General features: G+C 50.9%; 1 protein-coding gene across 3 annotated transcripts; it reads right to left on the bottom strand.

Annotated features, from left to right (window-relative positions):
• Window positions 1-32,603: 32,603 nt before the first annotated feature.
• On the bottom strand, window positions 32,604-62,928 carry VSTM2B (V-set and transmembrane domain containing 2B). 3 transcript variants are annotated; one of them, XM_047791535.1, is made up of 5 exons: window positions 62,688-62,928; window positions 60,863-61,047; window positions 59,875-59,904; window positions 58,041-58,515; window positions 32,604-33,304 (listed from the first exon to the last, which is right to left on the bottom strand). In XM_047791535.1, exons 2-5 carry the CDS (start codon window positions 60,989-60,991, stop codon window positions 33,216-33,218), a joined length of 723 nt encoding a protein of 240 aa, XP_047647491.1. In that variant the 5' UTR covers window positions 60,992-61,047; window positions 62,688-62,928; the 3' UTR covers window positions 32,604-33,215. The 3 variants fall into 3 exon arrangements, with proteins under 3 accessions (XP_047647491.1, XP_047647490.1, XP_047647492.1); XM_047791534.1 differs by lacking the exon at window positions 62,688-62,928 and adding an exon at window positions 61,641-62,329; XM_047791536.1 differs by lacking the exon at window positions 59,875-59,904.
• Window positions 62,929-66,170: the final 3,242 nt, after the last annotated feature.

The raw sequence follows: 66,170 nt of genomic DNA, 5'->3' as shown, positions 1-66,170 counted from the left end.
ATTCTTTTTGTTTTTTTAGGGACGCACCCGCAGCATATGGAGGTTCCCAGGCTAGGGGTCGAATCGGAGCTGTAGCCACTGGCCTACACCACAGCTATAGCAATGTCAGATCTGAGCCGCATCTGTGACCTACACCACAGCTCACGGCAACACCGTATCCTTAACCCACTGAGCGAGGACAGGGATTGAACCTGCATCTCATGGATGCTAGTCAGATTTGTTTCCGCTGAGCCACGAAGGGAACTCCTGAATGGGTATTTTAAAATAGCAGCACAAGGAGTTCCCGTTGTGGCGCAGTGGTTAACAAATCCAACTAGGAACCATGAGGTTGCGGGTTCGATCCCTGCCCTTGCTCAGCAGGTTAAGGATCCGGCATTGCCATGAGCTGTGGTGTAGGTCGCAGACGTGGCTCGGATCCCGCGTTGCTATGGCTCTGGCGTAGGCTGGCAGCTACAGCTCCAATTAGACCCCTAGGAACCTCCATGTGCCGCCGGAGTGGCCCTAGAAAAGGCAAAAAGACAAAAAAAAGAAAGAAAGAAAGAAAAAAAATATAGCAGCACAAGACAGCAAGAGCCAATTTCAGTGCTTTACTCGAGGGAACCCTTTTGAACAGGACCTTTGTGATTATGGAGGTAAGGGAGAAGCCAGACCTCTTTGTCATCAAGAGCTTTTCTAGAGTTGTTAGGACTCTTAACTCCCACTTGACCTCTTCTGGAGTAGCCAAGACAGCCCTGGATGACTGCCAGTCTTCCTTAGAATTCCATGGTTGTGGGGTGAGCACTCCCAGAGCTGTAGTCACTCCATAGTTCCCTGATGGCTAAATCTTTTTAAAACGCAAACTGCTTTATTGTCCTCAGGAAATAATTGTCCATGTTTGCAGAGAAATGCTTGTCTCTACAGGTATTGGTATTGTGATTATTGTTTAGCAGAAATTCGACAACTACTTGATGTTTGAAGATAGTGGATTAAACAAATGACATATGTGCTAATTAATTAGATAGTTAATTAAGTGCATTGTAATCACAGGGTAAGCTTCAAAAATTCATCTTCCATGCCATCCTTGGAAATTCTCATTTAGTAGGTGGGTCCCAAGAATGTGTATTTTTACAACATGTTACCAGGTGTTTTGGAGTAATTAAATTTGGGAACTGCAGTATGGTACCTTTATATAACTTATATAATGGAATACCATGCAGCCAGTGAGCAAACTACGTACATTTTTTAAAAGATTGCAAAATATTAATGTAGAAAACCAAATAGTATACACACAAAAAGGATTGGAAAGAATTATAATAATATACTGAAAGTTTTTGTAGCTGTGTAAGTACACTTATAAGAAGTTCTTTTTTTGGGGGGGTCTATTTTTTAAATAGTACTCTGAAGATAAGTCTTTCTTACTTTTTTTTCTTTTTCATAACTATCAATGGTAAACTTTCAAAAATGCATACACTCTAGTGACCTTCTGAAAGTTCCATGGGGAGTCAAGTTTTGGTAGCATCATTGCTGGTGGCTTCCCCTGCCTTTGAACAGCTTATTGTGAAAAACTTGAAGTACACAGAGAAATGGAAAGAATTCTATCGTGAACACCCATATGCTCTTCAATTATACAGTTAACATTTTGCGTTATTTGTGTGGGTTTCTTTTGACTGCTGCTTTAAGACATTCAGGATGCGAGGTTGAGTACTCCAGAAAATTTTCAGATGAAAAAGATTATGCCTCAACTAGTAAATAAGTACATATCTATGAAAGTTAGGACCTTCCTTATAAATAAAACACAACTAAATCCACAGAAATCATTTATCTCTGACAGTACAGTGGAAAAATATTTTTTCTGCACTCCCTTCCACTTTTGGTTTAAAGGAAGACATTATTCCTAATAATCCTGAAGAAATATCAGCACACCTGGCACTGGGACCTGGAAGTCTTTCTTTTTTTCTCTTTTTTTCTTTTTCTTTTGGCTGCACCTGGGGCATGCAGAAGTTCCTGCTGGAGCCACAGTAGTGAAAATGCTGGATCCTTAACCTGCTGAGCCACCAGGGAACTCTGGAAGGCTTTGTTTTCAGTGAAATTTGTATTCCTCCAAGTTAAAAAAAAAAAAAAAGCCAGCATGTTATTTTATATATTGTATATATCTATACATATATTCATGTATAGTGTGTATATGTACATTTTTCTTTCTTCTATGTTTCTTTAAAATGACTTAAAAGAATATTCACGAGGGATAAGGCCTTGTCTGTGCAGCTTTCCTGCAGCAGGAAGGCCTGGTTTCTATCTAGAGGTTGACAGCAGTACCTGCTTCCTAGGGTGCCTTTAGGCACCCAGTGAGATGACACCCATGTTCCAACAGGGCCTGGTATAGACAGCGTGGTTTGAGAGGTGATAGCCATCATTATCTTCATCTTTCAAAGCTGACCAGTCCCTCAGGCTCAGGGTTATGAACGCCCCTGGCCCTGCTTTGCCTTTGGTTTGTGCACTGGTCCAGCTGTGTTGGATTGACAAGGGGAGCTGAGAGTGGCGGGGATGGGGGAACTGGACATGGTTCCACCAACAATCACTCCTCAGGAATTAAGCCTGTGCCCCTGGAGACTGTCCACTTTTTTGGCCACACACACAGCATGTTGACATTCCTGGGCCAGGGATCGAACCCACGCCACAGCAGCGATCTGAGCCACTGCAGAGGCAATGCTGGATCCTTGACCTGCTGCGCCACAAGAGAACTCTGAGACTGTCCACTCTGACATAGTGAAGAGGCGAGGCTGTGAGGTGCTAGTGCTCACTTTGGACATTTCTGCCTGGCAGACTCTCTCCTGCTGGATAATTGGGTGCTCTGGCTACAGGAAGCAAAGGACTAATGCTTACAGGAGGATGCCACATTGGTGCCTTCTGGTCAAAGAGGCAGCACTGTGGTCTAAGTCAATTTAAGTCTGGCCATTTAGGATCCTGAAGAGCACAGACTGGCGTACTTGGCATGTGTGGCCAAACGGCAGTGTCTGAAAGCCAGGTGTCTCGGTCAACATCCAGAAGCCACTCTTCAAGGCCGCCTTGATCCCAAAGATCTAAGATACAACTATAATAGCTTCTTCCAGTTCCCCAAAACAGTTTCACTCTGAGCTGACCCCACTGAGGAAAGCTTTGTATTGGTTTTCATGATGGCGTATCTGAAATACACAGAAGGTGCCCAAGAGATTTCCTTCACTGGATTTCTGGGGTGATTCTTGAGGCACTTGAAAAGTTTACAGGGAAATCCCTGTAGGCTTCATGGGGTGTGTATGTGTACATGCAGCTTCCACTTCTCCTTGCCTGTTCTGCCCCGTGCTCAACCTACATGTTTGGCCAAAGACCTACATGGTTGCATGTGTTGAGTCCATTCTGGTCCAAAATGTGGGAAAGTGGGAGGAAGAAGGAGCTGATATAAAATCCCAAACTGGAACTGGCATGGGCTGGAAAGCAAAGAGACCTGGTTTTGTGGTGTTTGAGTCCTAAAGCCAGAGAGGACAGAGAGTCTTCTCCCATCTCCTTTGCTCTTTAATATCCATCCTACAGCTTAAGATGTAAAAACATAGTATACATGACTCACAAAGAAGCAGGACCTGTGACCATAGTCAAGAGAAAGGAACAGAACCTTAGATGAGCCAGATGTTTGAACTGAAAGGCAAGGCCTTTAAAACACTATTATAAATACATCAAATAACTTAGAGGCAAAGAGGGGCAAAAATGGGTGAAAACTGGGAGTTCCTGTTGTGGCTCAGAGGTAATGAACCCAACCAGAATCCATGAGGGTGTGGTTTGACCCCTGTTCTCACTTAGTGGGTTAAGGATCCGGGTTGCCATTAGCTGTGGTGTAGGTTGCAGACACAGCTCGGATCCTGCATTGCTGTGGCTGTGGTATAGGCCGGCAGCTGCAGCTCTGATTTGACCCCTAGCCTAGGAACTTCCATATGTCATGGGTGCGACCTTAAAAAGACAAAAAAGGGGGGTGGGGGTAAAAAATGAGGAATTTGATCAGAGACGTGGAAATTCTGAGCTGAAAAAGACTCACTATTCCCGGTGATGGCAGTTGTGGTTGCCTGCTTAACCTCGTCATAACTACTAAGAATATGCTCCCAGACCATACACCCCTTCTTTTTAAATCATCTAATAAATATTTCTCTCCCATGAGCCCTGAGGCCTCTCTGGACCCTGTGCTTGCTTGTTAAATGGATGGAGCCCTGGAGACTCTTACCAGCCTCCCTACAGCCCTTGTATGACCCGGTGTGAGAGGGGCCAGGTCCTGGGAAGGGTTCTCCGTGTGCTCTAGGTCATGGTACTGCTTTACTGGGCCAGGAACCTTCTGTGCGGCCTCAGACACCTGAAGAGCCAGCTGGGACATGGAACGTGCCAATGGGAGAGTGGCTCTGAGTTCAGGCCAGACTCTGAACTGTTTTCTGTCTTCTTAGAACCCACATTCATGGGGCTCCATCCCTGCCTATCAGTGCAGTAACAGGGCATCAGACCCCACTTTATCCATAGTGCTGGTCTTCAGGGCAATCAGGGCTTGAGGCAGGGATGCTGTGCTCCTCTTTGCGAGCTGGGGGCGGCTCCTCTGTCTCAGATCTTGGGCTCAACAGGATCCACAGGAGCTAAATATACCTGTAGCACCTGGAAGCCCATTGATCTTTGCTTTTGGAGCCCTGGTGGCCAAGAGGGAGGCTCCCACACTTTGACCATAGAGCCAAGAGGAGGGCCTCAGTCCCTCTGACACAGGGTTGGGTGATGGGAGAACCTGAGGGAGGGGAAGGCTGGAGGTGCCAATGACAGAGCATATGCCAGATTTTTGACAAAGGTTGAACCTGCTGTGACATCTATTTTTCTAGGTGATGTTTCTTGATGCCTGAGGGAGAATGGCATAAATATTAATTTGGCCATGTGGACTCTAAGATGTTATATTGGCATTTATGATTTATAGGTTTACCCCACCTTAGGATGTTGGAGGTAAAAGCCATGCACGGTCCACAGCAGATATCCTAATCTGTCACTAGATGGCAGTCTAACACAAGGATTGAATTGGTCCTTTGCCTTCCTCCCCCAGTCTTGGAGCAATTTGCCTCCAAGCCTATGGTGAAAATCCAGTTTACCAGGCACTTCAAAGAATCGTAACCCTTGGTAAAAGAAACCACCGACATCCAGGAGCTGGGATTACTTCTTACAGAATGATTTTGACGAACACCTTCCTTGCCAATTCTGACAGTTACAGAGTCAAGTGGTTTAAATAAGACAGAGGTTAAGAGGAGAGAGAAGTTATGAGACCCTGTGAAAGTGGCATGATTGTCAATGGCATTCGGAAATTGATGGCACCGTCAGTGAGGTAGGAGAGGAGGCGAGGAGCCGTTCCATGAACAGGATTTGCAGGTAAATCGTGGCCCTGTACAGACTGGGCTGCTGAGAGGAAGGTGAGGGATGATGAATTTCCACTCCTGTCCATTTGTTTTTGGAGGTGCCCTTTCTTTCTTTTACTATGAAATGATTTTCTGTCCAATGACCTCGTCATTGCCGTGGAAAGAGACCGTCATACCGCGAAGCAAATGATACGACATGGGGGAGTGATGTGTAGACTTGAGCGCATGCATTTCACGTGAAAAGTGTCTTTTTCTGTGTTTATAGAGGTAGAAACTGAGACAAAGGAAGATGAAGTTACTCAGCAAAATTGCTACCAATTAAGCTTTATTTATTTATTTTTACACTACAGACTGTCTGTTGACATTTATTTGTGACCTCTGGGTTAGGAACCACTAGAGGGCAGTTGTCTCTCCTCCTTATCGAGGGACAGCTAGTGCTTGTGGTCAGAGGCGGAGAGGCCAGTGGGACTGCGGGTCAGGATTTCATGCATCCACAGTGCTTGAATGCAGTGGAGGGCAGAGAGCATTTGTGAAAGGAAGCCCAACGGACTGAACAACAGACATCAACTGAAAGGCGCAGAGAAGGGCCATCTCAGGCTTGGGCAGAAGAGCTGGCTTCCTTCAGCAGTGTGATTCCAGGGGCACCAGAAAATGCCTGCAGCTCCACCCCCTCCACAGTCCGGTAACTGGCAAGCTCCTGCCCCTAGGCATCCAAGGTGCCCGAAATTTTGCCCCCAGGGTCCTTTTTCCAGTGGAGTGTGGCTTTCTCATGAGGTTTTTTTGTTTTGTTTTGTTTTGTTTGTCTTTTTGTCTTTTGTGCTTTTTCTAGGGCTGCTCCCGCAACATATGGAGGTTCCCAGGCTAGGGGTCCAATTGGAGCTGTAGCCGCCGGCCTACACCAGAGCCACAGCAACGCGGGATCCGAGCCACGTCTGCAGCCTACACCACAGCTCACGGCAACGCCAGATCCTTAACCCACTGAGCAAGGTCAGAGATCGAACCCGCAACCTCATGGTTCCTGGTTGGATTCCTTAACCACTGCGCCACGACGGGAACTCCAGGAGTTTTATTTTTGAAATGCAAATACCCCTATGGAGCTGACCCTGCCACGTGACAGGGCAAACATCTGGAGCTGAGTCTTAGCTATGGAGTGGGGTGCGGTGGGGTGGGGGCAGGGAGGGCAAGGAGGGGAGATCCAAAGGAGGGAGACTGGCCGCTCACTCGGCTGGTTTTCCCATTTGTCTTCACAGTGAAAACCTGGACCTAGACTGTCGTCTGATGTGGTTGAGTCCTGACAGCGTGACTTATCTCAATTGGATGTAACTGAGAAGTCAGTTGTTCAGTTGTTTTCCTTTTTCTTCTTCTTCTTTTATTTATTTATTTTTTTTTGCTTTTAGCTTTTTAGAGCCACAGGTGCAGCATATGGAAGTTCCCAGGCTATGGGAGATACAGCTTCCAGCCAATATCACAGCCACAGCAACGCAGGATCCAAGCCACGTCTGTGCCCTACACCACAGCTCACGGCAACACTGGATCTTTAACCCACTGAGCAAGGCCAGGGATCAAACCCACATCCTCATGGGTACTAGTCGGGTTCGTTACTGCTGAGCCATGAGGGTCTCCTTCAAGTGGTAGGCAAAGACTGCTCCGGGCCAGGTGTGGGGGGTGGCAGTGCCAGCCTGTCTGTCAAGTGGGCCACTCTCCTTTACCCAGCTGGGGGGTGCGAAGTTCTGTTTGCGGCGTGGCTGGTTGTTTCAGGAGGTGCTGGCTTCTTCTCTCTCCTGGAGACACACCTGCTCTCCCTGAAAGCACGGAGTACAAATTTCTCATTGGGCTGGAAAGGTCATCTGTTACTAAGGCAGAATCTGGAACAGAGAACCAGTCCTGAGGTATAGAAGTACTGCCTGGGAGGCACATAAATTCATTCTGATGCCAAGGAGGCCCTTCCTCTTCTCCCCTTTTTATTAGGTAATTGATCAGCAACATCGATCAGAAAAAAATTAGGCCTTGTTGGCCATATTCTTGGTTGAAGATCAATGATGTTAATTTTCAGGACATCAATATTCAAACCAGGCGCTAATTGGAAGGGATAAACCTGTTCAGTCTTGGCACTGGGTGGGACCCGGGACCACTGGGTCCTCAAAGGCCATCCAGGAGATTTGATTTATTATTTGATTCATCAGATAATAAAATGGTGGGTGGACAATGAAGACAGAGCTTGAAAAGCCCTTCTAATCCTTTAGTGCTTCAGGACCTTTGGCGGCAGGACTCACAGCCCCTCTGTTCCTTGTGAACCCCGGGAAAGACCTCCTCTTTCTTCCCCTCTGACACGCATTTGCTTTTCCAAGCCCATAGCTTGTCACCACTGGGAGAAAACTTTACTTTGAAAGATGACAACTGTGTCAAGGCTTCCAGGGTTTTGGAAGGTCGACTGAGGGTCGACGAGTTGCCTTTTTTTCCGTGTCTCTTTTGCTTTGTTTTGGTCTTGAAGGTGGATCTGAGTTATTTTCACCTTCGTGAGAGATGTTTGTTAGGTGTGCAGGAGGGTGTAGCTGGCCAGGAAGTGGATCTGGAGGCCTTGGCTCCCTAGGTCCTGGGAATCTCAAGTGTCAGAGCCCCTGCTGTGAAGGGACTCGCTGGCCTGTGACTGAGAGGCTCTGGGGTACAGGAGGTGCTCCCATAGATGCTGGGCCCAGTTGACTCCAAGACTCTGCTCCATCCTGTCCATTGCTCTGGTAACCTTTCTAGGCCCCAGTTTTTGCTGGAGTTTGGATTCCCAGACTGGATAGATTCCTTTCCTGCGACATCTCACCCCTTTACTGCCTTTGCCTGATGCTGAATTAATTTCTTTCTTTCTTTCTTTTTTTTTTTAGAGCCACACCCATTGTATATGGAAGTTCCATGGGGTCGAATCAGAGCTGCAGCTGCCAGCCTCCACTACAGCCACAGCAATGTAGGATCCAAGCTTCTGCTTTCAGCAACACCAGATCCTCAACCCGCTGAGCAGGGCCATGGATCAAACCTGTATCCTCATGGACACTAGTCAGTTTCTTAGCCTGCTGAGCCGCACTGGGAACCGTGATGGTGAATTAGGATGACAGACTGTCTAATGACTCTTGGGCTTGGGGCACCTTACCATTTCTTTCTCCTAATAGCCTGTTTGACTAAAACAATTCAGGGGTTCCTATTGTGGCTGAGCGGGTTGAGAACCCAACATGTCAGTGAGGATGAGATTTCAATCTTTGGCTTTGCTCAGTGGGTTAAGGGTCCATGGCAATGAGCTGTGGTGTATGTTGCGGGTGTGGCTTGGACCCCATGATGCTGAGGCTGTGGTGTAGGTAAGCAGCTGCAGCTCCGATTCGACCCCCAGCCTGGAAACTTCCATATGCTGCAGGTATGGCCATAAAAAGAATTTTTTTTTTTTTTAATTAAGGAGTTCTCATCGTGGCACAGCGGAAATGAATCTAAGAACCATGAGGTTTTGGGTTCGATCCCTGGCCTTGCTCAGTGGGTTAAGGATCCGGTGTTGCTGTGAGCTGTGGTGTAGGTTGCAGATGTGGCTCGGATCCCACGTTGCTGTGGCTGTGGCGTAGGTGGGCAGCAACAGCTCTGATTCAACCCCTAGCCTGGGAACCTCCATATGCCTCAGGTGCAGCCCTGGAAAGACAAAAAAAAAAAAAAAAAAAATCAATTCAGAAGGGCTTTTAGCAGAAATTATTGTTAGAATAACCAAGTTTTATTTATTTTTTTAATGAGGCCAAAAAGTCAAGAAATTGGCTGTAGAAGAACTCAAAAGGGACCGTCTTCAGCTGGTTTGACCAATCTGCCCCTCAGGGTACACTGAGAGGTTGCGAGAAGGGCTGAGAAGGGTTCCTGCCACCTTGAGATTTAAATATGGAATAACCAGTCACCTACCATAGATAATGTCGCTATTCCCCACCCACTGATGGTCGGTGTTCAGGGTTCCCTGAGCAGGAGGGGTCTGTGAGTGTTCTACAATAAATCAGTATTTGTGAGTGTCCTGGGAGCTCTGGGCAGTCAGGACCTCAGGCTGCCTGCTATGGACTGATTCCCCCCCCCCCCCCCATTCATATGTCAAAGTCCTAATCCCCAGTGTGATTGTATGTGGAGATGGGGGCTTTGGGAGGTAGTTAGATGTAGATGAGGCCACAAGGACAGGGCACTCGTGACGGGGGTGTGCCCTTATAAGCAGAGATGCCAGAGAGCGTGCCCCCTCTCTTGCTACCGTGTGAGGACTCAGTTCAAAGGCTGTTATCTTCAAGCCAGGAAGAAGGTCCTCGCCAGAACCCAACCATGCTGGTACCTGGATCATGGACTTCCAGCCTCCAGAACTATGAGGCGATTTCTGCTGTCTGAGCCACCCAGTCTATGGTATCTTGTATGGCAGCCCAAGCAGATGATGATGCTGTCCAAGGAGGTTCAGGCTGGAACTGAGCAGAATCCTGTGTCATCCCCCCCTCCAAGTACAAAACTGTCTATGTCCCCCGGGTCTTGTTTGTAGAAAAGCTGAAGTCTCCCAGGCCTCCCAGAGTCACAAAAGAGCAGACTTGAACAGTTAATGATTAGGACAATCATCACAGACTCAGTGTCTGATGAAAGACTGGGATTAACGCCGTTCCTCATAATAATCTATGTCTTTGTGGACATTAGACTAATTGTAGGGAGTTCCTGTCATTGTGCAGGGGTTAACGAATCTGACTAGGAGCAATGAGGTTATGGGTTTGATCCCTGGCCTTGTTCAATGGGTTAAGGATCCAGTGTTGCCATGAGCTGTGGTGTAGGTCACAGACATGGCTCGGCTCGGATCCCGCATTGCTGTGGCTGTGGGGTAGGCTGGCAGCTATAGCTCCAATTCAACCCCTAGCCTGGGAACCTCCATGTGCCAAGGGAGCAGCCCCAGAAAAGGCAAAAAGGCAAAAAGACAAAAAAAAAAAAAAAAAGAATGACTGTAGCTCACTCAGCCCATATATATAATCAGGCAGCTAAAATTGTCAACAAAGAACTTCTACAGGCCCTTATAAGAATATGGTCAGCATGAAGAAGTTATGGAAGACGGACCCCAATCTCATAGAACTTGAGGGATGTCTGAACAAGTGTGCATTCGCGAGCAGGACTTTTGCCCCTTTCCTGCTTGTCTGTTCTGTCTCCTTAAACCTTAATTGTGAAAATGAGATCACCAGGTAACATTTAATCTAACTCCTGACTTCTGTTCTACTGAATGTACACAGTGCCTTGCCTAACCTATTGATTCCTTTTCTGTTTTAGAAGGAGTAAGAATAAAGATTTAAATAGTTAAAGAATGACTGATTCTCTGTCCATAGCTTCCCCTTGGCAAGTTTGCAGGTGAATCATGCAGGCAAGACAGTGTCCAGAGGGAAGTTAGGAGCAGTAAATCTGCACACAGTAGAAAAAGAACGAAGAATCTGATCTCCAACCTTAATGCTTAACTGAGATTGTTTCCCCTTTTTTTCCCTTTAAAAACTGTCATGGATGAGCAGAATCTTCAGAGTTGGTCTTGGGACGTGAGTCCATCTTCTCCCTAGATTGTTGGCTTTTCTGAATTAAGCACTTTTCCTTTCTACTGACATATGCCCGTTGATTATTGGCTTTTGAGTGGCAAGCAACCCAACCTCAGTCTTGTAACAAGACTACCATGTTTGCAGGGGAATGAGGTGATCTGGGTCAATGGGGATCTTTGTTTTGGAGATTGGGTGAGACTGGTTAACCCCATAGGCAATTGTCCTGGCGACTTCAGTGGGCTCATCATCAAAGGCACTTTCCTCTAGTTCTGGCTGGGCACACCAGGTTTCCTACTCCCTCTGCCCTGTAGGTGCTTATGAAGAAAAAAAAATCTGAGGAATTTAACTTTTTTCTTAGGAAATTTCTGTATATTCTGGAAAAAAAAACCCGAAAACAACTAGATCAATGACCATTTATCAGGACACCTTCCTGTGGTCTCAGTGACAGTCTTCTGTGGCTGAAGACATATGTAATTTTCCTGCTCAAGAACCAGCAGGATGGGAGTTCCATCGTGGCTTAGTGGTAACAAACCCAAGACTATGAGCCATGAGGATGTGTGTTCAATCCCTGGCCTTGCTCAGTGGGTTAAGCGTCCGGAGTTGCCATGAGTTGCAGTGTAGGTTGCAGACTTGGCTTAGATCTTGCGTTGCTGTGGCTGTGGTGTAGGCTGGCAGCTGTAGCTCCAGTTCAACCCCTAGCCTGGGAACTTCTGTATGCCATAGGCGTGGCCCTAAAAACATAAAAGGACCAGTAGGATCAAACCTGGAATTCAAGGATCTCCTGTCAGGAACTGTAATGGGTCTGCAGTTGTACCTTACTGGTGAGTTAACTAGGTAGCCTGTCACAGCCTTATGGACACTGGCAGGAGACCCAGGAGTCCTGGGTCAGTGGAAGAACTTGGTTCTCAAAGCACGAACGTAGCCAGAGAGTGAGAATTTTCTTGAAGAGTTTCAATGTACAGGGCCAGGGGACACCTGCTCTTGGAGCCAGTTGTGTTACAGAAGAGGAGCCATCAGGGTGCCTGAATTGTTATAGTGCAGTCAGCGTGCCTGCTCTTCGCTCCAGAGGGGGAGCAAATCTTTCTCTGTCTTCCAAGACTGCTCACTCTATAAACATCCTTGAAAACATCGTCCAGAACAAGGGCCGAGAGTGCCTCTGCTCCCCAGAGTGCAGAAATGTGAGCAGCCCGAGAGGAACTGTCTCCCAACGTTTTCCCCAAGGGCTCCACATTGATGCCTCACAGAGTGGCAGGTGGTGGTGGGCACATGTTTAGTCCTTACTGATGAGCTGTGTTTTATTTGTTTGTTTTTTGGTTTTTAATGACTGCAACTGCAACATATGGAAGTTCCCTGGCTACGGGTTGAATGAGAGCCACATGTGTGACCTACGCCAAAGGTTGGGGCAACACTGGATTTTTAACCCACTGAGCGAGGCCAGGGATCAAACCCCCATCTTCACAGAGACAACATGGGTCCTTAACCCACTGGGCCACAGTAGGAACTCCAGGTGAGCTGTTTGAAGCCTGTGACTTGGCAGGAACCATTATGCAGATGGGGGCTGCCGATCTGTGCTGCAATGAGGTCCTTCTTGGGGTACGGAGGTTGCCTGCTGTACACAATTTCCTGAACTTGATGTCAGTGACTTGTGGATTTTTTTTTCCAAGTAGCTATTGTCTCTGCAACTGTCTCTGCAAGATGCAGCCCCTGAATTATACCAAATTTGTCAAGATCTGATTTGTTGGGTTCAGTTGTTTTCTGTTAATTAAAAAGCTGCATTTCTCATTTTGAGTTATGGAAGGAGGTTTCTGGGAGAACCATTCTGTGCTTGAAAGTTTTCTCTCCTACAGAAAGACAGAAATATAAGTTTGTCTAGTACATCTTTACTGAGCATTTATAGTGTGCAGGGGAATTGGGAACATAGAGAAGCAGAGGGCATCAGTGACACCCTGGTCCCTGCCTTCTGGAAGCTTCCATCCAGCAGAGAGGGACTGCAACACTGAGGGAGAGCAAGTCCTGCAAATATAGACAGCAAGGCGACAAGACTTGTGTGCCTTCAACCGGAAGTGGAGTTATATTACTTAATGCCCCATAACAAATTACTCCCAAACTGAGTGGCTTAAAAGAGCATTTATTACCTCAGTTTTTGTGGGTCAGGGATTGGGGAGTGGCTTCGCTGAGAACTTCTAGCTCGGGGTTCCTCATTCTGCAGCACAGGTGTCAGCCGGGGCTTCCATCATCGAAGGGCTGGAGCATCTGCTCCCCAGAGGGCTCCCAGGGGTGTGAGTTTCCTGGTTCCTTGCACGTGTGCCTTTCCACTCGCTCTTTGAGTCTCTCCAGAGTGAATGATCCAAGAGAAAGCTAGGCAGAGGCTGGAGCAACTTTTATAATCTACCCTCCAAAAACCTCATCATTTCTGCAATATTCTGATGGCCCAGGCCAGTCCTACTCCATGTGCGGGGAACCCTAATACCAGGAGACAGGGATCCCTGGGGACCAATTTTGGAGGCTGGACCCCAGGGCTGTCTCCTGCTAGCAGAGGGACTGGAGAACAGAGCCCTGCATTTCCCTGCCTATGTTTTTCCCTCTTATTTATTTATTTTTGTGGTAAAATATGCATAACATACAATTTACCATTTTAACCATTTTTAAACGCACGGTTCATCCATCCCTGTCTGTTCTTACTCTTGAACAAGCTAACAGTCTCTGCAGGGGCTACTTTTGGAACCTCTGCCTCCCACTAGCGGGGAGAGCTCCGAGTCTGCCCTGTAGATGGCGCTGGTGCCTTCCTGGGAACTGCTGCTGCTGCTTCAGAGGGCTCTCCTGGCAGAGTTGGACTGAGGGGAGGAAGCAGCAGGGGGCGCACCTCCTGCCCGCGGAGCTTGTTTATTCCCTCCATCTCGCATCCTGGATGTGGAAGCTTCCTGGGCCCTTCATCTAAGCTGAGGTTCACCTCTCTCAGAAAGAAGCTTTTGCATTGCTGACCTAAATTGGTCTCCGCAAAAGCAAGATGCATTTTCTCCTGGGGCCCATGGCAGTCAGCCCTCAAATGAAGTTTATTTAATAAAGAAATTAGTTCCAGTTGAATTCTCAAAATGGAATTATGAGTTCATCTGAAGCAAAATGAAAGGTCGAGGAGAAGCTAATGAACACTGTTTTCTAAGCGTACATGGTGCGCAATCTGAAAAATGCAGTGTTTCCAGAAGGACATTGTCATTTTCCAAGCTTGTGGCTCCCTCTCTCTCTTTCTCACAAATGTCCTAGGAGGATCAGATCCCATCACAGATGCACGTATTGGCTGTGGCTCCTTGTGTCTCTGTTTTCCATTCCTGGGGCAGTGCCCCCAGAGCTGATGCCTTGGAGTGGGCACCTTCAGATTTCTAGTCATAGGGGACACGAGCTACTTGTGCCTCCCAGCATGTGCTCCCTCCTAGGCATAACTTACCTGTCCTTTGCTCTTAACCCATGAGGATCCAGTGACAGTGAGTCCATTCTGAGCACATTTAGACACTCCAGCCCTAGCGATTGGTTCCAGGGAGCATAAGATCCAGGCCAGCCCAGTCCAAAGCAGGACTCAACTCTGGAACTTCCATTGAGCCAGTGGACCAGTTGCCATTGGAGCACCACTCTCTGTAGCCGCTTATGCATGAGGCAGACCTGAGAGAAAGAAGAGGCCAGGCCTTGAAGCTTCTGTGCTCTGGACCCCACTGCAGCCAAATCCAGCCTTAAATATTGTTTTGTCTTGACCCGGTTTGGATTGCCACATTCTATCAATATGATACACATACTTCTTAGAAAGCAGGTGGGTCCACCTCTCCTACATGGAATCTAACGCTTCAGGAACAGGTGCTGTGGAGAATGGATTTCTTTAGGGCCTTGTGTATGTCACACCATTTGAGTGACCTGAGGCAGTGCCAAACTGTGGTCTTGAGCACCATGCGCAAATGCCCACTGCCTCCGTGCTTCTATGGGACTTCCTGCCTGCAGCTGTGGGGGACCGGTCTCAGAATTACCAGATTGGGCTGGTAGAAGCAAATATGTGGTCAAAAGTGTGATCGGGCTGACGTAGTCTAGCATGTGATCTGTGTCTTGTCAACCTCTCTGGGTAAACAGGGAGAATGGTCCTTGGATTACAGGTTTGTTCTTTCTTTAAACTTGAACCTTCATTTCTTTGGTACCCATTTTTCCTTTATCCTTCCCATATTCTGGAATCTTGCTCCATCAATTATCCTTTCTTCCATCTCTCAGGATCTACCTGTTAATGTCTTTTCCTCCTATGCACAGATTGAAGACCTGGCTATTGAGCAGAAAGTGTCCTCCACTGGCCTTGGTCCTGCCTTCCTTAGCTACTAACCTCTTGCCTTTGTCAGTCAAACTGCTTGAAAGTAAGGTACTGTACCACTTCCTCTCATATCATTTACTCACCCCCTCCTCAGTCTTCTCTGGTGAATGGGACCAGTTTGCCATATGGACAAAAATCAGGGGAACCAGCACACAGAAAGCCGCAGCTCTGTATGCCTTCCTGTGTGTGTGTGCTTGTGTATTGGTCTCTAGGGCATTGGACACTTGGAGCTTTTCAGTTACTTAACACTCCAAGCCCTAAGTTCCATGACCTTGACACTCCCCATGCCCTAAGTTCCATGACCTTGACACTCTCCAAGCCCTAAGTTACATGACCCCAATCTCTGATGAGTTTCCATCTCCTTCCCTCTTTTTTAAATTTTTTATTTTATTTTCTCCTTCCCTCTTTCTTCCACTTCTCTACCTCATGGTTTTTTGTGAAAACCCCATCTCTGTGGGTTTTGTCTTTAAGATACTGTCCTTCCTCCAGCACAGATTTCTCCACAGTTGCACTCATGGTTTCGGTTACTAGCTCTGTGCACTTGCTCCCTAATATTTATCTCAGGTCCCAACCTCTCCCATTACTTACAGCTATTGGCCAGATATCTATAGTTGGATATTCTGCAGGAACCTTACTTTAAAACTGTCCAAAATGGACTTCTGCTTCTGGCCATGACAGGGCAAAAGGACTGGACTTAGCCTCCCATCACAAACAACCAAAAAAAAAAAAGTCAGACAAAATATATGTAATAACTTCTCTCAGACATCCAATGAAAGGCAGCAGAGGGCGTGATGACTGGCAGAAAGGAAACAATGAGATGAGGCTTGGATCACCTGAGCCTCCTGTCTGGAGGAAGTTTCCAGGGAGAGGGAGTCCACACAGAGCCCAGTGGCTTTCCTGAGGATTCAGGGAGGCAAAGTAGCTACAATTTATGGACAGGATATCAGAGAAGAGATGGAGAGCATGAGCGAGGGCTCTGGATAGCTGCAGATTCTACTCAAGTCTTGAGCTGAGTATCGATCACTGCATGCATGGGAGAAACGTACTTGAGGCACGAGTAGAACCACCAGGAAGAAGCAAGTGTGCACTCTCTGGAACTCATACAGATTTCAGTCATGTTCCCAGGGGCCAGAGAGGAAAAATACTCAGTATCCCATGATATAGATAAAATTTCTTGAAAGACACAAATTACCAAAGCTTGCTCAAGGAAAATAAAAAGGTAGATAACTCAAAGAGCCTTATAATGATTAAAGAAATTAAGTTTATACTTAAAAACCTCCCCACTTGGGAGTTCCTATTGTGGCTCAGTGGAAATGAACCCTAGTATCCACGAGGATGTGGGTTCAATCCCTGGCCTTGCTCAGTGGTTTAAGGATCCGGCATTGTCGTGAGCCATGGTGTAGATTCCAGATGCGGCTCGGATCTGGCCTTGCTGTGGCTGTGGTGTAGGCCAGCAGCTACAGCTCTGATTCAACCCCAGGCCTGGGAACTTCCATGTGCTGTAGGTGTGGCCCTAAAAAGCCAAAAATAAATTAAAATAAAGTAAAAATAAAAAAAATAAAAACTCCCCACAAAATGAACTTTAGGACCCAGTGGCTTTCGTAGAGAATTCTATCAATCACTTAAGGAAGAAATAATATAAATTCTATCCAAACTCTTCTAGAAAACTGAAGCTGAGGGACTACTTCCCAATTTATTCTAAGATAAGTACAGCATTACCTTTAATTTCAAAACTAGAAAAGGGCAATACAAGAAGACTGCAAATTAAGATTTCTCATGAACATAGATACAAAAATTCTTAACAAAATTTTAGCAAATTGGATCCAACAAAATATAAAGAATATGTCACAACCAAGTGGTGCTTATCTGAGAAATGCAAAGTAGTTTAACACTTGAAAATAAATCAATGTAACTGACCTTTAGCAAACTTAAAAAGGATCATCTCAATAGATACAGAAAATAATTTGACAAAATCCAACATCCAAATATGATTTAAAAAGTCCTTTGTAAACTGAATAGAAGACATTCTCTTAACCTGATAATGGGTTTCCATGAAGAGCCTTCTGCTAACGTCATACTGAATGGTGAAAGACAAAGAACTTTCCCCATAAGATCAGTGACAAGACAGGCATGTCCATTCTTATCATTTCTATCCACTTATATTCATTTCTATTTACTTATAAGTACATTGTTTTTCTATATACTAGTAATAATCATAAATTTAAATTTTAAATAATACATTTACATTAGCATTAAATATTTGACGTACCTAGAGATTAAATTTGGAAAAAAATGTGCAAATCCTGTAAACTGAAACCTGCAAAACACTGCTGAGAGAAATTAAGAGACTACATAAATGGAGAGAGATATACCATGTTCATGGATCAAAGACTCAGTATTGTTACGATATTGATTCTCTCCAAATTGACCCTATAGATTCAACATGATACAAAATTCAATAAAAATTCTAGAAGTTTTTTTTTTTAAAGAAACTGACACGCTCACTTTGAAATTTGTATGGAAATTGCAAAGGTCCTAGGATAACTAACAAAGTTTGAAAAGCACCAACAAATTTGGAGGACATGCACAAAGTGGAAAGAGAACAGATAAATGGCCAACTGTGCCTGGAGTTTTATGACCAGGCCAAATTTGGCAAATCTTCCATCTGCAGCTCATTGCCAGGGTGAAATCACTTCATGTTGCACTGGGTGTTGGCCCACCCTGATCCTCTTAGGTCACTTTCATCAACTCCATGTACTTATCCCCAAGCATCTGTCTGCTTTCTGTTTATGAATGCCACCTAAAACTTCTGTGGGCTGCTCTTGGGCACCAGAGTCTCCTCTCTTGTATATAGAGAATATTATGTGACATTACCAACTGCTATGGGAGAAGAAAAGCCCAGTATCTTTGCCTTAAGGTAGGTCAGACTCCAAGGTATAATTTATGCTCCAGATCTCCCTACAGGTCAGGCTGAGTCTGGGACATAACCTGCAATCACATTCTTGTTTGCCTTCTCTCCTTCCTGGCTTATTCAGTAGCACATTTTCAACACATCAACTGCAAAAACTGGTGAGTGCCTACTCAGTCTCACAGCTCTTTATTTATCTAACTTTTTCTCTTGGAGATTCAGGTCTAGGCTTCCCTTTGCAAAGAAACCTCAGTTTGTCTCCATAACTGAAGGGCCCAGTTAACATATCTGTTTTCCATCACTGGACTGGTTTGCCTACACATTCATCTGTACATCTCTGGTGCTCGCACAGCCTGGCCACAGGCATACAGTGGACACGCTGCTCCTGAACTTTGCATCCATTCATGAAGTTCTACTGCAAGGGTAGCATGAGCTATGATCCGAAGGATCTTCATTCTCTGCCACATCCCTGATGGGGAGAGAGCTGAGATGTCCAACGAGGTATCTAGCGAGGGATGCCAAACTTTTGCTGCTGTCCTTAGTCCAGTGTTCCCAACTCTGGGCTTTGCATGAACCTCTGGCCCCCTAGGCATTACAGCTCCAAAATTACACACTCTATTGCTCTGCAATTAAGCAATAATGCAATTAGAACTAATGCAGCAGAGATGATAATCTGTGGGGCTCATTCATAAAAATGCTTCATTTAAATATTGAGCTCAGTGCTGAGAAAGAATAAACAGACATATTTCTTTTTTTCCTCCTCCTCCTCCTCCTTCTTCTTCTTCTTCTTTTTTTTTTTTTTTTTTTCCTTAAAAAGGAACTTGTCTCAAAACACTTGCGGGTTTTATGAGTCATCGCTTCTGTTCAGTTGGCAGCTTTTTCCTGTGAGAGGCATCAGAGTCTCTCCCTTGTGGTATCCACTTTGCTCGTCTCCACCTTGCAGTGGGGGTGGTTCCACATGGAGAGTACGTCTCTTGCCACTTGTGCGGCCCCTCCAATGCCTTGTCATGCAGTGCCCGGGGACCTGGTGACAGTTACCTCGTACTTTATACCCTCTTCTCTCTCCTGGGGCCAGTGTCAGCAAGATAGAGGAGGGGCCATCAAAGCAGAGCTTCATCCTGGGAGCACAGGGTGTCCATGGCAGTGGGCCCAGGACGAACTTCCCTGGCATCTCTCTGTCCACATGGAGAAAGTAAGCTCTGGAGACTCCAGAGTGGTGTGGCTCCCTGGCCCCCAAAGCTGGTCCAATGAGAGCACAGGGCAGACAGCCCAGCAAGCGCTTTATAAAGCACCATGTCTGGCATAGTGAGACAGGATCTGTCCTACATTTTCAGTTAAAATGGTCTTTCCTATTTGAAAGGGAGTTTTTGCTCCCAATGTCCTTACTCTCTAACATCAGTTTCCCAAATGGTTTTGTACTGGGTTGAATCATGTGAAATTGCTAATATTTGACTGTCTTGACCTATAAAAATGGCAAATTTGCTGTCATTTCATCATTTGACCAATAAGAATGGCAATTTTGGATGATTCAATCTAATAATTTTACCAGTCCTTGGGACCCGAATATCTGGGACTCCATGGTGTAGTGGAAAGACTTTTTTTTTTTTGCCTTTTTTAGGGCCAGTGCAGCCTACACCACAGCCACAGCAATGTGGGATCCAAGCCACATGCGACCTACACCACAGCTGACAGCAACACCAGATCCCCAACCCACTGATCGAGGCCAGGATCGAACTTGCATCCCCATGGATACCAGTCAGGTTCGTCACCACTTAGCCATGACAGGACATCCTGGAAAGACCTTTATGTGAGGATTGGGTGGGCTTAGAGTCGACTTCGGTTTCTACCTCTTGCACCGACCCTGGTGACTCCCTTGCCTGGTAACTTTATGGAGTGGAATGCTCCCCATTTCACAGGTCAAGTGCTTTTTAATTGGTCAAGTGCCCTGTGCCAGTGGGTTAATGGCCTGCAGCTGGGAAGATTCTTATGGGTCAGGGTCAAACCCTCAGCTTGGACTTTCTGGGAGTAAAATGTTCCTTCTTTAAACTCTGGTTTTATCTCTGTGGGTTGAAGATACTTGGGGCCCGGCTCTGGGGACTGGCCAGAGTCATCTGCAAGAAGATAAATCTTATATCTGCTATGGTGGCATCTCATCAAAAGTCAGAACAATTGGGTTAAAAGTGCAAAAATGATTCTGTCAGTTAGGTTGTTTCCAGAAGGTTATGCAACCAGTTTGGATCTTTTTTAAAAAGGAAATTGACTTAAAAATAAAACCTTGAAATTCAGTTTTCCCTTCTCAGGGTGGCTTAGAGACCATGATATTTATAAAATGTTTTGAAATTCTTAGTGAGAATAATATCAAAGAGGAAAAAAAGTAACATTCTTCAAGAAGATATTTCTTTTAAACCTCATGCAGGGACTCTACTCAATGTTCTACCTATGAAAAATCTCTACTATGTTTTTTAAAAGGCCTGATACAGTGGAAAATGGTATTCCTCTTATAGGCCAGGAGGAATTGAAACATCCTCCAGTGACTTTAGGATTCCAAGACAGTATGGTTCAGTCTAGTTGGTCTTTGGCAATTGCAGAAATTATTGGTTCCCTGCCCATATCCTTCCACTTAAGTGCTGTGAGCTCTGCTTCCAATAGCCAGCACTCGCAGCTCGTTGCCTGAGGGCACCTTTGTCAGTGGGCACAGTGAGCCAGAGAGCCAGGGAATCGGCAGCTCCAGGAGCAGTTTCTCAACCACAGGGAGCTCTCTGGTGGTGCAGCGGGGTAAGGATCGGGCATGGCCACTGCAGTGGCTGCCTGGAAGCTTCACATGTCATGGATGTGGCCAGCACTGCCCCCCTCCCTGACCCCAAGCAAACAATAAAACCATGACAGATAGGAGTTAGTGTCTAAAAACCCCAGCTCTGGAGTTCCCCTCATGGCACACCAGAAACAAATATAATTAGTATCCATGAGGACGCAGGTTTGATCCCTGGCCTTGCTCTGTGGGTCTGAGATCCGGTGTTGCCACGAGCTGTGGTGTAGGTCACCGAGGCAGCTCGGATTCTGCCTTGCTGTGGCAGCCGTAGCTCGGATTCAACCCCTAGCCTGGGAACTTCCATGTACCATGGGTGTGGCCCTAAAAAGCAAAATATATATATATACATATGAATAAATAAAACCAGCTCCCTTTCCTTGGGTGGGATGACTCTCGGGTGTGGCTTGCTGTCTCCCAGGGATCTGGGGGGATTAGTTTCAATCTCCCATGATGGTGACTAGGCTGATAACATACCCTTAACTGGCTGCCTTCCTTCCCCACCTCCCTTTCCCTCTCCCCGACGGATATGTCATGGTCTCCCAGACAAACCACTTTTTCTCACATCTTCATCTCAGTAGCTGCATCTGGGGCAACTCAAACAAAGCCAGGCAGTAATCTGGGACTGGTGTGTGTGGTCCCATCATATGAACGGAAATATAGGGATTATCCAGGACACAGTATTCTTTGGACATGTTGGATAATGGCCTATGGAATATTATGTCTAATAACTACAGTTATAAGAATGTATGCCTTGTCCCCAGAGGTCTAGTTGCTGTAGCCAAATTGTCATGTGCTGGCCTTGTTCTATAGCCATCCATCAATTTCCCCTTTGGGAGCGCTCTTCTCCCATCCTCGGTCCTCAGCTCCAGTGAGAGGCTTAGGACACATGTCATCCAATGAGATTGTCATATCTTTTTGGCCCCTGTAGTTAGCTCAAGGCTTGCCACATACCCCAGGCTGGACTAATGAGAGGTGACCCCAGGACTTTTGCTGGAGTTTTAGGGAGAGATGGGGTCTTTCCACCAGTTGCTAAACTAATGGGATGTAGGCTGGGAGCTGTGGGAGTCACCAGGCTGAGAGGAGCCTGCCCAGGGCCCATGTCAGGCCCAAGGAAAAGAAAGCTGGGAGGTGGAGGGAGAGTCGGGCCTGGTGATGGTGTTTCACCCTAGGCCATGCCTGCATTCATCATCACATGAGTTGTTTTGCCGTTGAACCAGTCTTGACCAAGCTGCAGAACTGGGATGAGGGTTCTTCTGGAGGAGTACGAGGTTCCCTTCTCAGAAATTGCTTGCTTGCTTTCTTTCTTTCTTTCTTTCTTTCTTTCTTTCTTTCTTTCTTTCTTTCTTTCTTTCTTTCTTTTTTTTTTGTCTTTTTGTCTTTTCTAGAGCCACTCCCATGGCATATGGAGGTTCCCAGGCTAGGGGTTGAATCAGACCTGTAGCCACTGGCCTACACCAGAGCCACTGCAACTTGGGAGCCGAGCTGCGTCTGCAACCTACACCACAGCTCACGGCAACGCCAGATCCTTAACCCACTGAGCGAGGCCAGGGATCGAACCTCATAGTTCCTAGTTGGATTCATTAACCACTCCACCACAACGGGAACTCCCAGAAATTGCTTTCTTAATGGAGGTGTGGTTCCTGAGAACAAAATAGGCTCCGATGCCAGGCCTACAAAAGATTAAACTCTATGAGGACTACAGGCTCATGCTGGGTCCTAGTTCTGGATGGTTTGGATGTATTGGGAATCTTGCCTTTGATGGCCTTTTCTAGAAGAGAGGTAACAGAGTAGGGTGCCATGGCGATGTGAAATGCTGAGTGGTAGGTGTCAAGGCTGTGCTGCCTCTGCAGGCCTGGTCCTGGAGCACAGTGCCAGGCAGCCCTCCCGGGCCCCTAAGAGCCTCACAGAAATGTTCTACAGCACTTGGGTGGTAGAGTCTCCACCAAGACTGGGTTTCTACCCCAAATGGGAACACCCCATCTCCCATGGTGGTTTGGCCAGAGATCTTGGCCATCTCCCAGCTGGCTAGTAAGAAGGGCTGAGCTGTGCAGGGCACATGGCCGCAGCCATGAAGAGCAGTTGAAATAGGAGTGCCTGGTACTGGTTGTCACTGAGGCCACAGACAAGGCAGGATAGGACAGATGCAGATGGAGCAGGGGCTAGAGGGATCTCTGTGGGCCATAATCCACCACAGATGAGGGTAGGAGACCTCAGATGACAAGGGGGCTGCAGGGGGAGGAGATTGCAGGAGGCCGGGGCCCAGGGTGCACAGCTGGGGACACTAGAGGGGCTGGGTGAAGGGGAACAGATGAAGCAGACCACTTTGACTTGGCCAGGTTTTTGTGTTTGTTTGTTTTTGTCTTTTAGGGCTGCATCTGTGGCATATGGAGGTTCCCAGGCTAGGGGTTGAATCGGAGCTGCAGCTGCTGGCCTACACAGATCTGAGTCACGTCTGCGACCTACACCACAGCTCATGGCCACACGGGATCCTTAACCTACTGAGTGAGGCCAGGGATCAAACCCGTGTCCTCATGGATGCTAGTCGGGTTCGCTAACCACCGAGCCACGATGGGAACTCCCCAAATTGGCCAGTTTTATGTGACTGCGACAAAAACGCTGTGTTGAAATGTAAAAACTGCTGTTTTAACTTAATCAGAGATGCTCCCATCATGATCCCTGGCAGATAATGGAGTGAGGCTCAGAGTTGAGCTCTGATTTGATCTGATTTGATCATGAGTTGGCAAAACTAATTACTTGGCTGTACGTTTAATGGTTTGGTTTGTAGGCTGAGTTAAATGTCCTCGTATAAAAAAAACTCCATCGAAATGTCACTGACAACTCACTCCTTGTCATATCTCAAGCAGCAAGAAATCTTCCTTTCAGTCTTTGCAGTTTAGCCGAGGTTTCTCTTGTTGGGTGTGGGGAGGGTAGGTTCTTACATAATGAGACTGCAGAGGGATGAGTATGTCCTCCTTGGCTACTCGAAGTGTGGACAGTATATACACATCAGTACCACTTGAGGGCTTGTTAAGAATGCAGCTATCAAGCCTCACCCAAGCCTTCCTTTTAACAAGATTCTCCAGTGGCAGTGGCCCAGAGACGTCTTCCTGGATCCCAGTGGCACCCTGTTCCCTCACCAGCAGAATGGGGTAGGGCTGGCAGTCATATTGGCTACTATGACCACAGCTCCTTGTCACATTTGATTGGATTAAGACGGATCATGTGACCTAAGGTTGGCCAATCAGAGCCCTTTTCTGGGAATTTGGAATAAGACTTTTTCTTGGTGTGTGTGTGTGTGCGTGTGCGTGTGCGTGTGCGTGTGTGAGGGAGAGAGAGAGGGAGAGAAAGAGAGAGAGAGAGGGAGAGAGAGAGAGAGAGGGAGGGAGAGGAAGAGAGAGAGAAATCTACCTTCTTCTTGGGCAACAGGTATACTTGGGAGTGAGTCATCTTTCACCGGCTGCAGGGCCCTGAGCACAGAGAGCCAGCTGGTAGAGAGAGAAGACAAAAACAGGTGTGTGTGACAATGTATAGCTCGGCTGTGCCCTGAGGAGCAGGCAGAATGCCTTCCAGAATGATCTGCCTGCAGGCCGGGAGGCAGGGGCATTCACGCACAGGATCCTCCAGGCTACTGCCCACCCCCAGGGGCTTTCTCTGCGTCTGTTCTTGGCCAAACAGACTCTGCAGCTTAGAGGAAGCCCTTGGTGGAAGAGCAGAGAGTCCAGGCTTTCCCTTGAGGTGGAGCCTCGGTCAGTGTCTAGAAGCATCTACCACAGCTGCATGAAGTCAGGGAGGGCTGAGGGGACATCTTGCAAGACCCAGAAGGTGTCCACCAGAGTCAGGACACAAGACTGACAATCACGTCTCCGTCCCCTCCATGCCTAAGCATCCCAGATGTGTGAACATAGTAGCTGCTCCCAAACTGGAGGTCTGGAATGACCACTTCAAGGGGCATCTGACCTTACAGTGAAAATTCCCTTTTAATCTCTACCAATGGCATACATTGGGAGATCAAGAGTTTATTTATAATAACAAGCCAGGACAAAAATCTCTGAATTTTCTCCCTGGTTTCATGGACTTCTTTCTACAATTCCTATTTTGTAGAAAATGTGCACAGTGCCCTGCTGAACATCGTGCATCTCTTTAATAAATAAAAACCAATTGCTGAAATATTTCCTGCCTGATAGATCATTTTATTCGTCCCTATCTTGTAAAATTTAGGAGGGAAACAGCAAATTTCTCATTTATTTGACCAATTTTAGTTTTCTACACAGTCAACAAATGCATCCTTTGGACCTGGATCTGTCTATTCATTTGCAAAATCTCCATGCAGCTCATGTTTCTGTGGTCCCAGGGCGAGTCTCTGTGCACAGAAGGGCCAGCTCCGGCAAAGCTAGGAGCAGAGAGCTGACATTTCTTCAGTCTTATTTGACCAGAGTTTTCCTTGTTATTTTTGATTTGTAGTGTGCCTGGCTTCCCCCACATCTGTCTCCATCATGACAGGTGCCCTCTGATTCATGCGGTGCGGCACCCGTCTCTCCCAGGCACAGCCTGCTTGGAATGGCTCAGAACGGGCCCCACCCCCTGTGGCTGACTCACCCCTGCATATGTGCCTGTCACAGCCCCGTCCAGAGATCTATCCATGTTCACGAGTGGGCTCTGAGACTCCCACCTGACTGTCTTTTGCTCAGACACCCTCAGACTTGCTGATCCTTGTCTCCATATCTCAACACGTCTTGGAAAGAGATGTGATAAGGCCTCCACATGGGGTGACAGCCATTCGTGGAAAAGCACAGAGTTTAGCCCAAATGACAGCAGCTTCGATGGTAGGGGAAATCCAGAAATCCAGCTGTGTCTTGTCGGACAGGACCCTCCAAGTGTCAGGGAGGGGAAGGGAGGCCTCTTGAGTCCCAGCTCAATTCAATTCCATGAATGTTTGATGATGCCTTCCCCACACCTCCTTGCAATTAATTATTCCTCCCTCTGGGTCCCTTTCTACCCCATCTCTGAGCTTATCATGGTCCAGCTTAAATTCCAGATGTGTTAACTGCAGAGGTGTTACACCTTCTGCTGGACCAACAGCTCTCTCCTCTCCTATGTGGGTGGGACAGATTACAGAAGAATCATCAACTCGGGTTTGTTGAATGAGTACAAGTAGCTAATGTCCAGGCCCGGCAGACTTTGTGGAACCCCGGTCCCCAAGACACCCCATCTCCTTAGCCTCCCCTCCCTCCGAGTCCTGGTTGTCATCTCTCCCAAGCTTGGACCAAACAGAGCCATTTGGGGGGGTGGCAGGGGTGGTTGATCACCCACCGTAGGTGTGCCGCAGGCTCTCTGCCTAAGAGGTCTGCTCCACACTCAGCCACCAAGGAGCCAGGTCTGAGAAGCCGCCCATCCTGGAGAGCCGCTCCATAGGGCAAATATTATTCTGAAAATCACTGGGAAGTTACACGTTTATACATTGAATCTCTGTCTCTGTCTCTGTCTCTCTCTCTCTATGTGTGTGTGTGTTTGTTTGTGTGAAATTATCTTTTCTTTTCTTTGGCTGAACCTGGGTCATGTGGAAGTTCCCAGGCCAGGTATCAAATCCGTGTCACAGCAGCAACCCAAGCTGCTGCAGTGACAAGGCTGATCCTTAACCTGCTGCACCACAAAGAGAGCTCCAAAATGGTCTTGTCTTTACTGCGTTTATCTTATTACAGAAGTAATAAATGCTCATCACAGAAAAGCTGAACCTCTCAGTTAGGCATTAAAGTACACACAATCCCACCCAACTCGGAGACGTAAGCTTTTAACACCCTGATGTATATACTCTTCCAAACTTTGTGTATGTGCTTCACTTTCTCTGTGTAATAAAAGTGGCATTTGAGTCCTGGTTTCAACATGCTACAGGAGCTTGCTGCTTAAAGGGATTCTAAGGTGACTCTTTTGGGGATGGGAATAATTCCTCTGGGACTTATTTGTGCTGCCGGATTAGGCGACATCTGGAAGTCATAAACTATTTATGGTTGGGGGTGTGTATGTCTGACAACTTTTGAAAATTTCTATCGCTCTCTCTGCTTCCATATCCATCCATCCATCCACCCATCCATCCATCCATCCACCCACCCATCCATCCATCCACCCATCCATCCATCCATCCAATTTATCCACTGTCTATTAGCTTATCACATGGTTCCTAATCAAGTGTTGAGAGATTGACATTAAGAGACAGGCAGCGAGGCCAGGACGGGCTTGATGGAGTGCCCTCCTCGGGGAGCCCCACGCACTCAGTGCCACATATTTATGGCGTGCCCCAGGGACTGGATTACAAGGCAAAAGATTAACATCCCTGCTGCACAAATTAAAAATGTTCCATTATTTGCAGCATGGAGCGGACGAGCCAAAGATGAGCATCTTCTCTTTGAACAATTTAATTGAATGTCTCTCAGCCTGAACCCCTGGCTGTATTGATTTGAATTAATTATTCGTGCATTTGTAATCTCCTGGCTTCCCCAGCCCAGGAGTGCCCCACATCACAGGGCTGCATGGCCACCTCCTCCCCGGCCCGTCACCTTTAGTCTGGAAGCCTTGACAGTTCTAAGGACAATTAATCAGTCAAATGGAATCAGTTTTCACTGATAATGAGAGTCTTCTGTGTAAAAACTGACATTCCATTTTATAAGAATTAACATTCTGAAAAAGGACTCTGGTCTGCCTTCGTTAGAAGCACCGATCCATTAGAACCCAGTTTGGAGAAGCTGTGGGAGGTGATTTTCACCCTGAAAGCGCTTAGAGCTGGGTCAGTGGAGGAAGCTTGAATAACAACACGAAGCCTTTTGGTATTTAAGGAGCAGGGATGTGTTCAGCTGCAAACTGAATTAGTCAGTTATATAGATACAGTGTGTTGGTAAGATTATGTTGTAGGCACGTTGCAGACTCTCCGAAGCAAAATGGAAAATTTTATATACTGCAATTTACTTAAAAAAAAGAGGCACAGAAAAATTAGCATTTGCAAGGAAAAGAAAACTCAGGTTATCTGCAATCCAATTTAACTTCGTTGCTGTGTGCTTAAATCAAAAACTGGATATAGGTTATTCGAAAACATCAATTACCTGCTTCAGGAATGGGATTCTGGTGAACCCTGAACCTTCTCTTACTGCAGCCTCTTTGAGGAGCCTTCTGAAGGGTTGCCTTCCAGCCCTGCAAGGCCACAGATGCCAGAGGCTGCTGAGGGGAGGGGCGGGATGGAGAGAAGCAAAGGACCTCCTGGGAGCGCACAGATCATAGACTGTGAACCAGCATGAAGCAGGCTGGGTGGGGCCAGAGGGAGTGGTAGCATTTGGAGCGAAGTGGGAAGACTGTTCTTTCCTAGGGGACAGGCACCGCTTGGCACCCACCAAATGTCACCACATGGGAATGCGGACACCAGGTGGCCACGTAGTATGATTTTTTTTAAAGAGATGCCAGAAATTTGATTATTACATGAGAGTTCCTAATATTCTAAAGTAATAGCAAAAACCCTTGTGTTGAACCAGATGTGGCATGTGAAATGGGAGGGAGATCCGTTAGATGTGAACTTGTCCTGGGGGCTGTGGAAAGGGAAAGTTGTTATTTTGTGTTCATATAAATCCCCCATAGGTTGTTTTGGCTTTTTTTTTTTTTTATTCCATCTGCACAGAATTGATTAATCACTATCCTCCTTTATGATGGGCTCTCATCATTGATTCAGGTTGGGCATCGTTCATTCATTCATTAAAAAGAATGCAGTACAGAGTTGCTGTTGTGACTCGGGGTAATGAACCCGACAAGTATCCATGAGGACTCGGGTTCGATCCCTGGCCTTGCTCAGTGGGTTAAGGATCTGGTGTTGCCATGAGCTGTGGTGTAGATTGCAGACGTGCTTGGATCCTGCCTTGCTGTGGCTGGGATCTAGGCCAGCAGCTGCAGCCTGGAAACTTCCATATGCAGAGAACAAATCTGATTTTTGTTGGGTTTTGGCTAGTTGCTGGCAGATTAAATTTGGTGTGAAGCCATGTTTTCTGACTTGAAATGTATTTTTAGTGCTCCCTGGGTTTTTGTCATTTAAAAGGGGTCACTGCCAGTGTTGTTTCTAGACTTTACCTCATGTGGTGTCTGCAGCCACAAAATAGCATAGCACGGCTCCCTCCTAAAGGACATGGGTTTTCCACGCATTCTAGGGCCCCTGAACTCACTCCCGCTGTCACATCCTCCTCAGGAAGGAAAGTGTTTGGAGCAGCCGACCTCTAAGCAGACAGGTGCATGCGCACAGAGGGCAAATGCACTGAGCCTTGTGCTGCTCGTTATCCTGGAAAGAAGGGGTTGCACCATCTGAACCCTGGAAAAATGGATGCCTGAAGTTACCTGATGTGGGGATTGGCCTGTATGGGGAAGTGATGCAAAAATAAGCAAGCACGGTAGCCCTGCCTGGCTGTGTTAAGAGCGCCTTAGCCCCAAGCTCAGCTCACAAATGGTTCCGTTTGTTGTAGTCCAACCAAGGCCAGCACTGAATCAGTGTCAGAGCTGTAACTAAGATTGCGGGGTGGAGACAGAATCAGAACTCAGAGGAATTCCTGTTGTGGCTCAGTGGTAATGAACTAGCATGCAGGAGGATGTGGGTTCGATCCCTGGCCTTGCTCAGTGGGTTAAGCACCTGGCGTTGCCGAGAGCTGTGGTGTAGGTCGCAGAGGAGGCTCAGATCCTGAGTTGCTGTGGCTCTGGTGTAGGTCGGCAGCTGCAGCTCTGACTCGACGCCAGCCTGGGAACGTCTACCTGCCACAGGTTCGGCCCTTGAAAGCAAAAAAGAAAAGGAAAAAAGAATCCACACTCAGAATGTCACTGCCTCGGGTCACATCACCTCCTGTGGGACTCTGAGAATTCCTGTCCTTCCTCCAAGACGAGGCCCTGAAATGCCACTGCCTGGGGGCCCATGTGGTCAGCAACATGAGGTGCTGTCACCCTGGGGCAGCCCCTTACCACCCACACCTGTAGATGCAGGGGTTTGCTCCCAAACATGACTGGCTCCCCCTTACCTCCCCTGCTGTTCTCCTCCTCCACCCTCTCACTGGGGTGGAGTTTGCCCTGCCATCACCTCCCTCCTCTCCCCTCCTGCCTCTTCGCCCACTCTCATTTTGACGTTGGTTGCAATGCCGACCGCCCCTTGCACAGTCCCTGCAAGCAGAGCAGCTAGTCTCCAGGCTGAGGCTGGAGCTCCTGAATCACCCACAGTGTGCTCTTCTCAAATTGCAATAAATTGTCTTGTCCTTGGACCCCTATCTGCCCTGGGCCAGAACCAAAATCCAAAGAAAAAGATGGTTTGGCTGCTGAGTCCAATCCCACATTTTCCCCTTCTGGTGGGTGCTTGGCCCTCCTGGTTTTTATGCATCCCAGACAGCTCAGTGCAGGCTACCCACTTTTGGAGGGCTGCGTAAGGGACCCCAGAGAGCGTACGCCCAGATCGCCACCAAGCTGCTCTGTAGATCTGCAGGGGCACCCTTCACCACTCCCTCTGTTGAGTCCAGGGTACTGAACCAACACAGATGCTGGTCCATGGAGGTCCCAGGTTCAGAGGGATTTGCTTTTGCCTCCTATGGACCCTAAGTCCTCCTTAATCTGACGTCCATCTGTGTCTGGTGGTGGTGGCAGTGAAGCTCCCATTTTAGGGAACTTGCCTGATGTCATCCACACCTTCTTTCTCAGAAGCTGTTGATTCCAAGGAAGAGATCTCACAGCTTATTCCTCTGGGCGAGAGGTGCTGCCTCTCTGTGCTGAAAAAGGGGCAGCCCGTGGGAGCCATTCTCCAAAGCACACCTGCCTCCTCTTCCCCACACACATCACTCCAGGGGCGGTTGCTTCCAGGCAGGAACCTGGCTGATCGCACACAGGCAGAGGGATCTGGTTTTGGTGATGGGAAGTGGCTCCCCGGCTCCTGGTCCCTGGAGTGATCAGGCACAACAGCAGCCCATCACTGACACATTGTTTCCATTCAACCGGCTCTGGGAGAAGTGTCTTTTTCTTTTCAAGCCCAGAGAGCCCGCATTTAACGTGACAGCCAGCTGCAGTATCGAGTTACCTGTAAAAACAGATGATCCTTCTGGATAGGATCACTATCCATCAGACAAAATGATTAAATTTACAACTCGATTGGTGCCATTCAATAAAAGAAATGTGAAACAACTTAATGCAGCCACCAGAAACAGCTGGCCTAAGGACATCTTCTCACAGGTATCCCAGTATGTCAGCTCCACACTAGAGCTCTCTGAACAAGTAGGATTGTCCAAAGGCACTTTTATTTTCTCTTTCCTCTCAAATAAGTATGGCAGTACCTTGCCAAATCAGTAGGGGTGAGTGGATTCTGCTGCAATAACATGCAATTCCAAAGCTCCGTGGCTTGAACAGCAAAGGTTGATTCCCCTTTGTGCTGCATTTCCAGTACTGGCCAGCAGAGGAGGCTCTGCCTATCCTAGAAACTTGAGACTTAGGCTAGCAGAGTATTTGCCTTCTTGAAAGTTAACAGACTTGTGGTTGCCAAGGGGGCAGGGAGTGGGATGGACTGGGAGTCTGGGGTTAATAGATGCAAACTCTTGCCTTTGGAGTGGATAAGCAATGGGATCCTGCTGTGTAGCACAAGGAACTCTATCTAGTCACTTGTGATGGAACATGATGGAGGATCATGTGAGAAAAAGAATATACATACGTGTTTAAGACTGGGTCACTTTGCTATACAGTAGAAATTGATAGAACACTGTAAACCAACTATAATGGAAAAAATAAAGATTATTAAAAAAAGGAACTTGGCAAAAAATTGCCAGTTGCCCTACTTGGGAAAAAGAATGCCTAAGAGGGTCTCACACTAGCAATCCAATGTCTGGGACTGGAAGTCATGCATGGCCCTTCCGTTCGCAACTCATTGGCCAGAGTTGGTGACAGCCCCACCTGCTGCAGGATGCCGGGAAGCACAGTCTTAACCACGTGCCAGCCAGGGGAGAGATGGAAATGTTTGGTGAGCCAACATCATCAGTGACAAACACATTTGTTTAAAACCTGGCTAGATTTTAAATGAATCTGGCTATTTCATGCGATTCTGTTATGGCATGAAGAATAACAGCCTTCAGGGCTTGCCTGTTGCTTTAAGACCCGTGTAACCTACTCCAGACACACACACACACACACATCTCAGAGGCTCAAAGCAACATCCGTATGCACGCAGAATGGAGAATGCCCCACCCTCTCTCTAAAGTTTCTCCTCAAACTAGCAGTGAATCCAACAACAGGAAACACACCTGGACGCATCCTCTCCAAGCAGGCAAGTGCACTGCACAAGTATTTTAAAGCAAAAGGGGAAAGAAGTGTTCTTGATTTATATCAGCCCTCTTCCCAGCAACTCCCTTCTTCAGGACCCAGGCTGGGGGTGTCTTTCACTCCTGGCTCCATGAAGTCCCCTGTCCCTAGTGGAGGCTGGGCAAGTGCTCGGTCTACTCAGTGTGGCCTTGGCCAGGTGCCCTGGGCTGTCTTCCAGGCTGGGCTGCAGCCAGCTGGGGGTGCAGCTGGCATCAAAGACCACGAGGTCATGGCATTCAGCATTCAGGCTGCTCTGGGCACCAAGGCTTAACATTCATACATGTCTGTAGAAAGGTTATTTCAAAGTGGTTTTTTATTCAACTGTTATTCAGCAATATACAATACAGTTTATAAACAAGTGTCTGACCTTGTTTCCAATCTTTATTTAAAAATAAATATTATTGACAGTGAATTTTACTTATGATAAGATGTATCTTTTTTAATCAAAATGTCTCAAAAGAAATAATTTACTTTAATAAAAAAAGAAAAGCCCCCAAAGGAAAAAGTAAATTAAAAAATTTCCTAAACGCAATCATCTACTAAAAATATTTTGCTTTGTCAGAAAGGCTTTGACCCAACATTTTTACAGGGTATCCTAAAGATAACTGCTCAACAGTTCGTGCAAAATGAAGACCTGGAGAAAAAGTTTAGAAAAGAAAAATACATTAAAATAGAGAAATCATTGAGCCCATGCATACTGCATGGTCCAAACTCCATCTTATTTGGAAACTAGATGCATTATTTTAGGTGTTCTACATTTCTGTAACTTCCCCAAAAATATGATTTATTTTCCACGTGGACTTGGTCATGCTTCTCTGAGTCTGTCTGTGTCCGTCTGGCGACGCGGTCCTCAGCCAGGGGCTGGGCAGCCGTGTGGGGCGCTCAGGAGCACAGGACGGTGAGTCTGTCAGGGCCCCACCAGCAGGCGGAGGAACTTATGCAGAGCTAACAGGAGCAGGGACAGGAGCGGGTCTGTGGCGAAGTTAGGACCGGTGCCTGCAGGGGGATGAGAGGATGGGCGGAATTAATGTCTGAGTCATCAGAACCCAGCAGCCACCAAGCAGATCTGGGAGGATGAGTCTTCCGGAGGCCAGGCCTCTTGACTTCAGCGGGGGCTTGGCTGCTCTGTGGTTGCTTCCTATTTATGACTGTACGTTGTAGCAGCCCACAGTGGTCAGACACGGGTGCCCCTGCCTGAAGGGTGTGGGCTGGAGAGGAAATCCAAAGTCCAAGTCATTATTTTAGTTAAATAAAAAGATGATGTGCTCAGAGTTCCCTGGTGGCCCAGTGGCTTAAGGATCTGGTTTTGTCACTGCTGTGGCATGGGTTCCATCCCTGGCCAGGGAACTTCCACATACCACTGGCATAGCCAAAAAAAAAAAAAAAAAAAAGACTACACCCCCCAACACTATGCTGCAAAGTGCCCTTAGTGGTTTTTGTTTTTTGGGTTCTTTTTGCTGTTTTAGGGCTGCACCCATGGCATATGGAAGTTCTCAGGCTAGGGCTGAATCGGATCTGTAGCTGCTGGCCACAGCCACAGCCACAGCAACGTGGGATCTGAGCCGCGTCTGTGACCTACACCACAGCTCATGGCAACACTGGATCCCCAACCCACTGAGCGAGGCCAGGGATCGAACCTGCAACCTAATAGACACTAGTTGGATTCACTTCTACTGCACCACAATGGGAACTCCTGCCCTCAGTGTTTAAGGCCCAGCTTCCCCACGAGTGCACACGACGTCACCCTTCCATCTCTCGCCTGAGCTGCACAGTTCTGCATTCACGAACAGCTGACCTGAAACACCCTGATGGGTTAGGGCTAGGGCTAGGGCTAGGGTCTTCTTTCCACGAACTACCAGTCCAGCCTTTGGGGTCAAAGTAGGGTGCTCTGCAGTCACTGGCTGGTGAAGGTAAGTGGGCTAGGGAACCTCATACTATTCCGGTGGGAGGTCACTTCCAGCTGCTTCTTCAATGCGGCCACTAACCCGAGCCCCTGACTGCTACCAGGATGGGAATACTCATGCCTTCTTCCTCCTCAGCTGGGCTGCCTGCCTGGCTCCCCATCTGCCATCAGGTCTTCATCTGCTTGGAAGGCCTTCTGTGCGACTGGGCAAAAGCCCACCCACGAGGAGTTCCCGTTGTGGCGCAGTGGTTAACGAATCTGACTAGGAACCATGAGGTTGTGGGTTCGATCCCTGGCCTCGCTCAGTGGGTTAACGATCCGGCGTTGCCATGAGCTGGGGTGTAGGTTGCAGACACGGCTCAGATCCCGCGTGGCTGTGGCGTAGGCCGGTGGCTGCAGCTCCGATTCGACCCCTAGCCTGGGAACCTCCATATGCCACAGGAGCTGCCCTAGAAAAGTCGAAACAAACAAATAAATAAATAATAATAAGCCCACCCATGAGTCCCAGGCTTCTCACCTGGGGGTGGGATGCTCCCTCCAGGGTTACTGAGAGGAGCCAGTGTAGAAACACCATGCACACCCCAGGTGCCGCCCAAATCTCGAAGACATCACTATTAGCCTGCATAGAATTAAGCTGCATCCACAGAAGCAGCTTCCAGCCCCACCTTGCTCACTGGCACCATATGGAGGCCTCTCCTTTCTTCACGCCACCCCCCTCCCATCCCACCAGTGAGCCAGGCTGGAGCTCTACCTGGGAGGAGAGATGCAGCAGGCCCTTTCCCTAGCTAAGCAGATGATACAGAGGCTGTGGCCACCTCTAATTAGCTGCCTGCTGCCAGACTGGCCAGATTTGTGGCTTCCCTGGCAAGGCTGGGCCTGAACCCACGACTTCCTCCTCTTTTCAGGTATAAGCGCCATTCGTTTTTTTCTATCCAAGGTGCTTCCCTCAATCTTGAATCATTCTTGTTCTGGAAATAACTGTGGCCTGGACTCCAGTCTCCCTTCTGTACAAAGAGGAGGCTGGACAAACAATCCAGGACCATTCTGGCTTGAGATGCTAGCCATCCATCGGTGGGTTGGTTTGTTTGTTTTTGCTTTTTAGGGCTGCACCTCTGGCTTATGGAGGTTCCCAGGATAGGTGTCAAACGGGAGCTACAGCTACCCACCTGCATCACAGCCACAGCAACACGAGATCTGAGCAAGGGCAGGGATCAAACCCGAATCCTCATGGATGCTACTCGGATTCGTTTCCACTGCCCCACAACGGGAACTCCCATCTGTTCGTTTTTGGAAATGAGGGCTGTGTTTGAAGAGAAAGAGGGGCAGAGGCCATCTGCTGTGCATGTCTTTTTTTTTTTTTTTTTTTTTGTCTTTCTGCCTTTTCTAGGGCAGCTTCCCTCGGCATATGGAGGATCCCAGGCTCGGGGTCGAATCGGAGCTGTAGCCACCAGCCTACGCCAGAGCCACAGCAACGAGGAATCTGAGCCATGTCTGCAACCTACACCACAGCTCACGGCAATGCCAGATCCTTAACCCACTAAGCGAGGCCAGGGATCGAACCCACAATCTCATGGTTCCTAGTTGGATTCATTAACCACTGAGCCATGACAGGAACTCCTGTGCACATCTTATCCATGGTCAATCGCTTCTGAAAACGATTAGAAGCACAAGATCAGGACCACCCAAATGTGCTAAGCTTCCCCCTGGAGTATTAATTTTTCACACTGTTGTCACTCCTGGCCCTCCCTGCAGCTTGGCCCAAGTTGACATCCTGACTCTTGCCATCCATCATCAGGAAAGACTATGGCATGGTCACTTCAAAGACCTGGGTCTTCTTTTACTGCTTCTCAATGTCTCGTGTCTCTGGCTCGAGCTGCCTGGGTGGAATTCACTGAGGCCCAGATGCAGGGAAACAGGGAGGCGGCCAGCAGGGTGCTGCCTCCTGGGCATGCGGGCCTCAAGTGGCCAGGCCAAGTCTCCTGGTGAAGATCTTTCTGCTCCAGCAAAACCTGACACTCAGGCCCATACAGGCAAGACAGAAACTAGTGTGTGTGATGCGTTTAAAAAGTAGATCTAAAAAAAAAAAAAAAAAAAAGAGGGGTTCCCGTCGTGGTGCGGCAGAAACGAATCCAACTAGGAACCATGAGGTTGTGGGTTTGATCCCTGGCCTCGCTCAGTGGGTTAAGGATCTGGCGTTGCTGTGGCTGTGGTGTAGACCAGCAGCTGTAGTTCCGATTTGACCCCTAGCCTGGGAACCTCCGTATGCCACAGGTGGGGCCCTCAAAAGCAAAAAAATAAAATAAATAATAAATAAATAAATAAAAGTGGATCTACTTGTGCAACAGAACTCCAGCTCCTCAAGGCACTCAGGGGCAGGGGGTATGGCAACTGGGCAGTGAGCCAGGCAAGGTGGACACTGCAGAACCGTGGACACAGGAGATGCGACAAGAAATTTTAACATGCCTCCAAATAGTATTGACTTGTCTTTTCCACTATTAAAGTCTCCCCTCCTCACGTTTAAAAGTTTTTAGGAGTTCCCATCGTGGCTTAGCAATAACGAACCCAATTAGCATCCATGAGGACATGGGTTCCATCCCTGGCCTCGCTCAGTGGGTTAAGGATCTGGCATTGCTGTGAGCTGGGGTATATATCGCAGATGGCTTGGATCCTAAATTGCATGGCTGTGGTGTAGACCGTCAGCTGCAGCTCCAATGTGACCCCTAGCCTGGGAACTTCCCTATGCTGCGGGTGCGGCCCTAAAAAGACCAAAAGAAAAAAAAAATTCAGGCCTCTTTAATTTTGTTTTTTTTTAATTTTTGTCTTTTTGCCTTTTCTAGGGCAGCACCCTCGGCATATGGAGGTTCCCAGGCTAGGGGTTCAATCGGAGCCTTAGCCTCCAGCCTACACCAGAGCCACAGCAACTCGGGATCCGAGCTGAGTCTGCGACCTACACCACAGCTCACGGCAATGCCGGATCCTTAACCCACGGAGCAAGGCCAGGGATCGAACCCGCAACCTCATGGTTCCTAGTTGGATTCGTTAACCACTGAGCCACGACGGGAACTCCCCAAGGCCTCTTTAATTACGAGGCATGGAGAGGTCACTGATCCCGAGGAGGTGAGGCTGCTGTGATGACTATTTTCTCCTTTCCTAAGGGAGGACCAGGAGGAGCTCAAGAACCAGCAGATGTTTATTATTCCAGGGCAAGCTGGAGAATCCGGCTGCTGGAGAGGTGATGGCATAATGGTTGATTCACTCCTTTTTTTTTTTTTTTTTTGGCTTTTTAGGGCCACATCCATGGCCTATGGAGGTTCCCAGGCTACTAGGGGATGAATCGGACCTACAGCTGCCGGCCTGCACCACAGCCACAGCAATGTGGGATCCAAGTTGCGTCTGCAACCTACACCACAGCTCATGGCAATGCCAGATCCTTCACCCAGAGTCACTGATTGTATTGAACAAATATCCCCATTTGGTTAATCATTCGTAAAGAAACCAAAGCTGCCTGGGCTCAGCGAAAGTGTCTATTAACATTTATTGGTTGGATGGGGTGCAGGATAAGACCCTCACAGGAGCCATTGGAAAGGGGTTCCCAAAGACCACTGTGGGTGTGCCCAGCCCCACAGGGCACAGAAAAGGCGCCAGTCCCAGCGGATTCTGCCTGGGAAATCCTGCTTCTCTATTTACCCAGCAGTGGCAGAAGGCCAAGAGCCATGTCAGAAAATAACAGGGGTTCTCTGGGGCCATTCATGGGCTCATGATGAAAATGAAGGCAGCTTGGCTCAGGCCACCCCCTGGGACCCTTGCTCTTCCCACCCTGTCTGGAGGCCAAGCCTGTGAGTTTGGTTATAGGGAGGATACAGAGGTAATAAACTGGTCAGCCCTGCCCTGGCCTGCACTCCCACAGGCCCCAGAGTGGACTGCCCCCGCTCTGCAGGCCTCAGGAGCATGGGTGGGCTGCTCCCCAGCTGACCAGTGACAGCTACCGCCTCCCTCCACCTGCCGTGCCCATGCTTCCAGGAGCATGGATGGTGTCTTGGCCCCAAGGGTAACTTCCATCCCTGCAGCATCTGTCACACGGGCTGTGGACAGCAGGGAGCTGCAGCCCCTTCCCCTGGGGGTTGAGGGGCCCCAGACCCTCTCCATCCCCACTGCAGGCCCGCTCTTAGCCTGGGAGCCGACTTGGGTGAGGAGTTTGCCCCTCAGAGGTTAATAGTGCCCCTCAGAGGTTGGCGTGGCTCAGAGGCTGTTAGTTTTTGTTCTGTTTGCTTTGACGATAGCTTAAAAACAAAGAAATGTATTTCAGGTTAAAGAAGAGTAAGTAGGAGTTCCCGTCGTGGTGCAGTGGTTAACGAATCTGACTAGGAACCATGAGGTTGTGGGTTCGATCCCTGGCCTTGCTCAGTGGGTTAAGGATCCGGCGTTGCCGTGAGCTGTGGTGCAGGTTGCAGACACGGCTCAGATCCCACATTGCTGTGGCTGTGGTATAGGCCGGTGGCTACAGCTCCGATTGGACCCCTAGCCTGGGAACCTCCATATGCCACAGGTACGACCCTAGAAAAGGCAGAAAGACCAAAATAATAATAATAATAATAATAAAAAAAGAAGAGTAAGTAAAATTCAGATACATTTGAGGTCTGAGGTTCTACCCCCAAAATAGGTTACAAGCTGGTTCTGGCTCTGGTGACCTGTGCTAAGTTGGAGTTTTACTCAATACGCTGACACCATACTGCTTGGCCTTGCCCCCTCCAGCGCTGCACCAGAACATTCCCACAGTGAGGACAGGTAGCCAGAGAAGAACGAGTCCAGCCTCAGTGGACAGAGCCACTCCATTGATAAGCACAGATCTCCTAACCCAAGGACCATGACGAGGGTCTGAGAACAGGTCACTCGGCTGCGTTAAGCAGAGCAAGGCCACTTCCATGTATTCGGCCTTTTGGGTTGTCCTAACAGGTCTTCTGGGGGAGTTCTCATGGTGGCTCAGCAGAAACGAATCTGATTAGCATCCATGAGGGCCCAGGTTCGATCCCTATCCTGGCTCAGGGGGTTGGGGATCTGGCATGTGGTGTAGGCCGCAGAGGGGGCTTGGATCCTGAGTTGCTGTGGCTGTGTCTTATAGGCCGGCAGCTATAGCTCAGATTAGACCCCTAGCCTGGGAACCTTCATATGCCGTGGGTACGGCCCTAAAAAAGACAAAAGACAAAAAAAAAGAAAAGAAAAAGAAAAACCCAAAAAACAAAAAAACCAAAAGACCAAAAACCAGGTCTCTTAAATAAGGGCTTCTTGGCTAAAAAAGTTAGAAAACCCCTAGACACAGTTCTTTCATCACGGATGATCAGTTCTATTCCTTTTCCCTTTTGCTGCCATCTGAGAATGAGACAAGAGGGCCAGCCCCCAAGGGGCAACAGTCTGAGTCTGGCTGGCCTTTATGGGCTGGACGTGGACACCCACTTAGCTTGGAGACCGAGGCCCGTTTGCCTGGGGCAGCTGGGAACCGATCAGCTCTTACCCCTTGTTCTCATCACTGGCCCTGAGCCCCCAGCCCTGACCCAGCTCCATCCTGGACCCATTACCAGTGAGTGTGGTGATGGCCAAGCCCAGCCAAATAAGCCTTCCTCTTGGGGCCTCCTAGGGCCAGGGTACAGGGAGTCTGTCTGTGGTTTTGCAGGGCCTTGTGGAGCAAAGCAGGGAGGCCCTTAGGAGTCCTTTTGGCCTTGGTCAAGCACCATGCCTAGAAGCTTCAGGTCCTGCAGTTTGGTAGAGAAGCAGGCCCAGGGTTGCTGGGTCTTGGAACTTTCCACATCTGTAGGGGAGATGCAGGGGGTCCAAAGCCCAGGGCCAGCACCCAGGGCAGTGTCAAGATTGGAGGCTCTGGAGCTGGCCCCTCACTCTTCTTCACCGTGTCCCTACTTCTCTATCTTCTCCTTGCTGGTTGCAAAAACAACTCCCACGGAGCCCAGGGACAACGGAAAGGCACCAAGTCACCACTTGAGGACTCAGTCTGGACTGCAGAGGCGTCTGGCTTGGTGCGCGTGGAGTTCTAAAAATTGTAAATTATAATTCAACATGGAAAACGTGGGAGACTTTTACATAACAGCACAGATTCGTATGTCTACTAGAAAAGCCCACGGCCCAGCAACCTTGGGCCTGCCCTTCCACCAAACAACAGCACCGGCAGCTTCTAGGCAGAAATCTCCTTCTCACTGCTCCCTTCTGACCCCCTCCCCCCCCCCACCCCCGCCCCGTGCAGCCCTTTGCCCAGCCCGCCTCACTCAGCTCCATCGCCCACACTTGGCCCTGGGTGGCTGGCTGAGCCAGCTCTGGTGTGGGATCCAGGGGGGCCTTGCTCTCATCCTGCCTTCAGCACTGTGTGACGATGGGGTGAGCCCTCCTTGCCCTGACATTCCTGGCTTCCTGATGGCCACCTGTACCTGCCCTGCCCTGGCTCTCCGTCTCCTGGACACTATGCTGGCTGCGTCCAGCTGCCCAGCCACAGCAAAGCTGGAAGGTGCCACCTTGCAAGGAGGCTGCTGCTCCATTGTTGATGTTTTAATTAAAGCCTCTTCATGGGTGTTTATTCAAAGGGAGTCAGCAAGGAATAATCGAGCACTAATGGAAGTGGATAGAATTAATTTCTGTCATAAAATTAATGTGCGCTGGTAACTAGGGCAAAAACTAGGAGCAACCGATGCTGATGGGTTTCAAAGGAAACTCGAAGTGTGGGATGCAGAGGTGCAAGAGAATGTACAAGAGAGGGGTACCCTGGTCCTGTGTGGACCCTGCCCTGCTGGCCCGTCCTATCCTGGCCTCCGGCAGCTGGCTCCTGGGTTGCAGGACGAGCTGATCCTTTTGGTGGATGACAGCATGTCCATTGAGGGTGATGCCCACAGGACAGCCTTGGCGTCTGGGCAGTGGGAGGAGCCTGAGCAATCTGGGGGCAGCGACCCGTGTTGTTGCGCATTTTAACCAAGCCTCACCATGCCTCCTAAAGCACTTTCCTGCTTCCGTTGCCATCCGGTGCCCATCCGCCTCCCTCCGAGGCACCTTAGAGACCTCTCCCTAAGGCACACAACTTGGATGGGTCCCCTCTTCCCACAGGTGAAAGTCACTGTCTCAGCACCACATCGGGACTGCTCCATAATCCTCCCGGACAGCCTCACCCCCCACCGCTCCGCCGCCACCAGCCCTGCGCTCCAGTCCACAGTTCCCTGGCAGCTCACCCTGCAGACCCACTCCCTCCTCCTTTCCCTTTGTCTAGGTCTGAGCCCTACCTCATGAAGTGCTGCTTCCTCCAGGAAGCCCTCTCTGAGCAGCCAGGCCCAGGGGGCTTGGCATAAATGAATGCCTGCTGTTCATGTGGCCCTGCCCATGTCCCCTTCTCCTCCAGCCCCACAAATGGCTCCCTCACGACACGTCCTGCCTCTCTAGTTGGTGGAAGCCCAGGTGCCCAAAGGCTCCCTCTGCCCCTCCGTCCTCCTCTCCTCTGCCCCCAGCTAGCGGCCCCACCCACATCCAGGGATGGAGACCCGATGCTGGAGCTGAGGACCAGCAATGGGGAGGGGATGGAGAGTCACGTATGGCAAGGAGAGCCAAGTACAGGCAGGCTAATAAAAGCAAACCCAGGAGCTCTCGTCATGGTGCAGTGGTTGACGAATCTGACTAGGAACCATGGAGTTGCGGGTTCGATCCCTGGCCTTGCTCAGTGGGTTGGCGATCCGGCGTTGCCGTGAGCTGGGGTGTGGATCGCAGACACGGCTCGGATCTGGCGTTGCTGTGGCTCTGGCGCAGGCCACTGGCTACGGCTCCAATTGGACCCCTGGCCTGGGAACCTCCATATGCCATGAGAGCAGCCCAAGAAAATGGCAAAAAGACAAAAAAAAAAAAAAAAAAGCAAACCCAGCCAGCTCCCGCTGCGGTCAGGCTCTGCAGCAAGCCTGTTACGTGAATTCCCAGCCTCGGCACTGCAGGAGTTACTATTTTATCCCCATTTTACAGATGGGGAAACTGAGATTCAGAGAGATGAAGGGACTTGCCCGAGGCCTCGGTTTGCCAAAAAACATACAGAGTGCCCAGTTAAATTTAAATTTCAGGCACACAAGAGAGAATTTTAAGTTTATGTTAATCCCACATATTGCCTGGGACCAACTGACACTAAAATGCTATTGATTATTCATCTGAAATTCAAATTTAACCAAGTGTCCTATATTTTTATTTACGAAACCTGGCAGCCCTCCCAAGGCCACACTAAGATAAACGGCAGATCTGGGACACGAACCCAGATGAGGTGGCTTCTGTCTGTGAAGCTCCACATACGCCAGCTCAGGGCCGGAGAGCGGGAACTCTCCTTTTCCCAGTGCCTCAGCTTTACCCCAGCCCCAGGCTTCCAAGGAAGAGAGCCTGGGTGATGAGGTGGGTTTGGGTTTTTTGTTTGTTTGTTTGTTTGTTTTTGTATTTTAACATTTGTCTTTAAGTTTTTTTTTTGGGGGGGGGTGGGGATGCTCTTGCAGCATATGGAAGTTTCCAGGCTAGGGGTCAAATGAGAGCTGCAGCTGTTGGCCTACACCACAGTGACAGCAACGCAGGATCTGAGCCTACACCACAGCTCATGGCAACGTCGGATCCTCAACCCACTGAGCGAGGCCAGGGATCAAACCCACGCCCTCATGGATACTAGTGGGGTTTGTTACTGCTGAGCCACAATGGGAACTGCCAATATTTTAACATTTGTAATGGCTTTTTAATGTGGCTAACTTTGTTGGTAGCTCCTTTCTAGCTTCTTAATTTTCTTAAAATGAAATCTTGCCCCAAATGATCCTTTAATGTTGCCACTTAATGAAAACGGTTAACACGCCTTTCCTTATGGCCAGGTGGCTGGTCTCTTGCAGGGCCAGGAGCAGCCCTGTCCACAGCGAGTATCAGGATGCTTCCTAGGCAGGGATGGTGATGGGGGCTCCCTCAGTGCTGAGCCCAGTCCTCAGGGGAGCAGCCCCCACAGCCCATTCAGATTCTTTAAATTTTGAAGATGTGGGATGCTAATAAGCCTGTGGGTCTTGGTTCTTGGTGCCAAGAGAATTCTTTCCTTCAATCCCTCAGGTGCTCTGGGAGGTAGGAACCACTGTGCTCGTCCACAGGTAAAGCACAGAGAGGTTAACTGACTTGCCTATGGTTGCACAGCTGGTAGGCAGTACGAGGAGCTATCTCCAGTGACACCCAGGAACTTGCAAATCAAATCCAGACTCCTTTGCCTGGAGGAAGCTCTTCCTGAGCCTACCTTGCGGGAAAGTTCTGCCTTACCTACCTCCATACTGCCTCAGGTGCCCCAGGTTCCAGGCAGACTGGGCTGCCCTACTCCCGTTTCCTGCCCCCAGGCCTTGGCTCATGCTGGTAGACAGTCTTTCCTGTTCTCTCCTGCCCAGGGACACACACAGGGTGCCCTCCAGGACAGCTCTTAATCTGTCTGCTTCTCACCCCCAAACCCCCATGGCCCCAGCCTCACCCCTGTGCTGGCCCTTTAACTGCCCCCCCCCACGATGTCAGCAATTTGCTGTTCCTGATTGGCTTCTCCACATCCACTGACCCCAACTAGCCGGGCAACTGCCTAGCCAGAGGCCAGAGTGCCCTTTCCAAAGGCAAAGTACACGTGATACCCCCCAACCCCGAGAGGCTTCATCTAGACTGAAGACCTAATCCCTCACTGGGCCCCTCCTCACCCGCCCCCACCCTCACATCTCCCTTGCGGCTCCATCATCCATCCACATGGCTCATCTCATGGCCTCCCATTCACTAGCTGCCCCCTCACTCCCACAGGGCTCCCTCAGACACTGCATCTCCGTGGCCCCATCAGAGGCTCCCTTTGTCCCATGAGTCACATTTCTGTGGGGCTGTGTTTGGGCGGCCACGGCCGTTTACGTTTCCGCCACTGTCTTCTCTGCACCAAGCACCTCTCTACACCCAAACTCATCACCTAGCACCCTGCCCACACCCTGCATTGCGCTCAAAGCATTTGTCGAATGACTGCAGTCTTTCTTAGATGCCCCCAGCGGGTCTGAGCAAGCATGATGCATCAGGCACTGGCCAGAGGCTTTACGTTTGTCATCTCAAACACAAGCTGTATCTTCAAACACAAGCAGGGGCTGGAGGCCCATCACGGGCAGTGACCTGACCTTGTAATGGCCCAAGATCATGTGCACACATCTCCCTCTTTTTTTTTTGTCTTCTTTTGCCATTTCTAGGGCTGCTCCCACGGCATATGGAGGTTCCCAGGCTAGGGGTCTAATCAGAGCTGTAGCCACCGGCCCACGCCAGAGCCACAGCAACTCGGGATCTGAGCCGCATCTGCAACCTACACCCCAGCTCACGGCAATGCCAGATCCCCCAACCCACTGAGCAAGGCCAGGGATCGAACCCACAACCTCATGGTTCCTAGTCAGATTCGTTAACCACTGAGCCACGATGGGAACTCCTGCACACATCTCTTGGTCAAAATTTTCTCAGGGTAGTTTCACCATTTTACCTTCATTTTCCCTTTATTCCAATTTCTTCATTAAATAATTTTTGTTCCACTGTGATGCCACGTGCAGCTTTGTAAACCACTTCAGATTTTTCCCTTAGGAAAAAATAATATGCGTGTGTGTGCATGACATGCACACACACACATATAATGTGTATATTGCATACGATAAAAATATATTTGTATAACTTGTATATTTCGTATAATTTATATATTTATATATTTTTGTCTGTATATACGTATAGTATATATACACTTATATAGATATAGATACAAATATTTGGACTAAATCAGTTGTATTTAAATCTTTTAAAGCAGTAGAAATCCTTTTTCAAGCTGATGATGTTATTGCATTATTTAATATCAATAAGATTGCTTAATATGTAAAACCATTAGAGGCAGAACTGCTCTGATTGAAGCTGGAGATAGGGCTGGGGGCCCAGGGTTCCAAAGAACCAAGCTGGGGAACCATTCATTAGCTAGAGGCTCTTGAGGAGTCCTTTCTGGATCTAAAAGACATGGACTTACGGGTGTCGTATGCCCATTTTACAGATGAGGAAAAGGAGAACTGCCAGGACTTCAAATGAGTGGTCCCTGGCCCTCCTCAAGGCACTGAAGCTCCAGTTAAATCTCACTTGTTCCCTCCATCACCTTTGTGTCCCTTGAGGCCACCCAGATTCCCCAGGTCAGGACAACAGTGGGCACTCAATTAATGCCTGTTCAACGAAGGCCGCTCAGTATGTGGGTCCAGGCCTCAGGCTCCTTGTCCTGCTCAGGAGAGCTGGGTTTGGCCAAGAAAAAGCAGGAATGACAGACCAGAGGCCCAAGGCCAGGGGAGAAGGGCTGCAGGTCCCCGAGGCCAGGCAGCCAGGACACAGCGCCAATCCCTTCCTCTAGATTCCACCTCGCTGACACCCGGGTATTTCTTTCTGTTTCACACTGAGGATCTTTCCTCAGCAGCACAATTTAACCAAAAAGGTTAACACATTTTAATTGCCCAGGGATAGTGCTCTGAAAATTCTATAACATGTGCTCATTAAACAAAATTAGCACAGAGGAGCTGCCCAGGATATGTCACGCATTAAAATATGACTCTGTAGAATAGAATGCATTATGAATTATTGCCCTGTGTATTTTTTGTTACATGAGTCTTTAACATGAATATGGTTATTCATCTCTCCACCCAGAGATCTGATTTTTTAAACGCTTGAAAAAATGTATCTACATTAATTTTTACAGGGATGATAATCATGAAGCCTTGGCCAGGCTGCATCCACTAGAATGCCTGGTGTCCAGCAGATGGAAGGGTCCCCTGCTTCCACCCCTCCCCAGCGAGTGATGGAGGTATCACCTGAAGGATGAGGGGTTCAGGGAGCTGGGAGCTGGGGCTGTGACCACTTACTCTACCCACTTCTTCTGTGGCCCAGATATGGAGCACAGAAGCATGAGCCGGCATGAAATTCTGGAACTAGCCACTGTGCCATGCCACCACCTGGATCTTTCTCTCTGTGGCCTCTTTCCTGGAAGATGTGGATGGAGGGTGCAGAGTTCAGGTATGAGGGATGCCGACCCTGGACACGTGTGTAGCCCCAGCCCCTCTCCTCCTGGAAGGCCCATTTTGCATCTCACATGCACTCATCTTCCCATCTGTGTTTCATCCACATATCCACACATCCTTCTTTTGATCCCCTATTCATCCATCCTTCCACTCAATCACACCTTTCCTTTGACCATCCACTTGTTTTGCCACCCACCCATCCATTCACCCATCTGTCCACCCATCTGTCCTCCCACCCGTCCACCCACCCATCCATCCTCCCATCCACACACCCATCCACCCACCTACCCGTCCACCCACCCACCCATTCACCCACCCATTCATCCACCCATCCATCTGTCCACCTACCCACCCTCCCATTCATCCACCCACCTATCCATCCTCCCATCCATCCATCCATCCACCCATCCATCCAACCATCCATCCATCCATCCATCTATCCGTGACCCATCCATCCAAACTTTTAGTTCAATCCCCTTTATCTCTTGGCTGGATCACTGGCTCTAGAGTGGTCCCCCCACATCCACTCTGCTCCCACCTCTCCATTCTCCACAATAGCAGGCAGGGTGTCATTTCAAAAAGCACCCTGCCCTGCCAGCCACTTGCTCCCCATCCATGCCCTTAGGACAAAGGCAAAGCTCCTACCTCATGGTGTTTGAACCCTGAAGTCCTTTTGACTTAATTAACCCCTTTGCAACTTCCTGCTTTCTCTGCTGCAGCCATACTAACACTTTGTCAGGCCTTTGTATTCCCCTGCTCCCTCTTGCACAGGATCTTTGCACATGCTGTCCCCTCTTCCTGGAAGGCCTTTCTCTCTCTCTTTATCACGCCAATTCTTAATCATCTCCCAGACTCCAGCTTGAATGCCATCTCCTCCAGGACCCTTCTCTGACTGGGTCAGGTTCCCCCATTCTTAGTTCCCACAGCCCATGGGCCCCTCCTTTAGAATGCCAGCAATGGCTGCAAATTTCTTTTTGCCATGTGACTATTTGGTCAATGTCTGTCCCTTCCTCTTCAGGCTCTCAGGACCTTGTAGGTCTTATTCGCATTGTATCCTCAGTGCTCAGCCCAGTTCCTGCATATGAAGAGGCTCAATGGGCATTTTCTGGATGAATGAGGAAATGATTGATGGAACGAACTAGTGCCAGGCCCAATGCCCATGAATGTGGGGTGCTGGGGATAGACGGTGAGAAAGAATTGGGCCTGCCTTCCCACAGCATAAGTCTGGATGGGGTGCCCCTTCGGGGACTGACTCCAGTGCCAGAGGAATGGAAAATGCCTGGGCGCTTCAGTGCTCAGGATGGAGGCGACCCTTAGGCTGCAAGGTCAGGGAAACCTACCCCCTCTGTGAAGTGACCCCTACCACCAGCCCACCCTGGCTCCACCTCTTCTGAGCCCCTCTTGTGTCTCAGCTGAAACCCAAGGGCAGGGGCTGGGTCCACTTGATGCTCTGGGCAGCCCCCTGACCCTTGCTCTGATGCTCTGGGCAGTTCCCTGACCCTTGCCCCGGCCAGACCAGACAGTTAGCCCAGGCCCCCACCCTGGCTCAGAATGAGCCCTGACACCATGTGAGCTCCCTCTCCTCCAGGGTTTATTAGAAATCCTTGCTATGGGCTAAGCAGCATTTGTGTGAGAGTCCATTATAATAAGAGTCACTGTGGAGTTCCCACTTCGATGCAGCAGAAATGAATCTGATTAGGAACCATGAGGTTGCGGGTTCGATCCCTGGCCTCGCTCAGTGGGTTAAGGATCTGGCTTTGCCATAAGCTGTGGTGTAGGTCGCAGGCACGACTCGGATCTGGTATTGCTGTGGCTGTGGCGTAGGTCGTCAGCAACAGCTCCGATTGGACTCCTAGCCTGGGAATCTCCATATGCCATGGATGTGGCCCTAAACAGACAAAAAGACAAAAAGACAAAAAAAAAAAAAGAGTCACTGTAGGGGGACTGACATTGCAGCTGGGCTTTCCTGGCTTAAAGAAAACTGAGACTTCCCGAGGAGAGCGGATGGGGAGGATGGGAGGATGAAGAGCGGGCTGCATGCAGGGGCCAGGGGGCAGCAGAGGGAAGGGCTCTCTCCTTTGGCAACATCCGTCTTTTATTTATTTTTTTATTATTATTATTATTTTTTGTCTTTTTGCCATTTCTTGGGCCACTCCCGCGGTATATGGAGGTTCCCAGGCTAGGGGTCGAATCGGAGCTGTAGCTGCCAGCCTATGCCAGAGCCACAGCAACGCGGGATCCGAGCCACGTCTGCAACCTACACCACAGATCACGGCAACGCCGGATCGTTAACCCACTGAGCAAGGGCAGGGACCGAACCTGCAATCTCATGGTTCCTAGTCGGATTCGTTAACCATTGTGCCTCGACGGGAACTCCAACATCTGTCTTTTAAAGGTGGGAGGACCTTCTCAGCGAGCCTGCAGTGGCCTCTTCGTGCTGGATGGGGGCGGGAGGGAGGCTCATGTGGGACCTGGAGGGTCCTGGCCCTCTGGCCCTGCATGCAGCCGCTCTTTATCCTCCCTCTGCCCGCTGGTCCCTGGGTGCCAAGCAGCACCTTTATTGGCAGTCATCAGGCTAAGAGAGCCACAGTGACAACAGCTGGGCAGGTGTGAATACGAAAGGCAAGATGCTGGAGCCCATGGAAGACAGTGCAGGCCCGATCCTGTAACAGTGGCCTGGCCCCATCCCCTGCCATGCCAACCCAGCTTCCCACACACGTGGCTCCATCCTTTCCAATCCAGGCCACCCTGGAGGCTCTTTGGCTGCTTGACTGTCACTAGGGGGCCTTGGTCCTTCTGCTCCCTTGTGCTGTGCTGCACACACGAGCCTCTCCTCAGAATGTGACTTCCTTGTCAGCCCACCTCCTCCCCTGACAGCGGCCTCCCTGCGGAGGGCAGCCTATACAACAGCGAAGCAAGACCAGGCACTACCCGGGTGCAGAGCCGGGCCCACGTGTGCAGGTGCAGGTGCACAGCCGCGGTGGTGCGAGGTGCGGTGGGAACCGCAGTGAACCTTGCTCACCCAGGAGCTCCTGATGCATGGACCACAGCTGCGACCAGACAAGGAGAAGGACATGGCACCACCCCCATGTCCTATCCTCCCCCCTCCACATGGCACCAAGAGAGAAAGGATAAAAATAGCACCTCCCCGAGCCATTTGCAATCTGAGGGCGCTTGCTGCTCTACATCGCCATCCGCTCCTTCCCTCACCTTTAGCCCCATTGGGCTCACAGCCTGAGGGAGACAAGTCTCAGAGCAAAGTCTTAGACAGCAGCACCCCGTCCAGCCCCCAGACCTCAGGAAATGACCCTGGGCAGTCAGTGCCATTCCCACTAATGGGGCTTTTTTTTTTTTTTTTTTGGTCTTTTTGCCTTTTCTAGGGCTGCACCTACGGCACATGGAGGTTCCCAGGCTAGGGGTCTCATTGGCGCTGCAGCCACGGGCCTACATACCCTGCAGCCACAGCAACGCCAGATCTGAGCCGCATCTGCAACCCACACCACAGCTCACAGCAACGCCAGATCCTTAACCCACTGAGCGAGGCCAGGGATGGAACCCCCAGCCTCATGGTTCCTAGTCAGATTTGTTAACCACTGCACCACGACGGGAACTCCAAGTGGTGCCATCTTTTAGCTGCCGGGCCTTGTGTGAAACTCTACTCTTTCTGTGGATTTTCTCCTCCGATCCCATCCCTCACTCTCTGGCCCGGGCACTGGTGCATCCAGATGATAAGAGTCGTGGGAACCTGCACGAGGTGGTAGCAGGAAGCAACCGGTCAGGATTCGAATGGGAGAGGAACATGAGAAGCAGAGTACTTAGGAAGGGTGAGAAAATGCAGCCCAGACGCCGACTGCTGGGTGGTGGGCGCTCCATCAGGCCCAGCAATGGGGAGATTTGCTGGCATTCAAACGCTGGCTTGCCTACTAGCTGGTGAGAGCTGAATGATAAGAAACATCTGAAATGTCAGGAGGGAGAATAAAATGGTTGGAAAAGGGACGAGTAAAACATCCTCCCGAACTGGGATCAGCCCTTTCTCGAGTTTGTTTTGTCTCCTCCACCAGCTCCTTTAAGAGAGGACTGGTCTTGCCTCGGCCCTGACTGACCACAGCAAGACTGCCTATGGCCTTGACCCTTCACGGGTGCTGGGCGTTCAGCTGGGTGCACTCAGGACAGCTGGCCTTTACGGATATGAGTGGTCTGTCCCCCTTCCAGCAGGGTGGTCACTTCTGAGCTGGATGGAGCAGAGCCCATGGGTGTGAGTGAGCAGGTGAATGGTGGCCCTCCCAAAAAAACCCACTCTCCTTGAACCATAAAAACAGTAGCCAGTCCAAAGTAGCTTTGATATTTCAGCCTGGAGAGCAGTAATCATGGAGCGGAACAACCAATACTTTCCAGAAATAGCCTCACCCAGGACTGCTGACGCAGGGACAAGGCTTCACAGCCTTCCCTTGGCAGCGCTGTCTCATGGAGGGTGTGGTGGGATAGGGGGCCCGAGCATGGTACAGGCCTCAGGCCCTTGCCGCTTGCTCTGCAGGCCCCCTCCATGCTCTCTGCTCAATGGTAGCTAAAGGCAGCTGAACCCCAATGCACAGGAGGCCAAATGGGGTAATGCATCTTGTATTTATAGCACACCTGCCCTGAGAACACCAAAGCCACCGACCAGCAGACTGTTTTTGCCAGAAGAACCAAGCCAGAGAAGAAGGTTTGTCACCCTTCTTAGGGAAAAGGTAGGGCTCAGCAGCTGAGGGTCTGGGTCTGTTTGCCTGTCATCTTAAACTTTCTTGCAGCCCTTACGTAAGACAAAGTGAAGCTTCTCAACGGCTTTGGATGTGAGTTTCCAAGAGATGCATGCTAACAGTCAGCAAAGCATGGGGGAGTAGGAAGGATGATACTTTCTCCCCCCTGTGCTGCAAAGGTATCTTAAAGCCAAGCCAGCATCTCCCGTACAGCTTAAGGGGTTTAGCCCACAGTCGAGCCCTTGTCTCTGTCCACATGGGGCAGAAGTAATCAATATCGTATTACAAAAGCACTTGACCTCATTTATTCCCATGGATGCTTGGGGAATCCTTAATATGCAGAGCTTGAAAAATGTGCGCCTGGCGTATTTAATGAGACGCTCCTTGGTGGGTTCAGCTGCTGGTGACATTTAGAAAGCCTGGCTCTCTGCTCCTCCCGTGGGGCTGCCACCCCAGCTGGGAAAGGGTCTGGGCTCCAGGGAGGGGCCTGTTTGAGGACGTGGGGCAGGCGGCGTCACAGGGAACTGCAGAAAGGAAGGACACCAGTGAGGGGCACGCGTGGCATACACCAGGTGCTCTGTGGAAGGCGCGGGTAATTCTTTCTCATTATCACAATCCCTAATGCAGCTGTTTCATCCTTCATTTGGGGTCTCCCTGATGCTGAGAGAAAGGGTGCGTGGTGAGCCAACTCACTGCTTGGTGGTGGACAGAGGCCCTTCTGTTTGGTGGGACTTTCTCAATCCATGGGGCACAGGGGTGGGCAGGAAAGGCGAGGCCTCCAGAAACTTCCCCGGGACTCACCTAAGCAGGAGGACAAAGCCCCAGGTGCCTCATTCAAGCCTAAAGCCCCACACTGCCTACAGGAGACCTCCTCTGCCTCGGTGGGGTTGGGGGCTTTCCCCCTTGGGACTCCCGCTGACACCGACCTTTGCGCTGCAGCCCCCCGGGTGCACTTGATGGCCCGAACCACGTCTGTGGTGCCATCACTGGTTGCTGCTCATGGCTACCATGCGACTGGCTGATGAGGATGCGGATGCCATGCAGTCGATAATCACACACATCTGCCACCGATGCGGGTGTCTGCTGCCAGCTGTGAGGCTCAGCCTTGTCCTTTATGAAACCCTTTGATCTTTCTCTTTCACGATGCGCAGAGAGCCTCACCCTCCCGTCTCTGGTCTGGGACATCTCTGACTAGATGTACTTCCTCTTTAATTATGATCCTCGTGTCACACCAGCAATTGAGGAAAGAGGGCGTTGTTTGTTTAAGGGGAGGGCTTTCGGGCCCCTGCGGGTCTAGGGAGAGGAAAGACCAGGTGACTGCCGCCTGGCTCTGCCAGCCTGGTTGGAGACTCTGCCCACTGCATGGAGATTCTCCCTGGGCTCACGGGCACCATTTCCACCTGATTTGTCATCCCCCAGGGGCATGGGTGGAAAGTGAGTGCCTTCACCTTGTCCATAGCCCCCTTTGGTCATGGTTTATGGTTGCCATGGCAACACCCAAGGATGCTCCCCTTGATGGCTCCCAGTAATAACAGTTTCTCTAAAGCCGTCACACCTATGGCCTTGGCTGTCTTTCTCTCATTATTAATTGAAATATTGAGAGCCAGTTTTCTGTGCGGGCACCAGGCAGCAGTTTGCCACGACCAGCCGGCTCTCCATAGGGGCCAGGGCAGCTTTTCTTGGAGCCAGAGCCCCGAGGCTAATTAGAGGTTCACATGCCACAGATCTGATCCCCAGGTCTCTACAGAGGGGAACCTCTTGCCAACATACAAGCCATTCAGTTGCAAACTGTATTCTATTGAGGCCACACTTGTCTTCACCATGGCACCTTTCCAGTTAGAAGGGTTGGTCTGGAAGACACTTCGTTTTGTTTTTTCTCTTTCTTGCTTGCTCTCTCTCTCTTTTTTTTTTTTTTCTGGAAATGGCAAACAGCAACAAAGTGTTCATGAAAACTAGGTCAGTGTTCAGATTAATTAGGAGCCAGATTTATGAACATGGCTAAGAAAAAGCCTGGTCTCCTGTGCAGTTTTGCTGGGCTAATCTAGCCTGTGTTATTTTTAAGCACAAATATCAAAATGTCTCTTGACAAATGAGACGTGAAATGAATGAGTTTTTGCACATCAACTTTTCAGTGCAAATATGTATTTGGCTACGTTGGGCACACACAGGGCACAGGAAGGCCTTTCTGGCTGGGCTCTGTAGGAGTTAAAGGATGAAGTTTTGAGTAAGTCCCCTCACTCCTTTCCTGGCATTACCAAAACAGCTCACTGAAAACACAGAGCGGTGTTTGTCGGGGACTTCTGATTTCTCCCAGGAGCAATCACTTGATGGGTGGCTGTCTGAGGAGGTGAGCTGGGACCATCTCTGAGGCTGCTGATCCAAAACAGCCAGTGCTAAGCCGCTGGGGCCTTAGAGGGCCTCTTCCATCAGAAGCTCAGCTCTGGGTTTGTCCTGCAGTTGGAGCGGGGTAGAATTCATCTCCCTCCCTTGAGAGCTGGGTTATTCCCTTTATCCCCCCAGATCCACCCTCCCCCGCTCTCCACTCTGCTCTGAGTCCCTGGAGGCTGGCTGGTGTAGGCTGCATCACCCAGGCACCCAGCTCCATCAGCTCCCAGGAGGGTTTGGCCCATGGGAGGCCCTGGCGAGGGCTAGAGGGCAGGAGGAGATCAAAGCCCTTGCTGGGCCACTATGGGTCCAGTGTGCTCCTTTCCCAAGGCCTCAGCTCTTTGCAGTGAGACCTCTGCCCAGCTAGCCTCTCTCCAGGTTCAAGTTCGGGTTCTGCTAATTGTTCCCTCCCTTGCTTCTTCAGGCCAAAGGTGCTAATGGCTCCCACTAGCCCTGGGGGCTGGTTCTCATCATTGGCTGCCCTATCTGTTGCACACTTTAAAAAATACTCTCATCGGAGTTCCCATCGTGGTGCAGCGGAAACAAATCCAACTAAGAACCATGAGGTTGTGGGTTCGATCCCTGACCTTGCTCAGTGGGTTAAGGATCCTGCGTTGCCGTGAGCTGCGGTGGAGTTCGCAGACTGGCTCGGATCTGCTGTTTCTGTGGCTGTGGTGTAGGCCAGCAGCTACAGCTCTGATTAGACCCCTAGCCTGGGAACCTCCATGTGCCGTGAGGGCGGCCCTAAAAAGACAAAAAAAAAAAAAAATCTCATCGCCTCTCTTCCATGACCCTGTTTGAATGTGCCATCTGCTTCCCCAGCACCCTCACTGCTACACTCTGCAAACATCCATGCCTGGTAACCTAGTGGCAACAGTCCTTCCTCATCCCCTTCTCTCTAAGCTGCAGAGATCTGTGGGGCAGGGGTGGGTGTGGGGTTGGGCAAGCCTGAGGTTATCATCTGGCGCTCCTTCTCTGACTTGTGCTGCTAGTAGCTCTGAGTGACAGCTGGCCTGCTGCAGTCCAGTGAGGCTCCGCAGGACCAAGCCCTGCTCAATGACACAACCCTACAGAACGGTTCCTAATGTCTATGACTCAACACTCAGTCTGCAGTCTTCATTCAACCAACAGCTCATAGCCTCAGTGGGGTGGCCTTGGTGGGGGGGGGGGGGGAGGGGGGGAGATTGGCCACTTAATTAAGATGGCATAAGAGTTCCCATTGTGGCTCAGCAGGAATGAACCGACTAGTATCCATGAGGATGCAGGTTCGATCCCTGGCCTTGCTTAGTGGGTTAAGGATCCGACGTTGCCGTGAGCTGGGGTGTAGGTCGCAGACACGGCTTGGATCCCGCATGGCTGTGGCTATAGTGTAGGCCGGCAGCTGTAGCTCCGATTAGACCCCTAGCTTGGAAACTTCTATATGACGCAGGTTTGGCCCTAAAAAGCAAAAAGCAGACATGGATCTCTCCTTGGGATCAAGCCACTCGGGTATGTTTGTGGGTCCTCTAACCCACTTCTCCGTGCCCAGGGTAGGACACAGAGGGGCCCATAGCACAGTGATTCTCCCAAGAGCTTCACCCAGAGAGTGGAGGACCCAGGCCTTCTGAGACGACCTCCCAGCTGAAGGCCCACCTTCCTGGCTCTCCAAACAGGAGGTGGAGAGAAATTCAGGGCTCCTTCTGAGATGTATCTGAATGGTTCAGGAGCTAGCAAGGGTTTTGGGGTGAGAGACCTTAGGGGCCACCATACCCCATCTTAGTTGCACTGCCCTGTCAGCTGGTTGTATTTTCTGGAGGGAAATGAACACTATTTCCCACTGCAAGGAGGGCAGAGGAATCCCCCGCCTGGGCTGCTACCCTGCCTATTATGTGGGCATTAATAGGCTGCCCTGTAGTTGGCAGGTGCCCAAGGCCCCACCTGCTGGGAGGCCCTGGCACTGTGCCAACAGAACTGAGCTGACCTGAGGCCCTCCAGATCTTCTAGAAAGAAGAGCACTGTCCATGCTACCTTCCATGGAGCCTCCTTGTGGTCAAACCAAGAGATTGGCCATCTGACCTACCATGCCAGGCATAGTCAGGTCAGCCTCAGTCAGGCTCTGGCCAGGGGGAGAGGGAGAAGCAAGCAGGAGAGAGCACGTGACCTTGGCTTCGTTACCATTTTTGTGAGCACTATCAAGTTCATTCTCAAAGCTCTCTTTTCACATAGTGCTCCCTGACCAAAGACTTCATTTTTTTATTACTTTATTTTATTTTTTTGGTCTTTTTGTGTTTTCTTGAGCCGCTCCCACTGCATATGGGGGTTCCCAGGCTAGGGGTCCAATTGCAGCTGTAGCCGCCGGCCTACACCACAGCCACAGCAACACGGGATCGGAGCCACGTCTGCGACCCACACCACAGCTCACGGCAACGCCAGATCCTTAACCCACGGAGCAAGGCCAGGGATCAAACCCGCAACCTCAAGGTTCCTAGTCGGAGTCGTTAACCACTGCGCCACGACGGGAACTCCTGACCAAAGACTTTAAATGGTCGCCTTTGCTCCATCTGTCATTCCAGGCCCTCCACGGTTTGGCCTCCAACCCCTGGTCACTCAGCTTCATCTCTCTCATCCCCCATCCTCTTCTGCCAGAGCAGAAGAGGATCCTCAACCCACTGAGCAAGGGCAGGGACCGAACCCGCAACCTCATGGTTCCTAGTTGGATTCATTAACCACTGCGCCATGATGGGAACTCCCAGCAATTTCCATCCTAAGTTCTCACTGAGGTCAGGGATTACTGAAATAGTTCTGAAAAAATACGTCCAGTGATGTCAAATTTTCCACTTCTAGACCTAGCCTTTAAAAACTCCCCTCGCCATTCTCCATATCAGCGTTTCTCTATTAAGCCCTACCAAAATGATCTGACTATTTTCTCAATCGTCCAAGCCCCATTCTAAATGCATCAGAAAGGAGTCAATTCATCACATGTCACATGTGCCTCAGAGCCATAGCGCTTGGTTCACTCGGGGAACAGGGTTGAGAAGGGCTGCTTTCATTCTCTCTTCTCTTGTCTATGGGTCTATGTTGATGCCTAGAGTGACCTTAGAAGGCACTTATTGAAGATGGTAGAGTTTCTGTCATCCTGAGTCCCTGAATGACTGCACGGAACGGAGCCCCCCCCGCCCCCACCCCCCCCCCCCGTGCATGATATAAAATCAGAAACAATACTTTGCATTGTGTTAATACGCCTCTGGCATTTAGGAGTTTTTCACAGCAAGTGGTATTATCTTTAACATGGGGAAAGTTCCAAATCAGATGGGAGGTTTGGGGCGGGGCCCTCCACAGGGTCTCAGCGGACTGACCTTCCCCCACAGCCTGGGGGATCCTAAGAGGAATGAGGACTCCAGATCCAGCCAGGGGCCTGAGCCACATGGAGAAGCTCCCGCAGGGAGTACAACTGCGTAAGAAACAATTGAACTGATGTGGAAGACAAACTGGCAGGGTCTCAACTGTTTGAAGGCTTTAGAATCAGCCAGGGAGGGAGGCTAGGATGCCTGTCTCCTTGGATTCAGCAGCAGAGTCCTGCATCCTTAGCATGCTCTGATGCTGATGGCAGGTGGTCTGTGCTCTGAGAACCATGAGAGTAGGGCATGACAGTGTGCTCCACGCTGCCCCCATGCCCCCAAGGTTTATATATGATGGTCCCAGGGCCCAGGCTCCAGGTGCTGCAAGGCCCATAGGGATGCTCTCTATGCATCAAATAAGACGTGCCTCAAATCAGATACAGAGAATGAGCACTGGAGCTGAGCTCACCTCCGAGGCCTATCTTTGAGTGGCTGTTGGGGATGAAGGATAGTTTGGAAGGAGGGACACCTTGGGCAGTGGGCCCTTCCACCCTCCATAAACGGCCGCCATTGCTAAGCAGCCCCTCCTGCTCCAGAGTTGCCCGCCCTGCCCTGCAGTCCATCCATTGTCCTGATCTTCTGTTCTCTGGCCCCCTTCTGCCTTCTCCTCCTCCCCCACCCCCAGCCCTCTCAGCTCCCTAGGAAAGCAGGCCGGAACCTTTGGGTGCCCTCCTCACCACCGCAGGGCTCCATCCTCACCCCCTTTCCTCTCCACGAGGATCCAGAGGAGACTGGAGTGGTGATTTACAGCAGAACCTGTGCCTGGTACCTGCACGGACATAGCCAAGGAGAGCAGACACTGCACAGCCAGGCCCACCCCTGCAGGCTTGGACAGAGACTCGCTGTTTGGTTCAGTCAAGCAGCATCCAGACATCGAGGCGTGAGTTATAACCACCTCTTCTCATACTAGACTCCTGCCCACTCTTTAGGGCTTAAGGGCTCCAGGAGAAAAGCAGGCCCCCCAGGGTTGAAGTGCAGCCCCCAGGGTTCAATTCTCCAAACTTAAAGGATGGGTCCCCTCACTCCAGCCCTGTCAACTGCAAGTCGCTGGCTAGGCAGCCCCCAGTCATAAATACAAGTCGTGAATGCTTCAAGCCACCAACAATAAAGACAGGAGAACAGCAGGGAGGGAGCAGAAGTGAGGCTGCGGAAAACACGCCCTGGGCGCACCCCGATTAACTACCACCAACTCTGCATCCGCAAACAACCCGAGTGCGGCCGCCCCTCTGGCCAGAGCCACCCCCACGCGAGCCACCCCCTTACCTGAGCCGTGCCTCTGGCGCAGAAGGACCGCCTCGCGGGGTGGCGGCGACGCTGAAGAAGCAGCAGCAGCGGCCGCGACAGTGGTGGTGGCTGCGTGGGCCGCGGAGGCGGCGGCGGCGGCCTCGGGGATTCCGGACCGCGGGGCCGCGGGAGGGCTCCCTGGAGGTGGGCTTTTGTCGCCGCGGTCGGGCTCGGAGGTGGCTCGGCCCGAGGCGCCGACGTTGGTGGCGCTGGCGGCGCTGGCGGGGCCGTGGCGACGTGGGCCGCTGCTCTGGATGTGGGACACGGCCTCCGCGGCCTGCATGTTGGGCGGCGCGAAGCGCGAGAGCACGCGCAGCAGCGCTTGGGCCTTGTGTTCCTGCGTGTCGTCGTCGCTGTAGTCCGACACGCGGCACTCGTACACGCCCTCGTCCTGCCGCCGAACGGCCGACAGTCGCAGCCGGTGCGAGATGTCATTGCCCTGGACGCGCACGGTCTGCAAGAGAGAAGGCGCTGGGGTCAGAGACCGAGATGGGCAGGCCCGCCACCGGCGCTCCCGGACAGCGAGGTGCAGCCTCGCTCAGCCCGGCGCCCAGCCCAGCCACCCCCCGCCCCAAGGCCACAGCACCCCAACACTTTTCAGACCCAGCTTTGCCCAGCATCAGGATTCAGTTTTCCTTACTGCCCTGTCTCCGCAGTGGCATGGGGCTCCCAACTCTGGGTGGACCCTGAGAGGGCCCTGTCCATTGCATCCTGTCTCCAGCTCCCCTGCACCTTAACTAACTGCCCCAGGTTGCACCCCGTGCTCTCATAAACCCACCTTCCAGTCTTCCATTGCTTTCCCCTCTGAGCCACAGAACCCACCCCTCCTTCTGGAGAAACCTCAGGCTCCGCCTCTAAACGCTAACCATCCATGTTTTCCCCCAGGAACCGGCTCCATCTGGCACATCCGCTCTGAGGCTTGGCCTTCAGGCCGGGCCTCCACGTCTTCTCGCCCTATTATGTCCCCTTATTCTAGAATGCGGAGGGCTGGGGAGCGTCCAAAGGAAAGACGCCCTGCCCTCCCAGGGCACATATATACCTGTTCCCAGCTCTAGCCCTTCGCAGCTAACCCTCCGCCCGCCCAAGGAGGCAGGCCACGCAGGGGGCTGCTGCCCGACCCCCTGGGTCCCTGCCACTTAGGACCCTGCTTCTCCCCCCCCGCAGCCTGAAGCTCCGGACAAAGCCCACCTCCTTGCCGCCTGGTGGAGATGATGGGGAGCAACCGTTCTGCGGTCCTCCCCAAACTCCCAGGGAACCCTCATCTCTGAACTGAGCATAAAAGGAGGTCCTGATCGGTTCTGGTTATTTCATGCTCCAGCTCGGAAAGCTTGGGTGCATCTCCTCCTTAACCCTGGCCAGACTGCCGCCGCCCCCACCCCCACCCCCCAACTCCCAGACAGCTCACAAAACCTAGCACCGCGACCTGCAACCCAGGCCGAGGAGAAGGCTGCGGCAGAATGCGCCGCCTGGGCGTGGGGGTGTGTGCGGGGCGGGGGTGGAAACCCGATCCTGAGCATCCGTCGCGGCTAAGGCAACGAGCCTGAACGCGCCGTACGGACGATGGAGAGTTTTACAGGTGAGCGTACAGCGGAGGAAAGAGATTCAGGCCTAGGACCCTTGATTTACACAAAAGAGAACCTGATCCGCTATCGGCGACAGATGGCGCCCCGACACGCCAAGCAGCCCACAATGCCAGGCTGCGAGCTGGGCCCTAAACCGCACGGCCGCTGAGCCTTTCTAAAAGGGAGGAAGCTGCGGGGCGCAAAGCGGCCAGAAGGGGTCTCCCGCGGCCCGCGCTGGGCTCCACACTTACGCTGATTTTAGTTGCATCCTTATTTGTTACCTAAAATGCAAAGAGGGAGAGAGAGACATTAGGCTGTCGGCCTTCAGGCTCAGGGAACTCAGATGCGCCTCCCGCAAGAAGACCCTCCGCAGGCGGGCTGAGTCTCGAAACCGCTCCTGATGTGGCCATGGCTGAGGGCAAGAAGGACATCGGGATTTTCAGGAGTTTTACACAGAAGGAAGCAGGGCTTGGAGCTAGCATGGCGACCGGCCAAGGAGGGGCTACCCTAGCACACCTGCCAGCTAAAGAGGGGAGGCTGGATTGCCACTGGGGTGGGAAGAAAGGCCCATTTCCCTCCCGCCGGCGCATCCTCACTCCCTACGGTATTTCTTTAAATCCCTTGAAAAACTGGCTGGAGGGGCCGGTGTATCCGGACAGGACCCTGTGGGAGACGTGAGCAGTAACTCAGGGTGGGACTCTGGGTAGAGGGTGGGTAGGCTGTGGTGGTGGTGGTGGTGGTGGTGGTGGTGGTGTGTGTGTAGTAAGCCTGAGCTAGAGACTGGTATAAGAGGCAGATGGGCAGTGGAGGAAGTCCCTTTGATCCTGTGGATTTGGAGGTAACCTGTACATCGTGCTCTGCGGGTGTCTGGAACCCAGCCCAGAGAAGCTTAACTCCTTGGACCTGTGCCCTGGGGGCCTCAGAATAGCAGAGGGCAGGGAAAGTCCGGCCCCAGCAAGCCGTCTTCTTTCAACACCCAGCACCCCTCAGCCTCTGGGTCCGCAGCCACCAAGAGCAGGCGGACTGGATAAGGCGGTGGAGTTCCGGAGGTTTCCGGGAAAGGACATGAATGAACAGGATCTTGGGGGTAACCAGTGCTGTTGTTGAAAGTGCTGTGGGTATGGAGAAGGTAGGAAATGGGTGGCACCACAGGGCGGCGCTCTGCCTTCCTCGCCAGAGTTACCCCTGCCGCCCCGGGTTGAGCCAAGCGAGCTCGGCGTCGCGTGGGCGGCCGGTTACCTTGCTACGGGCGCCGGGCACGCTGAGCGCCAGCTCGTGCAGCAGCTCCCGGGGCGGCTCCTTGAGGTACCACCACTGAATCTCCAGCGAATACGAGGTGGCTCCACTAGCCCGGAACGCGCAGGGCATTTCGATATCGTCTCCCTCCCGTACTGTCACATCTTTGGGGACTTCGGTAAATGTAGCTGGGGGCGGGGGAAGAGAGAGGCGTGACCAGCTGTAGGGCGGGGGGCTGGGGCAACCCAAGGCGAGATGTTGGGTCCCCGGCTCGCTGGCCTTGTCCCCCGCCCCCTCCCCCCACCCCGCATCCCCCCCCCCCACCGCCCCCGCCCCAAGCTACTCGAAGGGCCCAGGCGCTGGCAAAGTTCTGTCGAGCAGCTGCCCGGCCTCAGCAGAGACCCGCTACCGCTGCAGGCTGCTTCCCTCTGGATCGGGCGGGGCAGCAGGGGCGGCTTACGCTTCTCCCTCGCGCCTGGCCGCACTACCAGAGCCAGGCTGGGGCGCGCCAACTCCCGTGCCCCGCAGGCCGCCGGTCCGCAGTCAGAGCCCCGGTCTGGCTCCGAATGATTCGGCCGCGGGAGCCACGAATGCGGCGACCCTTCGCCGCTCTCCACCCCCTACCCCTCAGGGCCAGGGCTGCAAACCGGGATTGCTGGAGACCCGAAGCCTTCTGTTTCTTTTTCTCCTCCTCCTCCGCGGCGACCGGGGCAAGCTGGCTCTGGCGGCCCCGGCAAGGACCTCCCCGAGCCCCCCGCGGCAGAAAAGTTCCCGCGCTCACCGTCGGCCACGAAGAGCAGCAGGGCGTGCAACAACAACGGCGGCAGGTATCCGAGGGCGCCGAGCCGGTTCCTCTGTTCCATCTCCCGCAGGGGGCGCGGCGGCGGCGGTGGCCCGGGCGCGGAGAGGCGGCTGTGGCGGCAGCGCGGGCTCGGATCCGGCTCGGGCTCGGGCTAGGACGCCTCGGAGCCTGCCATGGCCCCGCGCGGCGCCCCCTCCCCCGGCCGCCGGCGGCCGCCAATCAGCCCAGCTCCCTAGCTGGCTTGCCCGGCGCGGCTCCGGCGGGGGGCGCTGCAAGGGGGGCGCGGAACCCTAGGTCCCGCCGGGAGGCTACTGGCGATCGGTCCGTGCCGTCCTCTGTCCGGTCGTCCACTGGACGATGGGGACCCGCAGTTCAGTCTCTGCCCGGCGGGCCGGTCAGGGGCTGGGCCGCGCCGGGACCCATCCCTGGCCAAGAGACTGCGCGCCTCAGGGCCGTGAGCTTCTGCCTCCCGGTCTTCTGGTTCGGCTTCCGACTGCCACCTACTCCGCCTGCCTCCCAGCTCTCCCGCCGCCGCCTCCGCGGGTTTCTCCGCGGCTCTTTCCGCAAGGCGAGTGGGCGCTTAGCTGCGGCGCGCAGACCTGGAGTCCGACCCAGCACAGCGCGGGGAGAGCGGGTCCGGCGTGGCGGACCCACAGCCGGAGAGAGGCGGGAGAGGGGGAGGGGAAGGGAAGAGGGAGGGGGCGGTCAGTGGCTGGGCACTGTGCCGCCTCCGCCGCTGCATCACCCCCGCCCTCCTTCCCCTCCCTTCCCCTCCCGTCTTCTTGCACAGCCGGCACCGCCCCCGCCCCGGAGCGCCCCCCACCTCCCCCCAACCCCCGTAGCTTGGAGGGACTACAGTCTCTCCGGCTGGCGTGCAGCCCCGCCCGCACCCGCTGTGGCTGGGGGTCCTCCCACCCAAACTCTCCCTGGCTTCTTCCCACTCTCCATCGCCCGAGACGGCCGCTGGTCCCTGCGCCCCGCATGTCCCGAGGCCCTCACCGCAGACCCCCGCCCTCAACTTCTTACCCCAGTTTGGGCAAAAGGCTGCACCGCTCTTTGTCCCAGGCCCAAGCCATGGTGGGTGGGTGGGCGCCGTGGGCCGGGGAGAAGGGCGGAGCGCTGTGCTGGGCCAGGGACGAGGCTGGGTGACGGCGGCAACGCCGGGAGTCTGCAGTGTGCGGGAGAGAAGTAAGCGCAGAGCGCCCGGCGAGCAGGTGCCTGTGGCGCGGAGAGCGCAAGAGCGAGCCAGCGAGCAGCAGCCGTGAGTGACGGCAGAGGCGGCGGGGGTGGGGTGGGGTGGGGTGGGGAGCGCCCGGCACGACTCAAGGCCCTGGAGGTTTCCGGGCGGGGCTGGGGTTCCTGCACCTTGATCTCTGGCCCTTGAGTCCCCACTTGCTCTTCGCGGGTCGCCGCCCTCGCTTTACCCGGTGCAAGGGGGGAATCCCGAAGAGGCGGGAGGCAGAGGTCGGGTCCACAGCCGTGTTCCAGAGCCCATCCCCCGGCTCCGCATCCTCCGCATCCCAGTACCTCCCACAGCCCTTACCCGGAGCCTTCTCCTGTCACAGCCCTTTGGGGGAGTGCAGTCTGGTCCCCAGAGGGAAATGAGGGGCGCGCAGTTGTAGTACGTTTGGGCAAGTCTCACACCTCGGCTTGGCTCTCTTTTGCTTCCCTTCTCAGTGGGAGACCCCAGTCAATGGATTTCAGTATCTCTGTCCCCATCTCCCGGTCCTAATCTCTTAACTTGGGGTTGGGGTGAGAGGATCCCTTCCGATTCCCTCGCTGCTATCCTTGCTCGCTAGCCTCCTCGGAGGCTCCACCAGAGGGTTCCCCAAGAGCTAGAGAGCAGGAAAACAAACAACAGGGCAGATACTTCTCAGCAGCTGACCTGGTCCAGTATGCCCAGGACAGAAGAGGTCTCAGGCCCTTTCTAAGCAATGGCCTTACCAGTAGGGTGCCCTGGGCAGGGCCAGGTACCCCTCCTGGGCCTGAGTTGCAGCATCCTCATCTGTGGCCAGGGTGTCATTCCTATTCCCTCAGGCCACACCATTGCTGTCTACTGAGCCCATGTTTGCCAAGGTCTCTGGCCAGGAGAAGAGGACTTTCAAGGGCCTTCCTCTTCTTCCTATAGTTTCTCTCCAGGTGCCCCAAAGAGGCAGTTGACAGCTGCCCTCCTCTTTTCATTGCCCTCCCTGCACCCGCCCCCAGCGTTCCATTAATAATCCCACCTTCCTTTATCTCTGAATGGAAAACCCTGCAGGGCCCCACTGCTGTCCTCAGCTTCGGAAGGGAGGGGGCAGACTTGCGCTGTGCTTTGCAGACTCAGAACCCCCATGGGATTCGAGGAAGGCAGATTCATTTGGGGGCTGATTCCAAGCAGGGTTATGATGGCAGGAGCTAGCCTACCGGAGAGGCAGCGATCTCCTGTCCTGATACCAGATCCAAGCGGAGAAAGGATGGCCGGTGATCAAGGACGCACATGGGGGGAATTCCTGCAGCTAGAGGGAGTTATACCTCGCTTACCTTTAAGGTCTGTGAATTTTTTAAACCCGTACCACCTTGTGGGGTAAGGTGTTTCTTGCCCACTGCATGCATTGTATAATAATAAGAATGATACTTTTTCACTTGCTTTTCATGTACCAGACACTTTCTGTGTATTAGTTGTCAACGTGATGAGCGATCCTTTTCAAACAGAAATCGAATCACTCTCGCTCTGCTCAAGACCCTGCAGTGGCTCCCGTTTCATTCAGGGCAAATAACAGTGACCTTGCTATGGTCGACAGGGTTAAGCCATCTGTCTCCCCCTCCACTTCCATTGTCCTCATCTCATGGTCTTTTCCTATATCACATTCTCCTAGCCACACTGGCCTCATTTCCGCAATACCACACACAGGGTGTGCTCCCACCCCAGGGCCTTTGCACCAGCTGTATCATCTGCTGGATGCTCCTTCCCCAGATATCTGGTTCACTAACTCTGTAATGGTCTTCTCATTTTTGTGACGTCGCCTCTGGATGAGGCCCTCTGGGACCATCACGTTAATATCACCATCTACACTCCACCCCACCCCACCAGGGCTGCCAACCCCTCAGTCTGCTCTTCTTTTTCTCCTTTCCTTAGCACTCACTAATCTCCTTCCAACCTATGGTCCAGGATCCTTCTTTGTAGTGTTTCTTCTTTGTGGTCTGTAGCCTCTACTCGGATGGGGCTCTTTGACTGCTTTGTTCACTGATGTATCTCCAGCACCTAGAACAGGGTCTGGCACAGATTAGGTGCTCAATAAGTATTTGTGGGTAAAGGGATAAGCTCATTTAACCCCTATAACGGTGACCAGTAGACACTGTGATTTCACCCCATCTTAGAGATGTGATGGCTGGATCTCAGAGAGCTTAAGATACTAGTCCAAGGTCATACAGCCAAGTAAAGCTTCAACTCAGGTCTGTCTTACCCTGGTTCCCTAGTTCTCTCTCTCTTTTTTGAAGTATAGTTGTGTTAATTTCTGATGTACAGCAAAGTAATTCAGCTACACACACATTCATTTGCATTTTCTTTTGCATTAGAGGTTATTACAAGATATTGAACATAGCTCCCCGTAGGACCTTTTAAAAAGATCCTGTAAAAAAATCTATTTTATATGTAGTTTTTTCTATCTGCTCATCCCCAACTCCTAATTTATTCCTCTTCCCCTTTTCCCCTTTGGTAACCATGAGTTTGCTTTCTGGGTCTGTGAATCTGTTTCTGTTTTGTAAATAAGTTAATTTATATTAACTTATTTTATGTATGCATTACACATGTATAATATATTATATAAACTATATATATATATTTATATGTGTTTTATATGTATTTTCTTTTGGGCCATGCTAAGGCATATGGAAGGTCCCAGGGATTGAACCTGCCCCACAGCAATGACCCAAGCCACAGCAGTGACAATGCTGGATACTTAAACTGCTGGGTCACCATGGAACTCCTCTATTGTGTTTGGATTCCACCTATGTTACATTATATAATATTTGTCTTTCTCTGACTTATTTCACTTAGTGGGATAATCTCTAGTTCTGTCCGTGTTGCTACGAATGGCATTGTTTCATTCTTCTTTATGGCTGGGTAGTTTTCCATTAAATATCATGTACATTACATCTTCATTAATCATTCGTCTGTGGATGGACATGCAGTTGCTTCCAGGTCTTGGCTGTTGTAACATGTGCTGTTCTCAATGTTGGGGTGCGTGTCTCTTTTTGAATGAGAGGTTTCTCGGGATATATGCCCAGGAGTGGGATTGCTGGGTCATATTGTAAGTCTGTTTTTAGTTTTCAAGGTACCTCCATACTGCTCTCCACAGTGGCTGCACCAATTTACATTCCCACCAACAGTGTAGGAGGGTTCCTTTTTCTCCACACCCTCTCCAGCATTTGTTATTTGTTGACTTTTTAATGAGGATCATTCTGACTGGTGTGTGGTGGTACCTCATTGTAGTTTTGACTTGCACTTCTCTGATGTTTATTGAACATCTT

Source organism: Phacochoerus africanus, chromosome 8 (assembly GCF_016906955.1).
Source record: "Phacochoerus africanus isolate WHEZ1 chromosome 8, ROS_Pafr_v1, whole genome shotgun sequence".
Taxonomy (NCBI): domain Eukaryota; kingdom Metazoa; phylum Chordata; class Mammalia; order Artiodactyla; family Suidae; genus Phacochoerus; species Phacochoerus africanus.
This window is presented reverse-complemented; position numbering and strand designations above follow the sequence as displayed.

What these genes read in the sequence shown, in the direction of transcription:
- VSTM2B (XM_047791534.1), bottom strand. Translation starts at nt 61,722, where the DNA reads ATGGAACAGAGGAACCGGCTCGGCGCCCTCGGATACCTGCCGCCGTTG. An exon ending in GCTGCTCTTCGTGGCCGACG is followed by an intron (nt 61,048 to 61,640) that starts GTGAGCGCGGGA and finishes CCCCGCCCCCAG; the next exon opens with CTACATTTACCGAAGTCCCC. An exon ending in GCGCCAGAGGCACGGCTCAG is followed by an intron (nt 33,305 to 58,040) that starts GTAAGGGGGTGG and finishes ATCCCCCTGCAG; the next exon opens with GCACCGGTCCTAACTTCGCC.